The 72,089-nt window shown below is 41.4% G+C and overlaps 1 protein-coding gene across 1 annotated transcript; it reads left to right on the forward strand.

Annotated features, from left to right (window-relative positions):
* The first annotated feature begins 1,503 nt into the window (after positions 1-1,503).
* Positions 1,504-55,610, forward strand: stk17al (serine/threonine kinase 17a like). The gene is made up of 7 exons (XM_068013409.1): positions 1,504-2,023; positions 28,364-28,576; positions 45,126-45,270; positions 49,448-49,574; positions 49,870-49,918; positions 51,688-51,867; positions 54,003-55,610. The coding sequence occupies exons 1-7, from the start codon at positions 1,911-1,913 to the stop codon at positions 54,262-54,264; spliced, it is 1,089 nt and encodes a 362-aa protein (XP_067869510.1). The 5' UTR covers positions 1,504-1,910; the 3' UTR covers positions 54,265-55,610.
* The last annotated feature ends 16,479 nt before the right edge of the window (positions 55,611-72,089 follow it).

The raw sequence follows: 72,089 nt of genomic DNA on the forward strand, positions 1-72,089 counted from the left end.
GTAGAGAAATATCTTCACACACGGGACTGTTGAAATTTGGAACACACTAGCTGAAAGTGGTGAAATCAGATTCCATAGTAACTTTAAAAAGACAATTGGATGTATACTAATTTGCAGGGTTATGGGAAGAAAGCTGGGGTATGGGATTAATTTGGATAGCTCTTTCAAAGAGCTGGCACGGGCACGAAGGGCTGAAAGGCCTCCTTCTGTGCTGTAAAATTCTATGGGCAGAATTTTACCAGCTCCCTGGGTGGCGGTAACAGAGGTGGGGATGGCAGTAAAATAATGGGGAGCCCCATCAGGACAGCAGTTCTGCTGCTGAGAGGTTTTCCAGCAGTGGGATGTGAGGCGGATCGGCTGCCCACTCCAATTTGCATAATTAAAGGCCATTTTACAGGGTTGTCAGCATTTTGCCAACAGTGCAGCAGTACCCCCCCCCCCCCCCCCCCCCCCATTGAGGCCACCAGCTTCATGAAGGCAGCCTCCCTGCTGGCCCCACACAGGGGGCCGTGGGCAGGAACGGGCAGCCACTGTGGCCCTAACGATCCCTCTGGAGGATTTTGCCCTGCGATCGGTGGGGCCTTCCCCCTTGACCTTCCTGAATTTTAATTTGTACTTACCTCTATGAGGGTGCCTCCATCTTGAGGCGTCCCTGAGGTCTCCAACCTACCTCAGCAATGCCCACCTTTCCTGGTGCGGCTGCTGAGGTTTCAGAGCTGCCAGCCCTCTGATTGGGCTGGGAGCATCAGGAACCCCCCCATCCCCCTCCCCGCCATCCTTAATGGCCGGCAAGTGCGGGCTTGGGACCTGCATTTCATTCCCGAAGCCCACAGTAAAATCCAACCCAATGATTCTATAAAGGATGAAAGTGAGGAGTGAAATTTCAAGTCTGTACAAAAATCTGATTCTTAAAAGAATTTTTCTCCCCATTTACTTGTGTCTCATAATTTGTGCTTTTCACAAAAATGGACATAAATTACAACTGTAATCCCTGAAACACTGGGGGGAAGCACTAGAATCCCACATGATAAAAATTACCCAAGTATTCTGAGGTCTCTGGTAGTGAGGTACCTTATTCACCACTGGGCACACTGGAAAATCATGGACATGTGCTTTTCCAATTGGTGCTGGTGGGAGCTCAGGTACCTCACGGTCAGCACAACACCGTTTAATTTTAACTAACTCGTCTGGTGCACTGGCTTAATTCTGTTCCCCAAGGTTTTCAATGAAATTTTAACTGCGGAAAAGCAAACATCACGAAGTCACTCAAGCCTTGATCCCACTCTACATTGTTCTACTCTCTATCTGGTTTAGGTTTGACAAAAAAAAAGGTGGCAAACTCTATTTTATTGTTACAGCTACAGCTTTTGTATTCGAAATTTGTACATAACTGGTGCAGTTTGGAATCGAGCCTCAGCAACTCACGGTGTCGCTCCTTTTCACCAGTTCAGCTGCTTCCGTACAGACTCTGATTGGTTCTCTAAGGCATGATGTCGTTTGGACCTCGGCTCCTCTGAGCGTTTTGATGTCTGGCCACAACTTGTGTGTTGTTGGAGATCTTAGACATGCTCAGCTGAATGAGAACTCAGCTCCCAGTCTTGCAGTGCAGTGTTTGGACAGGGAAGGGAGGCTCTTCAATGTGCCGCAGTTTCCTCATCACTTTAACACAAGGCAACTCAGACAGCAAGAGAGAGAATTGTCAACTCCACTGCAGACTTTGCATAAGTTTAAATACTGCTGGAATCTGCTACTCGGCGGAAAGCTGAACTTCCCACCGTATTTCCGAGACATTTAAATGTATGCAAGCTCAACTAGTGTGAGGTTTGCTTTGTTTTGACTGACTGCAAAAAGTGGGAGTTTCTTTGTGTTCCTGTATTTTGAGTGCCCCGCGACTATTGAAAGTTTGGTGAATGCCCGAAGCTGCAATGATGAATCGTAAAGGGATGGTGGTCAAGATTTTGTCCCGAATACGGACCGACTCTTTCAACAGTAATTACACGCTCATGGGAAAGGAATTAGGAAGGTAAGTGTTAAAGGGACCCGTCCATGGGAAGCTCCGTTGTGTTGCCACTAGTCCACTTCTCAAATTCCCATTGTGTCTGAAATGCATCTTCATCGATCGCTGTAAATAAGTCGCTGGGACATGGGAAGAAACTGCCTCATCTGGGATAAAATGATTCATTAATATCATTTTGTAAGGGGGGGGGGGGGGGAATGCAGAATGACTTTGACAAAGACAATGTTATTTAATGTTGAGCAGGGGGTGGTATCTGCATGGGGGAGCGCCATAAAGTTTCTCTATTTAAAGATGTGACTAACGCAAATTAGAGTTTTCTATTTTTGGCGATCAAAGGGTTAAGTGAGTGCACTGTGCGGAGTCTGGAGAGGTTGCATGGGCTTGCTTTTGTTTTTTTAATTTATGCAGTACCAGCATATATAATTACCAGTTCAGCGTCTTAATTGCTGTTTAACATTTTGCACAGCCATAGTTAATGAACACTTTTTTTTAAAAAAAGTAAAGCGTCACATTTAATCATAGTTTGAACATTACTTGATTGGTCTTGTAGCTCACTGTTAGGAATATTCTGGTCACTTTAGGCCAGGATGAATTATTAATGTATGCATTAATTTCTGAATGACTTTTAGATAATCCCTGGTATCATCACGCTTCAGAGAATTTGTTTTTCTAGTTTGAGAACAATGAAGAATATAAATGTAACCTTCTGTCCATTAAAAGTATACAGTATTTCCTTTGCACTAGCAACTCATTTGTTTCAGTAATTAAGGGCACATATTCCATATTTATGCTCAAACCAGTGACAATATAAAATGTTGTAAGTACGTTATGCTTTTTTAAAGATTAGTGATTTATAATTTTATGGTGCCTTTGCAGGGGAATTGATGGTTACTTGACTCGAGTAGATTTTAAATGCGCTATATTTTCTGTATATTGACTTTTTTGGGGGGGGGGGGGTGGGGGAACCTTATGAATTCAGATATAATTCTTGTTTCCTGCATATATTTGCTCAGGTGCTGTTCTGTGCACTTCGAAATGGCACTAATTTTCCCCACGATTCAGCTGCTTTGCAGTAACCCCAAGGGTGCTGAACGCTAAAGTCATTTCTGAGTTCAAATTGATCGAAGTTCTCTGTGGGATATTTATGAATTCACTCAGCTTAGATTGATTTATCTGCAGACAGTGCCCACATCCAGTTGAGACTAAATTGCACCTTCAAGTGTCTTGATTGATTGCTAGTTTTTAGTAGGTCAGTCAACCTGAGGTATAAATCTGAAAGTCAAGGATGGTGTCCAAATCTGAAATATACATTTGTAGATCCCAAAAATGGATAACCATAATATGGTTTTATTTCATACTCTTATAAACAATTGGTAGCCCTTTCTGAAGAAGCAGTGTAACATCACAGAACCTCATTGTTTCCACTGGCTTCTCTTGAATGTGTTGCTAATGTTTAGAATTCCTCTGTCCCCAGGACATGTAAAGTAACAAAGCAACATTAACCAGTGTGTACTAACAATCAATCCATCCATTGCCTCCATGAAAGTTTTCTAACTTATAGTTTCCATCAATAAGGAGGAGGTTATATATAGATAAAGATATAGATAGAGAATGTGACTAGCTCAGTCAAGAAGCAGAGTGGCTGGGATGATAGTTTATTGGTTTCCCTTCCCCCACTTGCTAGACCTCACTAGTTAATAATGGATTAGAGAGCAATGATGGTGATTCTTTGGTTCAGTTATTATGTGTATAGGATGGGGTGGGTAGTTCTGTTTAATGCAACAGCTAAAGTTATGAAAATAGTATGGAAACTGTTTATCCAGTTCTATGTGGTAATTCACACCAGAATTTGATTGCAAATTGCATAAAGTGGATATGATGAATGGTAATAGATTATCAAGTAACCCTATTCTGAGGATTAGTTAGCTGTATGTTTTCCATTTATACATCTGTAACTTCGATGCAAATGTGTTTGAACCTATCTCAAAATCAGTTGTATTTGTAGTACCCTCAACTGAACACATTTACTCTCTAGGGGAACTTGTCTTCTCCTCCCTGCCACCACTGTAAACCCCTTCTCCTCCCCCCACCCCACAGTGTTTTCTTTCCACAATCCCTGAAGGTTCCAAGTCTTGCTGGCACGTGGTTCCATGTGTGATGTGCAAACAGCCTCCCAGTATCTCATTCGTGTAACTCTGCTTCACCTCTGAGCCTAAACAATGAGTGTTGGTGAGCTATTTGACAGTGAAAGGCATCACAACTGAGATCATTCCGGTCCTCACTGCACCAAATCGGCAAACCTGCATGTTTCCTTCTCACAATTTCCAGTCAGTGTGGCTGAGTAGCAGGAGCAGAAGTTCTTGTAAGTACCCAGGCCCCATCTCAGGTTTCTTGATGATTAATCCAGTGGAAATAATTCTTCAGGTTTAAAAGAACAATTCCAATAATTATGCAATGTAAGAATTGTCCTGTCTGCACATGTCTTAAAAGTGTTAATGCCTTATAAATTATTTCTAGTAGGATTGACCAAAAAAAATGTGGAATAACATTTGGAACTATTTTTTTAAAAAAGTGTACAACAATAGTCACTTCCTGAGCTACATTGTAATAGGAGAACAAAGGCAAAGCATGGATTTTGCCTTTTTAAAGGGGGTTGAATTATTCTACTTTTGCAAAATAAGAATTGTACAACGGGGGTTATCCAGGATGGTGGTTTTAGATGCTTCAGTAACTTCTACAGTAATAATGTTTTGGAAAGTTTCAAAAATGCTGACATTATTATTCATTTTTGCAGGATGACGCATCCTTTAAAATGATCGGTATTTGTATTAGGGGCTTGAAAGATCCCCTTTTTTGTGAAAACTTTAAAAAAAATCAGGTTCAGGTTATATTTCTGCAGTTTAAAGTTATTCACTGGTGATCTATTTACTTTGTGTCTGACTGAGTGCAGTAGAGATTGTCTATGATGAAAGTGCAAATCAGGACATTAATTTATTAATATTAATTAATTAATTTATTAGCTGAGATATAGAATATAAGAGTAGGGTGGCTATGATGGAGCTGTATAAAATGCTAGTTAGGCCACAGCTGGTGTACTGTGTACAGTTCTGGTCGCCACACTATAGGAAGGATGTGATTGCACTGGAGGGGGTGTAGAGGAGATTCACAAGGATGTTGCCTGGGCTGGAGCATTTCAGCTATGAAGAGAGACTGGACAGGCTAGGGTTATTTTCCTTAGAGCAGAGAAGGATGAGGGGGGACCTGAATGAGGTATACAAAATTATGAGGGGCATAGATAAAGGCAGAACCTTTTTCCCTTAGCGGAGGTGTCAAAAACCAGGGGGCATAGATTTAAGGTCAGGGGCAGGAGGCTTAGAGGGGATTTGAGGAAAAATCTTTTCACCCAGAGGGTGGTTGGAATCTGGAACACGTTGCCTGAAGAGTTGGGAGAGGCAGGAACACTGAGAAATATTTAGATGAGCACTTGAAATGCCGCAGTATACAAGGCTACGGGCCAAGTGCTGGAAATGGGATTAGAATAGATAGGTGATTGGTGGTCTGAACAGACACGATGGGCCGAAGGGCCTGTTTCTGTACTGTATAACTCTATAACTCTATGACTCTATTAATCATTATCTTCAAGTGAATTTCTGCAATCTATTTTTACTTGTTTTCATTAGCTCTCTGAATAGATCTGAGAAATAAAATCTTTCAGAACACCTTACTCTGACTTTCTTGCAGCTCAAACCTTTCAACAAAAGTATGGCCATCATGCTTCTGAACTAAATCGAGCTTTGATGCCTTTTAGCATGAGCTCACAAGCAGGCAGTTATTTACAAAATTCAGACAAAATGTCTGGTGAAGCTTATTAATCTGCAGAACAATTCTGCTGCTGAAGAAGGAAAGCAAGTTATATTGCTGGAGTGTAGCTTTCTCATGGTAGCAGGGCGTGAGCAGTCTTAGAGCTACAGGATTCCTTCCCATCCCCATGATCTGTGTTATCTTGTACTCAAGTTCTTTCTGTTGGAGCAATCCCCAGACCTGGAATCTGTGGCGACACTGCCAGCGGTCAGCTTAAGATCAGCCGCAGATTTCCTGGCCTAACCTGGGCATTATGCCAGAACAGCTCCTGTATCTTCCTGCTTCTGAGTGCAAAGGCAGGTCCCTGTAGATGAAGAAGTAAATCTAATTAATCTAATTAAAGTAGAATTGTAGCCTTTATTCCATCTTCATAGAGATTAAAACAAGTAGCTTATAAAGTTAAGTCCAAATCTGTAATATTATCGCTGCTACAGTAGTTGATGATTGCTTGCAGTAACATGTATTTTTATTAGTTCTCTATTGCAAGAAATTAGATTTCCTGCAGCTTTTAGTTGATTAATTTTCCAAAAATTTGACATTCATGTTTTTAACTCGGCCTCTGTCTAGGCAGTGAGTAATGGTTTTGTGCAGATATGAACTGGGTTGGATATGCATAGTCTCTTATTCATCAATACAGTTTAAATCTTACTCATTGTTAAACTCTAGCTAGTCCTGATCAGGGCCAAACGAGAAGGAGCTATTGCTCATGAAAGCTTTTGGAGGGTGGTGGGGGGGAAACTTGAATAAAGCCCAATTTATGCCATCCTTGCAAATTAGCATCTGTTCTGAAGTGAGCTGCTGTTGCACATCAAATAGTAAAGTATAGTGAATGTTTCTGAATGTCCTGCTCTTGCGAAGGACCCCCTATTGTGTCTCCAGATTGGGTCATGCTGTAAGGACTCATTTGCACTGAAGTCTAGTGCTGTGCTGAACAATTCGGGATTCAGCTGTACTGGGTTATTCAGCATTGCAAAAGGATGTGGGATTGGTTTCCTAGTTTGTTGAATCCCACATCCTTTTGGAATGCTGAATGACCCAGTACAGCTGAATGCTGAATTGTTCAATACCCAAAGCATCTCACTCCCAAGACAACTGCAAGGAGAAAAGGGGCAGGGCGGAAAGGTGTGTGGAGTGATTACTGAACAGGCATCAAAAAGAGCAGATGCTGTCTGCTCAGACTTTCCATTCTTTTTTACATCTGGTCATATCCATCCCTGACACAAATTTTCTTTTTACTCCTGACTTGCTGACTAAGATACTTAAGGTTTGTAAAACAAAAACATTGTGCACATGCAACTCACACGTGCATAATGATTTTATGAAAAAAAACACATTCAAAACAGCCCTTCCCCCCCCCCCCCCCACCCCCCCATAATGTTCATTTCTTCAGCTGATCCCTGTGCAATTGCCAGTGAGAGTTGGGAAAACATTGGACAGTAGCTGCAAACCTGCCATAGGGCCGAGGGAATGGACGGAGAAGATGGCTATTTTCAAATACGCCTGTGAGCTCCCAAAACCGCCCACATTAGAATTGGTTCTTGCTGCCAGCAGACATAAGGACATCAAATTCAACAGGAAATCTGCTGGCTGTTTTATGACACAATGAACAGTAACTTTAATTAAGATCATAAAAATGCGGGATTTATTACAAGATCATAATTGAGAAGAAACTGGGGAGGGTTTGGTACAAAGACGTGTATGTGTGTGTATATATATATATATATATCTATCTGCAGCACCTGTGGAAGAGTCTGTCACTCTAAAATTGGCCTTTATAGCCACTCCAAGCGCTGCTTCACAAACCACCGACCACCTCCAGGCGCTTACCCATTGTCTCTCGAGACAAGGAGGCCAATAGTACATCACATTATTTGTGTACCAAGAATACAAGTGGACAACTCCACCTGTGTATCATGTAGTCATGTTAAAGTATCTTCGTCATGTGTGGTCAGACTAGATTCTGTTAACCACAGTCTGGGGCTGCGACAGGAGCAATTGATATGCTGACACCAGACTGATGCACAGGGTGGATACAAATCATCAGCTGCGTTCTGTGGCAAGAGAAAACTCTGCTCAACACTACCAGGCAGATCATTCAACACTTCCTTGTTGCACAAACAGAATCCGGGGAGATCTATGTCCGTACCCTGGGAGATCTCATTCATTGTAGCATGTTCTGGTCTCAAATTGAGTGTGCTCTTCTCCAGGGCTGCAACTGATGTAGGCATTAGGTCAGGTTAGCTGAATATTTATATTAGGCAAGAAAATTGAAATCTTCTGTCAAATACATTCTTCAGAGCTGTGCGGTGTGAAGTTTCAGGGCTATTAACAAAACACCACAGAGAAGTGTTTGAGAAATGTAGGAACTTATACAAGCATTGTTGTTAGGCTGCGACTTTTGCAGATAGGCCTGATTCTTGGGACAACTAGTGCCATAGAACTAATGTGACTGTTGGTGGGAAGCAATCTGTCTGTCCTCTGATAACATCTGTCTGCTGCCATGTCAGTATTTTTCCAAGGTGCTTTCATTTAAACCTCTCCCTTTTCACTCCTGAGATGATAAGTCAAACTGGAGTGCAATTCCAAATAGCTATCAGCTCTCTACATCTCTTCTAAAGTAGTCATTCTTCACGTGTCACCTTAGGGAATGAATGATGGCAGCTTGTTCAAGCATGAGGCATATCACAAATCACTTGATATTCATTTTCTCACACAAACTCTCCCTCAGGAGTAATTGGAACAGGAACCCTGGCCACTTTTCACTTCCCCTGTTGGGTAACATTGGGACCAATTGTAGAGCTCCACTGCTGCCCTGGCTGAGATTAGTTAACCCATTAGAGACAAAGGGGTAAAATTAAACTAGAGTGGGAGCCCAAAGGTTTAAATCACACCAGTCAGTGCAGTAGCCCATTGAGCTGTTGGGAAGCTAGCAAATTGTATTTGCACATATATTTTTATTGCTGTATTTAATTCTAGTAGAATATGCATGTGAAGTAATAAAGACACTGTGCATTGAGTGACATCACCATGAAATTGATGTCATCAAACCAAGACTTTTCTCAAAGTTTTTATCCTTTTAATATTTAAAATTTAGGATAAATGGATTGTAAAAGGTTTCCTCCTTCCTACTCCCTCTTTTTGTGACAAATGCAGTGAGATGGTGTCATTCGATCATTCATTCTGATGGTAGAGTGAGGTAAGCCCATGGCACGTTTCAGGATGATAATGAAATACCAAGTGATTTCGCAATGCTGGGCTTCTGTTCTAGGATTCCTGGTAATAGGCTCATTGCAAAACTGCGATTGCTGTCGCTTGCACACATTATTGAGTCAGTCACTTAGCCAGCTTCCTGTTGAGGGAAATTAATCTGTTCTAGGCTAATCTGCATGTTTGAGTCTTTAAGGCATTACTATCCCTGTCCATCGTCCTTCGCCCAGCCACCTGCATTGAAAATGTCTTGAAGACATGCAATTGTTGCAGTGTTTGCTTTCCTGGTTTGCTGTGGAGGTTTAAAGAGCAGTTGAGGAAATGCTTATCCTGAATTAAGTCACATACACTCACATGATGTTTTGGCTTCCTTGGAGCAATAATGACCTAAAGAAAAAGTTTAGATTTTTAGATTTGCCATTCTTGGTGGCTTAATTTTTTTTTTCTGAGACGCTTGAAGAGTAATATAACACTGTGCTCCAAATAAATTCCTTGCAGCCTGTACCGTTAGTTATTATTGATAAGGCCAAGACTCCATGGTTGGGAATTCCCTCCATATCATGGGAATTCTTTTATTCCAACCATACTTTCTATGGATCAGTTGATGACTTTAACAATGTAAAATGGTGTAAAAATTACATCTGTGCTTGCAAGATGACACTAGTGGTCAACAAAGTTAATTCCCCTCTCTTTATACCATTTCTCCAAGGTTTCCAGCGATTTGCCGACAAAGTTACAGTAAGACATCAGGTGAATCCCTGTGCAAAATCTGTCCCAGAAAACATAAGGGTGAAAATAAGAATATGAATTTAAATGAGAAATGGAAGTTCTGTCAAAGGGTTTGATATTCCAGAATTATGGGAAGTTGACTATCTTATTTAGTATGTATGATTCAGTTCCCTTAATTGATTAGGTCAGGCCGTATTCAAGTGACTGTCAAACTTACTGCCTGCAGCTCTCAAAAGGACCTTTTTGTGCTATAAACCACATCAAAGGAAAAGTGTCCTAAGAGTAATGCCAATCTATCCTTCAAATGTATTGTTAGTGCCCGTATATGCCAGCAGGAGAGAAGTACGTCTGCAGAATGGCCATAACAAATTGATCACGGTGTCTGTTCAACGTAATTGTGTCATGACCTCGTCAACTAGTGACGTCACAGTGCACAAGATATATATGGAACAGGGGCACAAACATGATGGCATAACATCATTTGGCAGTGTGCCTGGATTATGCTGCAGTGGTTTTACAAGGCACAGTTAGGATGATAGCAGGCACTAAGACCCAAGGGTTAAGAAAAGGGAGTATTCTTGACCACCCGCTGTGGGAGGCCTAGGCTAAAGGAGCCAGCGGCCAAAGAACAATATAAAAGCAGCTAAAGTTACATTAAGTATCACTGACCAGTTTCCCTCATTAACCTTCTGAGCTTCCTTCAGCAAGTACAAAGTTAATTGGACCTTGTGTGTTCCCCATCCAGCTTTATATCTAACACTTAACTTGCATACATAGCTCCAAGAAACCGCCACAGGTCAATTGCATAAGAGAATTTGCAGTAATTTAAGAGCAATCGTCTTCTTGTACTATGCAACTTAGAATTGGACTTAATTTGGCAGAGCTCAATAAAATAGATTTTGCTAGCCTGAATTACATTGTCACCACACTGGGATATTTTCCAATGGATTAAGTTCCTGGAACAACCTAGAATAGCCAACTCTGTAACCTCAGGTCAAAGTCCATCATATGATCAGGCTGCAGTAGTTTCTTCTACATCAACACAAAGTTTTACAATGCACATCTGTAAAATTATTCCTTTTATAGGTTCCAAAAGCAAAATTAATTCTTTAATCTTTGCAGGGCTGCGGGGAAAATGCAGGAGAATGGGACTAATTGGATAGGCTTTTCAAAGAGCTGGCACAGGCACGATGGACTGAATGGCCTCCTTCTGTGCTGTCATTTCTATGATTCTCACCTTCGTTCTACATGGGCAGCTGTGGTTGGTGGCACTGATGCTGCCATAAGTCTTGGAATATTGCACAGGACATTAAAAGAGATTTAGAGCTCCACTCCCTAAATCAGTGGCTCCATCTCGCTGCATGTTACATCAACTCATGATAATTGCATTTTAAATTGTCTCATCAGTGCAATATTTTCCAAGTTTCACTCCAGTACAAGTTGTGCATGGACCATCTCCAGCCATTGGGGAAGTAGTGGCTTCCAGGAGATGGACAAAGGTAGCATCTTTAAACAACCGTTCACATGACGTTTTAATTTAGGAACTGCAATGTGATCAGAAAAGAAGCAATTCTGCACTGCAAATGCAGCATGATTCAACCTTTCTTGTTCTTATTAGAAAAGTAAGTTTCTTGATCAGTGTCTAAGAACCGCCTACAGAGAAAGCATTGCGAGAGGATCTACATGTCAATTAGTTGAGTAGTTTCAGTGTGCGCATTGTCAAAATACTACTGGGGGAGAGGTGGGTAGTTTTTACAGCAGTATTTTCATGTTTTCTTGGTGTGTGCGTATGAACATGGGATCAAGAATTGGTGTCTCTTAAAGTTCAAAAATGTCTTAACAATTCAGATTTGGTCCTAAAAGTAATTTTAGTGTTGAAAAATCTAAAGCCATGCTGTTTTTCTCAGTTTTCTCAATTCATGCTGACGTTCACAAAGCAATAATAATTGCTTAATTGTTGGGTAACTGAACCCCAGTTTTTACCAAACGCTTGTTCAAACAAATATTGAGCTATGAAATGTGAATACGTTGAATAACTTTATATATGTTTGTATGAGCTCCCTGTCGAGGCTTTGCTGAGTCTTTGTTACATTTGCTGTGCAATTTGATTTTACAAATGATGCATCCTTTTTTCCTCGATGTACCCTTTTTCCTCTTGAGATGAATAAGCTCACGACAACCACTTTTAAATGGGGGTGCTGTTAATAGCAGTCTGGTATTCCCACAACTTGATGGTAGCTATGTGCCACTCCGACTGTTGGCACTTCTTAATGTAGAGCACAAGACCTCTGCAGCCCCAGTGGTGTTGGAGATGCATGTTTTGATGGATCCCACAATTGGGCGTCCTCTTAAACACACAGAGTTGATTTTTATTTCCTTTTCCCAGTCAATCACATGTCTCCGGCCTCCAGTAAGCCTTGAGCTGGAAGAAAGGTAAATATGGGAAAGCAGGGCCCAGAGGTCACAGGCTTCCATTTGACCTCTGCCACATGGGATTGCTGTGTAAACATGAACATGTTTTATATTGGGGTCTGACCTCAATTTAATTAAGTGCCTCTTCCTTCGTCCCTTGTTCCTGATTCTCAAGTGCATCTCTCTCCACTTCCAATGGCTATTGTATTGTATCGTATATTTTAGTGGCAATTCTGCAACTTAACCTTGTTTGTAATATAAATGGTATGAGTCACCAAGAAAAGCAGACTTTGTTAATTTAATTGTGAAAGAAGGGTTAAGTAAAAGGACTTCAATCACAGAAGCCAGTTACAAATAGATAATATCTGGGTTGATTAGAAACAAATTACTGTACTGTAAATTCCATCATGACAACACATGTTGACAGAGCAAACATTGTACAAATAAAATGGAAATATACCTTAAATCATTTTTCTTATAGCTTTATTGCAGCTATTGAAAGCTAATGCAAATATGTTGTGCAAATTCTGACCAACACCTTTGAATAATCATGTCATCTCCAGTACTTGTTCATTCTGGATGTATGTTCAGGGCAATAGGATAACATTGTTCATGGCAAGTACAAGTTGTGCGAATTCCCTGCGTCAAATTGAGTGCTGTGCATCTTTCTCCCTTCTGCTTTTAGGATTACTAGATATGGTAAAAAGGAACCAGAACGCTTCGCATACAGATTGGAAACTTAGACTGAGCACCTGCAATCCCCACATTCTTGGTTGGAGAAGGGGGTTTATACACTGCCTTTTCTGATTAGAAAATGTGACTAAGACACCCCAGACCCTGCTTGTGAGTGTAGGATCGGGGGCTTATCCCCATTTGAGCACATTGTGTATCTGGGTGCCTGCAAAGGTTATTTTCTCTTAAACTACTCTGGACTATGAATGAATATCAATTCCGAGGCTGTGTATGTTATTCTAATTTTTACTTCCTAATTTTCAGCATTGGAAATGCCTTGTTAAGCTTTCCTGTGGGTCTGCTATATGAGGAGATGTGTATATTAAAAAGCTACATTTAATCGTTCTTCCACCTTTGCACAAACATGTGAAGAACTGCTATTTCCCAAACAAGGTACCAACACATTAATGCTTTATCACCAGGAAGACAATCATTTCTGCATGTTGATGGTCCAGAGACTGGTGTTGGCATCAAGTGGCACAAACACAAAAGTAATAAAAAAAGATCTGATCAAAACTCTTATCTGTCAATGGGATGTTCATGTTACAATAAATTGTGCACACAATGTAAGTCTTACCATTGCCCAATACAACCTGTTATAAAGATTGAACAATGGCCCTTGTCACGCTACAAAAACGAAGACTCAATTTTTAACTCTAAAATACCTCGGGCTTTATTTCTAGAATCACCTTTTTATTTTCAAAATTATTCTCCTAAATGTCCTGAATCTTGCCATTGTTCCACGGTGCCTACAACCCATCAGTATCTCACCCGAGTGCCCAGTCTTCATGTACAAGCTGAGACAGAGAGTACCATGGTCAAGGGCATTACACATTAACCCTTTCCTATTCTCATCTGACGTTCGCACATGCACTTTTCAGTAGTGATGACAGACAGGATCATGAAATCTACTTTTTCTCCCTTTGCCATCCTTTCATCACCCAGAGACAGTAAGGCAAGGTTGATATTCTCATTGCCACCCAGTAAAATCAGCTAACTCAGCATAGCGTGCTCAAAAAAATTGCTCTTTTTTTTTTTTCCCGACCTCCTTAGTATTTCCATGAAGATGATTTTACCAGACTGCCAGCGTTGACAGTTATGTTTATAGAAACAGCGCTTGACAGCTTTTCTGTATTTCTATCGAGGCCTCTTTCCATTCCTTGTCATCTTTGTGGCATTCATTTCAGTACCTCAAAAATGCTTTAATGACATAAGGCACTGCTACTGCAATGAAAACTGATGATGTTATGCTTAATTTATTAAGCAGATGTAGTGTGTAGTTGGAGACTCAGGTGGCTCTTCAATAAAGGACTGCACGAGATGTCCAATTATAATTTCAGACTTGAAGCAGTATAATGATCTAAAATACTTTGCTTGGGGAAAGAAAATAATTTCACAAGCTTGTAAAGTCAAACATGGACGTGTGAGCAATATTGGCCACCCTGAGTGTTGTATTGTGAGAGCTGCTGTCCTGTAACTGAATAATTAGGCTCCCCTGTGGGCAGGCATTTCTCTCTGGCTGACTTTCCTCTTTGTTCTGCATTCAGGCTTTTGAATATGCACAGCGCACCGGTACGATCCAATTCACTGGGCTGGATTTTGTGGTGGAGGCAGGGCTCCCAGTGGCTGACCACTGCCTTTGTGTGCACCCATCCCCCGCACCCGCTCTCGAGCTATTCTCTGGCCTTTTTGATTCAGAGTTTTAGGAGGCAGGATCCCCGTCCCTTTAAAGACTTTAAAGGGACGGAGATCCTGCCTCCAGCAGTATCGACACCGTCACCGGGAGCGGTGGCCACTGCCAGTACTGCAGAGGCCTCGGACCCAGGCCCAGTGCTGAAATCCTGGAACAGAGCTGGGTGAAGCGGGGTTGCCGGGGCCAGTACGGAAGACCCCGGCGAGGGAGTTGGGGAGTGGTCCATCAGTTCAGGGGAAGGGGGGGTCTCGGGGTAAAGTTGTTACTGGTGGGGGGCCTCCTTGGGCCACAAATTGCCCACGGAGGAGGAACCCTTCCCACAAGCCCGCAGGGAAGGTGCCTCATTTTACAAGGCATCCTCCCCGCGTGGTGGAGGCCCCTCCAACCTCTGCCACTGGTAAGATCCCAGCTTCCCAGCTTCCCAGCTGCAGTGGGAAGAGGCCTTTAATTGGCTGTTAATAGGCCACTTAAGGGCCTAGTTGGCCTCTGGGCAGGAAGGCTGTCGTTGTGCTATTCCCAATCCTCCCCCCGGAAGATCGCTGGGTGACGGGGAGGTGACGGGCCCTCCAAGCCCCACCCCTACCTCCCGCTACATTACTCTGTGCCTCTCCTCCTGCCTCCGATCCCACCTTGGGAGGGCCCGTAAAATCCCGGCAACTCAGTGGGCTCCGGCATAGGAAAACCTTGCTCTTAGTCTATAGTGTAATCAAAAAAAAAAGCAAACTCTTTTATTTGTATTTTAAGAGGGTGAAATCGGTCTGTGCCAACAGCGCAAAACAGGCTTGGAGAAAATTGACAGCGATTTTTTTATTTTCATTGCACCCGATCCTTTTTCCACTTAAATTTACAGATTAATAGTTCAGACCCTTTTTTGGAGACTCATTTCCTCATCTTATTGTCACTTTTACTTGATTTGAAATTAATAATCTTGGAAATATTTTCTAAATCACTGGAAAATAAAAACTGGTGCAGTGAAAAATCGGCCATCGATTCTCCACGAGCCCATTTCGCGTCTGCTAAATTTCACTCCTTAAATCTTTTCTCAATTTGGAGACGAGATGCAAATGAAAGAGTTCAGGTATAGGAGACGATGTCACATGACATCATTTCTGAGTACATTAAAGCAGTATACTGCAGATCACCATCTATTAAATTTGGTTTGTTAACTGTAAAGCTGTCTGTTAACCTAGGACCATAGCTCATTGCACTTCTGCTTTAATTCTACTTTAGCTATTTCTATAGTGATCCACTGTATGTGTGATTTTATTTCCAAGTATATGGAGTTGAGGTACAGGTCAGTCATGATCCAGTAGCATCGTAGAACTGGCTTGATGGACTGAATGGCCTACTCCTGTTCCGACATTCATAATATGTTAATTCATCAGAGAGTTCAGGTGCTGTAATACATGGTGAGGCCAAAGATCAATCAGCTTTCTAAGTGCCATTTGAACCTTGGCTTAATTTTCCATTGCTTGTTATCAATTTACACGTCGATAACACACAATTAACCTTTGAACGTCACAACAATTTAACGAGAATGTTTTATCATGAGCCAGCCAGCAATGTATTTAAATAAAATTCCCTTTCTCGGACCCTATAATGATGTGACCTGTACCTCGGGTTTAAAGGAAAATGAATTGTGTGTGGAATTTTCCACTTAACCTTCTGAATGCGGTTCAATGAGATCCCAGGATTCTTCACTAATTAGTAGGAGGGTCCCAGTGTTTCCTTGAAGGATGTAATCTTATGATGGGTTCTACAGAATTCAGGATTACTAGTTTTCATTCTGGTCACACTTGTATCGCACTCAATAGCCTGGTTTAACACTAACTTGTAACTCTGACAATTGTAGCTACTTATCTCATAAACTTAGGTTTTATCGACTAGCCAATTTACCAATTAAAGCCTGGCTACCCAACCCGAACCCGACTATGTGTGCCGGGTTCGGGTCGGGTCTATATTCGGTGACCAGCATTCGGGCTCGGGTTCGGGTTCGGGTTGGCTGCGGTTGGGTTTTGTTTCGTATTGTTTTCTTTTTAATCCACGTTTTGACGCAAATTTTTTTTTATACTAATAACATGTTTGATATTTTCAGGTCCGGTCGGGCATGATAAAAATGAAGGACTCGGGGCCCGGGTTGTGTTCGGGTTGGATGTGGTCGGGTCAGGTTTTAATTTTATACCTGAGCCGGGCTTTATTACCAATCACTACATGTATTAATATGAAGGATGGTGTGGGTCTTTGTGATGTCATTACCAGGAAGTATTTTGCATCAGACTAAAGTGATATCCCACTGTGCATGTAGAATATATCAATGCAAATGCTTGGGCGCGGAAACAGATAAACCAGTAATCTGATGGATGAAACTTTTCTTAAGTGGCTCCAAAGGCCACTTTAGAAAGTAGAGTACGTGACACCAACAGGAATTTGTGACCCAGTAAAATAAAGTGTTGTTATTCAGTAACCTGATCTTTTTCTGTCAACTGATAAACCACGTATTGTGTTCTTGTTTCCACCTGGATCTTGTAAATATATCTTATCAGTTGTTGTTGCTCACTCAGTTGTTCACACTCTTGCCTCTGAGTCAGAAGGTTGTGGGTTCAAGTCCCACTCCAGGACTTCAGCACAAATATCAAGGTTGACAGTTCAGTGCAGTGCTGAGGGAGTGCTGCACTGTCGGAGGTGCCGTCTTTCAGGTGAGACATTAAACTGAGGCCCCGTCTGCCCCCTCAAGTGGCCGTAAAAGCTCCCATGGCACTATTGTGAAAAGAGCAGTGAAGTTATTCCCAGTGTCCTGGCAAATATTTACCACTCTTTCACCATCACAAAAACAGATTATCTGGTCATTTTCATTGCTGTTTGTGGGAGCTTGCTGTGTGTAAATTAGCTGCTGTGTTTCCTACATTACAACAGTGACTACACTTCCAAAGTACTTCGTTGTCTGTAAAATGTTTTGGGACGACCTGTGGTTGTGAAAGGCGCTATATAAATGCAATTTTTTTTCTTCTTGTTATGTGACAGTTACAGTACAAGATCTGGCGATTGCACTAGTGCTACTACTGAAAAGTACCAGTGACATATGGGCTAAGTGATGCAGTAGAATGCAAGAAAGGTTACATGTTTTGGCATTTTGGACGTGAAGCACAGTTTGCTGTGTACCACAGTTGTGATTTTAAAAACTCCCAAAGGCAGTGTAAATGCTGGTATCTAATCAATTGGAATAAAATATACAGACTATAACAGGAAAGCTTGGGAAGAGCATGAAACCAGATTCAATGTGCCACAGTTCCTCAAATTTAAACTATATAAAGGACTAAAATTTTCAACATTTAGAACATCATCTGACAAACCTCTTGGGTATTTTACAGTCTGGTGATCACTTTCCCAGCAATCTGTTCCTTGTTTCATTATATGAAGGCATGTTGGACCAGTTGGTCTTTTCCTGTTCGATTTCTTCTGTCCATAAGCTCTGATGTTGCTAGCATGCATTGAGCAATGTTATACTGCCACTCGAGACCCTGCTCACCTGGTACTGCCACTCGAGACCCTGCTCACCCAATACTGCCACCCAAGACCCTGCTCACCCTTGCAGACCACCCAAGACCCTCTTCACCTGGTACTGCCACCTGAGACCAAGTCCACCGATGCAGAGTGCACAACACTGCAGGTCGACAATGGCCACTGCTCCCCACTTTCCCCTATGCAGCACTGGTCATGGCTGCCTACCCATCGTGGCACTGAGGCCTCACCTCGGTGCTGCCCGCTTTCAACGGCCGGAGTTCCAAAGGCATTTGAGGGCCGCCCGTCATCCACTTAATTCCAATCTCCTCATTGAATCGCTTACGATTACATGCAAATGCATTAAAACTAACTGTTCTACAATATAAATTGCACTCCCGTCACGTTGGGACGGCAAAGCTGCCTTGGTGCTTTCCCGCCACTGACTAGATCAGGAACCGACGTCACGACATTGGATTTCCTGGCGGATGCGTCTGAAGCTATTCTCTGGCCTCCCCATGCCTTCATTCCCGCTCCAGACGGCTGCACTAAATTCAGCCCATACAGTCACTTCACAGTGACTAGAAGCACCACAGCTCATAACAGTGGTTATATATCTCGGTTATACGATTCAGGATGATAGACATCCTAAAGAACCTTATTTCTGTCTTTTCCTTCAGACCTTCAGTGCATATTTTCACTTTGTACTGTAGGCAGCCTTTTGCTGCATTTTAAACAAGTGAACACCATGAGAACAGATGTCATTCATCTAGCGCACACTCTAAGCTGACTGAGCTCTGTAAATGTTCAATAAGCATCAAACGTTAACCACATCAGTAAGCCTGAGGTTCTGTTAAAGGGGTTAACAGAATGAATCTAAATTGGGAATAATTTTTACCAAGGCATTTACGCAAACTGTTTTAAATAATCCCAGCATGTGTTAGCCACAAATTAATTTGCCCTGTCTCCTTCATATGCTATTTGGGGGGTCTATAAAGCAGAGACATAAATTAGTCTCTTATATTGTGAAGCCAGAGCTTGCTGTGGTTCTTCCTGTGTTTGTTGTATCTCACTGGAGTTGCCAATAAGGATACAACTTTTTTGGGAGGGAGCGCCCAAAATCTTTTCTGTGTCAAAATATCAAATCATTCTGGTCAGCAATGAAATACCTCTTGTTTCTCTACAATACAAATCACTGTCGTCTCTTCCTTCTCTGAAGCGGGGAGGAAAGCACTTGACATGCCAGGCTGCACAGCCCTGAGAAGTTCTTCTCTGTCTGAGGATACAGGTGGCATTCTATTCTAGCAAAATGGTTCAGATATTGTGCATAGTTTACACTATTGCAGGCATATGGAGTTGAATGGTTTGTTTTTGAGTAAAATATATATAAAATAAGGAAGCATCACATTCCAGCTGTAGCAAGTGCAGCAATTACTATGAAATAACTATTCCTAGCAGTCCCCAGAGTGCTCTTTGAATTGAAACTTTCCTTAATTGCTTAAGATTATCCTTTCAAAACCTTCCTCAGCAGCACATTCTTCCTTTACGATTACTGACTTTAAAGAAATTTAAAAGACTTGTACAATTCCTCTTTGTATTCCAATCATGCAAAGGTTTCCCCTTCATGTGGCTTGTGCTTTTATATTTTGTATTTCTCATAAAACAGTGCATTGTGTGTGTAACAAACAATGACAGCTAATGACCTTTGTAGAAAGGGAATGCAGGTTATAGGTGGCAAATTGCAATAAACAACTGTGATGTGTCATCATTTGTCACCAGTGGAATTTTACTGCCAAAAGGTGAAGAAATAAGTATTTTGGCTTGGAGCCAGGAATTCCATATAATTCTGCTGTGTGCAAACCTTTATTAATTTGTCAGCGCTTCAGAACAAGTAACACTGCCACATTAACCAGATGGGATATGGATGTAGGTTTGAGCCATCACACATGGAGTGTAACTAGAAATGTCATTGAGGTGCAGAAGAAATGGATGTCAGACAGGAGCTGACGCTGTCAAGGCCCCTTATTATGAACTTGGGATAGAGGTGAAGGTTTTGTGGGAGAAATTCCACCTCGTGTCTTGTGTATTTTGGACAAAAAAAAAAGAGGTTGGAGGAAGGTGTTTTGGGTCATAATCTCCCTGGGCCCGATTCTCCCCCAGAAGTGTGTCAGCTGCCAAATTGGACGTTTAGGTGCCCAGCATATGCAAATTAGAGTTTGAATGTCAGTTGAGGGCTCCAATTGAAATTGGTCGGCAACTGAGTTGCGCATCTGATCCATATGCTCCACCCAAGTGTTCCAGGTCGTTGGTGGCCTTACCAGTGGTCTTTAAAGGAAGCTGGAGGCTGCCAACAAGAGGGTAAGAATAGCTTAAGAACCATTTCATTTCTGTGTAGCCAAGTGGAACAGGGAGGGTCTAGCCTGAGCTTGACCACTTTGATTTGCCTACTCCCACCCACCCCACCAACCCCCCTCCCCCCACCCCTCAGGATGTACTTGTGGACTGGCTCAGCATCTCAACCAGTCAAAATTCCTATGGCCCCGCCCAGCAAGCTACACTGGGACACCCATTTGGCATCTGCAGCTTGCCACTTTCGCGCAGATGAGGACTGAAGTTCAGTTTCAATCAGGACTGGGCTGACATCTTTGAGCGAGCATTGCCAGGTTGCCTATAACTTACCTGCTCAGGCAGGTAACTTGGCATCTGTTTCACTACTAGATTTGAAATCTAATTGTTTTAGAAATATTTTTCTTTACCAGATTTCATAATTTGAAGCAAGTAAGATGATGGTATTGTCACATCATTGCCCTACTAATATGCATCATTATGTCTTCCTCTGTTTTACAAATCTTGTGTTGTGCCAATTTACAGATCTGATTACAGCATCAGATTAAAGGGAGTGCCCATTTGGGGTTAATTGCTCATCCCTAGTTTCCAGGATGTTAACAGGAAGTTTCTGTAGTGACCTATCACTAATTTCTGTTTGCCCATTCTTAGTTCCGCCATCCGTCACTAGATTTGGCTGGACCAAATCAAAGTGTTAAGAGCTCATCATCAATTTCTTTGTTACTAAATTTAAGACCATTTATTCAGCTGCCTCTGTTGCTTTTCCTTTCCACCACGCTAGACCTCCTTCCAGGCTCCCGTTGCAGTTTCCTTGAACCTGTGTCTCTGGTTTTTCTCTCATCTCCACACGTCATCTCAGAGCTCATCTTGTCCATAAGATCCACCTCCTTCTTCCATAATACCATTCCCATTCCTTGCCCTCCTCTTCATTCCTCTGATACTAGCCTTTTGTGCATCTCACTCCCTTGTTTCCACCGTTTGGCCAATGACTGTCTTCAGCTACCAAGTCCCCACATTCTGGAATTCCCTCCCTAACCTTCTCTGCTGTTCAACCTCCCTCTCTTCCTATGAAGCCCTCCTATAAACTGACCTCTTTAACCAAACATTTGGTCACCGCTCCTAATATTGTTCGCTTTGGTTCATCTTTTCCCTGAACCTCTGAAGTGCCTGGGGATGTTTTCTCTGTTAAACGTCCTATGTAAATGGAAGTTGTTGGTGGATTCACCAAATGCTTATAAGGAATCTGACACCCATGTGCCAATGAAAACTGACAGCTCTGGTGTAGAAGAAACAACAGGCAGATGTGACACTGGTCTAACTCCTCTACTACACTATTGTGCCCAACTTACTCATGACTCCAAAAATTATCACAACCAAAAGGAAAAATGTTTCTGTTTTTGCTCTTTGTCAGACACTGAAATGGCAGTTGCTTCTCCAGGTACAAAGGATAATGGCAATAGCTGTTTATCCAGTTTCCATTCATTTATGTACAATTCTTGCATTCCTTCAACTATTAGTGATTAGCCACTGACTTGTCAATAAGTGTATTTCCAGGTTTTGAGCAACTAGCTTAAAAATAAAACGCAAGTTGGCCACAGACCCTTCCCTTGGGCAATTGTTGCTCAAGCAGTGAGGTTTGTTATCATCTAGATATCAACTCAATGATTCAGGTGCCAGGTTTCTTCTTTGTTCAGAAAGCTTCTTATCAGAAGTGCAAAGACATTGAAGGCAGCTTGCATGCAACAGTTCTCTCACTTTATCAGCCTTGCATTACAAAGTGATTGTAGAATAAACTGCTCATGTACACATAACAACCTCAAGGTCGGTTAATAATTTGCTGGTCGCTCCTGAAGGTTCAGAAATGGGATTTTACATCATTTTCAAGAATGATTAAGCAGCATTTGTTGATTTTAACCTAGTTCAAATGAACCAAAGAGTAGGTTTGAATGAAATACTCAAATTTGCATTGTCTAGTGTGAAGAATTAGTCAATTGCTTAGCTTACAGTACAATGACAACTCCGTCTCAGTGGAGACAAAGATATGGAATACCTGTAATTGAATGAATAAAAAAAAAGTAAAATATGTACAATTTAACTTCAGTTTAGTGTACAGTTGACACCTAATGACTGGAGCACTGTATACCATGTATTATAAATCCAATGATAACTGGTTTCTGTGAATACTGTATGAAAATCCTTCCATGGTCTTTCAACTTACTAACTTGTGTTCCCTTCAGCTTCTTGCCAAGAAACCCAAGAAGATCAGGAAGATTATTAATTGTAATAAATCTGGAATTAAAAGCTAGTCTAATGATGGCCATGAACCCATCTGCTTCACTAATGTCCTTTAGGGAAGGAAATCTGCTGTCCTTACCTGGTCTGGCCTACATGTGACTCCAGACCCACAGCAATGTGGTTGACTCTTGCATGCCCTCTGAAATGGCCGAGCAAGCCACTCAGTTGTACCACCACCTTCTCAAGGGCAATTAGGGATGGGCAATAAATGCTGGTCTGGCCAGTGACGCCCACATCCCATGAACGAATTAAAAAAAATACATACAGTGTTTCCCAGTCTGAAGCACAGAAACTTCCCTAAGGAATTTTCTTACAAACTGGTGCGAGGAATAAGATGAATGCCAATTCTTGTATAATTTTGACATCAGTTGATGTAAACTAGAGATCAAAACAGATTACTCCAGAAAAGGCACCATGTAACTTGATCCCCAATTTTTATTATAGCTCAGCATTTTGATGTATGCCTCATTATATTACATTTCACTTTCGAAGAAATGTGCGCGCACACTTCTGTTTTGGAGAAACCTTATTTCCCTACGTACATTCATACACTGAGTGAGCAAAAGGATAAAGACTGTAGCTTAGAACTGATATCTCATGGGTCCAGTGTTTGGACCAGATCATCCTGGGCCTGAACCCCAGGGTTTAGCTAGAGCTCAGTGTAGGGATTTTAATCTTTGAAAGATAGTTGAATGCATCAATTATCTAATCCAATCAGGATCGAATGCAATCAATATGGTGGGTATATTGAGTTTAAGATGGGATGTAACACACTAGTGATACAGCAAAAACATACAGCCATGACAAGTAACGAGTACCAGTCCAGATCGGCCAGGACAGATGGCATGCGCGAACAGCTCTTCTTTTTCTTCTCAGTGCCTCACGTCTTCGTGTCTTCTCAAACTGCCCACAAGTATTAGCATGGATCTACCCTTAGGAGTTCCTCTCCCCCTGCCTATTGCACTCAGGTCTCCCAAAGTCTCTTTATACTTTATACCCTTTATCAGTGGTGGATCTGGATGGATTATCGACCAGGCCTTTATATCCTATAAAGATTTACTTTATTACAAAATACCGTATAAGAAGTCGCGTTCTTTGTCTAAACTTTGGGTTGAAAAGCTAGTCTTTAATGTCATTCACTTGCCATTAACTTTTTGAGCCTTCACTCGTACCTTCTGTCCTCGATCAGTCAAGTCTAGGCCTTGCATCATCCTTTCCTTATCTCATCACAGGCTATTTCCCATGGCCCGTTTCATCCTCCCAAGAAACATTCCATTTCTGGCTTTCAAAGCCAAATTGCACAAGTTTCATTATTTGTATCTGTTTCACTATCAGTTATGTGTAAAGCTGTTCATAAGGCCTGTTAACGAGCTGTTCATCATAGCCATTCCATTCAGCTATTCTTATCAGACTATTGAACCATAGTGTTGTTCACTAAAGTAACTCTTATTTTACTTACACACACTAATGAACTTAAATATTTCAGCAAGCATCTTTAGAAAAGTTAAAAGAAAATCTCAACATAGTTTTGTAGTATGGTTATTTAAGTATCTACTCAGTTGTTCTCCCAGTAGGCCTCGTCTGACCATGCCCCCTTTCTGGGCTATATACAACTGTCATCACCTAATTCCACTGATTTGTTTTTCGAGAAACAAAACCTTAAGCAATTTCCAGGAAATGAAACTTACAGTACTATCCTATTCCTTTACTTGTTTGAAGCTGATTTATATACTCAACATAATGCAATTTCTAACATCAGTACCCAGATTGTGCTCTTTGGTGGATTCAGTTATAAGTATTTAGCCTATCAACCAGCTCTCAGTAACGCATTTTTAATGAGTCTTTCTGGTAGAGTAAGGAATTGTAATGAGTTGACACTATCCATTTGTGATGCCATCAGCTGTTTGAACATTCAAAATATAATAGAGCACAGTTTTTAAAGACTAATGTTTAGGAAAGTTATTCAGCTGGCAAAGCTGTAAAATTGGATGCATTGTGAGTGCTTTCTTAATCACATCTGGAAACGTAGCCATATTTGTACCTAGTGGGTATTACACAGAGGCAGGAACAGATTTTGGCAGCTAAACCTGGTTCACATATGTAATATGTTGTTCTGTCTATTGTAATATATTCTTGCAAGTATCCAAACAAACATTTCTCAAAAACCCAGTACTTAGATGTATTCAAAGATTGAATAGTTACCATTGCGTCCAGTTTAGGAAGCGGATAAATTGTTTGGTGGAGTAAATGCTCTATATTCTTTAACCATTTTATATCATTTCTGCATTCACGAATTTTAGCATTTTGAACTGAGTGCAATCAAATGGCCCAAATGAGCAATGTAATTGAGGCGATAATAACCTAGGCGGTGTACTACTGATCTCGCCATGCGCAATGAGTGCTGCATTAATGAGCTGTGCTCCTTATTAGCTGATTAAATCGCTGCTCAGCTTCTCCTGGCCAAATCCTGATCAGAACGTATATGCTATAAAAAGAATGATAATGCTTTCATTTCATTTGTGGCTGTCGACTAAAAACTGTGCAGCTCTGCTGAGCTATTTAAAGTGCTCGTTGACCAGTTAATTCTCTCTAAGAACAGGTTAGCTGTCACTGTCTATTAGTACCGTTACTAATTCACGTGCAGATTAGTAATGTCACAACTGGGGCAATTAACCTTCAATAATGAGAAACTGCCATTCATTAACTATGAACGATTGCAGTAGCAGATGGGTTCTGGTTTTGGAAAGCAGATTTTGATCGTCTTAATCTTTGATCATTGCAGGCAGTGATCGATATAGAATGTGCGACTATATCCAACCCCTTTGAACAACTTTAAGCAGGATTGCAAGCAGAAAGACACGTGAATAGTCTCATGATTGCACTGCACTTTGGATAGTTCTGATTTTATCCATTTCTCTCTTCTCTCTACTCTGGAGCATTTTTGTAATCCCGTCTTTCATTTTGTTGTTACCTCTGCCCATCTTCTTGACTTTCTTCACTCTCCCTTCATTGCTTTCAAGCATATTCCTTTCAATTCCATTCAGTACACCACTGCAGTTGTTTCTGTTAGTCCTGTTAACAGCAGCCATGTTGCTGGTAAATTGCCTGTGATGGACACCACTGGTGTCAAAACCACACATTCAAAGTGCATGGAAACTGAAATGTATGAAATTCCTATGAGCTCTGCACTTGGTAGCAGCAACCCTCTCTATAAGCGTATCCCCACATCCTGTTGATGGTTTCGTCAGATCTTTTATGTTGCTCACATTCACTTAAACAAAGAAACTTATGAACCAAAACATACTCTGTTTCAAACTAAGCTCTTTAGCCTTGATAAATTGTATTGTGAAGCCCATATATCTCTCCATAGGTTTTAATACTGTTTAAAACTGGAAGATCTAAAATGTTAAACTAAGCTATGTAATTAAACACGGTTGTAAGGATTAAGCAGTTTGATGCATATTGAGCAGCAAATAATAATTATAAAATTTTGACTGAGTCAACATATTTCATTACCAAGGGTGTCAGCCTGGCAATCATTATCTTCAGTAAAAATATTGAGGTAATTTAGACACACTTGTCGTCATGGCCAGGACTGCCGCTTCTCATTTTTAAGTTGCTGTTGACTGCTGGATACTTTCTTTGGTTGGCCTTTGTATGAAGCAATAAGTAGAGGAAGTGACTACTATCTGGTACTAGCCTTGCGTGCTTTGTCGTGACTGATCAGCTAGCCACATTTGGCTGACTCATTTTGTACCGTTAGATCGAAGACCAGCTACATGAAACTCCTGGCCATACTTTAGACCTGCGGTTGATGTTGCCACATCTGCACCTGTTGGAGAATGTAGCAGCGCTACCGGTTCGAACGGAAAATATCATGCCACATCTCAGTTGAGAAAAGCGCACTTCAATACTTGGTTTAGTAAAACCCAGTGACCTTCAGCTAGCCAGTTGTGATCATTTGGCTACCAAAATGTTTCCCAAGTTGTAAACCTAGGAAAAAGATCTCCTCCTGTTGCCTCCCTCTCATCCCCCACCAAATTAAAACATGATGGATGGTTGGAGGGGATAATGAAGAGAGAAAATTTGGGAGGAGGGGGAGGGCAAATCAATAAACAGTAAATGTAATGTCTGAACTGTATGCAACATAATCTCCTTTTTCAAACTCTCTTCAGAAGAGCATAAAGTACAGGAGTGTTTGGTGACTCACTCTCCTTCCACGCTGCAAGGTCCAAGATGCTTGGAAGGGCGCCAAGTCATCACATTCTACTGACTTAAGAAAAAACTTTATAATGAATCAAGGGAAAAGATGTGGGAACCCCAGGGAATTGACCGCATTCCACTGAAGCTCACATGCAATATTTTGAGATATGAGAAACAGCATAAAGGCAAAGTATTCGAGATGAAAATATTTTAATTTCAAGCAACTGCCATAATAATTGCAACATTATCACTGAGGTGGATTGCACAATTATATTCTGTGTACATCCCTAAAGTGTTGTTTGTATTTTTTTAATTTAAAGCAGCATATAAAATTGAAAATTAATGGTATCAAAAACCAAGCACCTCAAACTCCTTGGTTATGTCCATAATTGAGGTCTCCTATGCACAGCTGTTGGGAGTTTCCGGCTTGTTTAAAATAGCCATGAAAGTAAATGGGAAAATTTTTTGTCTGTAACTGTTCAGTGATTTCTGGGCTGTGAACAAAATAAAAACAAATCTGCTTCTCTGCTGTCCATTCCTGAGGTTTTGGTCCAAAGGCACAACCACATTTAAAGACTTAGGTTGATGCACCAAAGAAAAATTCAGGACTTGGAGCAAGAAGTCATGATCTGTATCAAAAATGAGGAGAGGATCACGTCTTTATCCTCCCCAGTGATTGTGCATATGTTTTTCCCCCCTTTCTATTTCTTATCCATCTCAAGTCCAATTTTATCCAATCTGCTGTTGCAGTCAGAACGAGTCTCCTTTACCCTACCTTCAAAACGGGGTGTATGCTGTCCCGATTATACCGTGCACAGGTACAATAGTTTTGCAATCATGATTAAATTTTTGGCATTGTAGTGTGTTAAAGACTATGTCATGCAAGCACTTTCACATTACATGTCCATAGTTTGCTGCATTTCCACTGTGATCTTGAAGACTGGTACTTTGTTGGGATGGTGTTGAGCTATTTATACTGAAAGTGCCAAGTTAGAACAAGTAGGTGAGATTTTGTACCGGTTTGATAATCATTGTAAAACTTGCAGCAATCCTGCATTGACTATTTTCCACAATACACATTGTACAAGTATGATCTATAAGTCTGCAACCTTAATGTGCAGTTGCATATTATTAACATAGGTTGTAGCAGCTGAATAGCTCATCATTGCTGATCAATGTAAAAGTAATGGCCGAGTAATACTTCTAAACATGAGTGTCGTCTTCCACCTCTTGGGTAGAGGCCATGTTGAACATGATTGTTTATCTAAAGACAGCATGCTGGCATGGACTTGATGGGCCAAGTGGCCTCCTTCTGTGCCATAAATGACTCTCTGAGCAGCTAATGATCTGGACATTTTTTTTGCTCACAGGGGAAAGTTTGCTGTTGTCAAGAAATGCATGGAAAATGCCTCCGGAAAGGAATATGCTGCCAAGTTCTTACGGAAGAGAAGAAAGGGACAGGATTGCCGCATGGATATTATTAACGAGATTGCAATCCTTGAGATAGCGAAAAGCAACTCTCACGTGGTAGACTTGCGTGAAGTGTACGAGACAACTTCAGAAATCATCCTGGTTCTGGAATAGTAAGTAGTATGTTGGATATTCTCCTTGTCTGCCAGTGCGAAAAAATTGAGTATTTTCTTTTTGAATGATATACACAACCTCGACTCTTCAGATGTGAGATCTCGACATTTGCTGTTCTGTATGGAAGTCCTGTTTGCAGGATAATGTAAGTACTAATGGTTTTGTTTTTGTCCATAAGAAGCATGGCCTCTACAAGCATGCAAATGTGACAGATATTTCATTTAATAAAATACTTTCATCCAGGGTAGTGAGCAGCTGACCCCTATCTTACTGTGTTATCGTAACTTACAAACATTTTATTAGTCAGTGAATACATGACACACATTTCTGTAAAAGGTGATGCAGTTGATTAATATGAAAGGGAAATATATGTGCTTTACTTCGAAGAACCTATTGTCTTGGCATTTCCACAAGGCTGTTAAAATGCTTATGATCGCACAATCTGATGGAGAGCTCGAAGTAGAAAAGCAGCCAGAACCACAGTAGTCGTTCATCAATACACTTGGGAAAACCTATACCTACTTGAAAACCAATCTGGATAGTGAAATTTGTGCAAATGTGTCTTGTTCAAGATTAAAAATAGGTTGGTTAAAGCAGGTGAAGAATAATGATGTATCTAAAGTCTGGCCATTATAGCACTTTCAGGTACCAAGTGCAACTGTATTTAAGGGATGCTACTTATAGAGCCTTATTTGCCAGTGCATGTTACCAGCCTTATAAACCAAGGACTATACAACATGCTTGAAGATGCAATACATTGCCAATCATGTTCACCACAAAATGATTTTAATTTAATTCCAAAATAAATGATTAGTAAGTTTGCGGACGACACAAAGGTTGGTGGAGTTGCGGATAATGATGAGGATTGTCAGAGGATACAACAGGATATAGATCGGTTGGAGACTTGGGCGGAGAAATGGCAGATGGAGTTTAATCCGGACAAATGTGAGGTAATGCATTTTGGAAGGTCTGATGCAGGTGGGAGGTATACAGTAAATGGCAGAACCCTTAGGAGTATTGATAGGCAGAGAGATGTGGGCGTACAGGTCCACAGGTCACTGAATGTGGCAACGCAGGTGGATAAGGTAGTCAAGAAGGCATTCGTCATGCTTGCCTTCATCGGTCGGGGCATAGAGTATAAAAATTGGCAAGTCATGTTGCAGCTGTACAGAACCTTAGTTCGGCCACAGTTAGAATATTGCGTGCAATTCTGGTCGCAACACTACCAGAAGGACGTGGAGGCTTTGGAGAGGGTACAGAGGAGGTATACCAGGATGTTGCCTGGTCTGGAGGGCATTAGCTATGAGGAGAGGTTGGAAAAACTCAGATTGTTTTCACTGGAACGACGGAGGTGGAGGGGCGACATGATAGAGGTTTACAAAGTTATGAGCGGCATGGACAGAGTGGATAGTCAGAAGCTTTTTCCCAGGGTGGAAGAGTCAGTTACTAGGGGACATAGGTTTAAGGTGCGAGGGGCAAAGTTTAGAGGGGATGTGCGAGGCAAGTTCCTTTACACAGAGGGTGGTGAGTGCCTGGAACTTGCTGCCAGGGGAGGTGGTGGAAGCAGATACGATAGCGACGTTTAAGAGACATCTTGACAAATATGAATAGGAAGGGAATAGAGGGATATGGGCCCCAGAAGTGCAGAAGGTGTTAGTTTCGGCAGGCATCAAGATCGGCACAGCCTTGGAGGGCCGAGTGGCCTGTTCCTGTGCTGTACTGTTCTTTGCTCTTTGTTCTATGTCCTGAGTGTTGTTGGTGTCGAAGTTAACAAAAACCTGAAATTTGTTTGGAAATGATTCAGGAAGACTGAGCTAGCAAGAAATGCTTTTTCCATTTTAGTGAGATATCGCTGAAACTTTTATTTATTAAAATGCTAAAATATAGAAGTAAGAGATGCTTATGAGAACTTGAATATTAATTAATTAAAACAGCTGTAACTTGCACGCACTTCCTGTTACAAAAGCAGACAGACTTGTAAAGCCACATCCTCCAGGACTTGGTCTGCTTTTGGTTGTGCTGATCATCTACCGTAACTGTCAACAGATGACTCCAAGTGATAGAGATGTCAAATGATATAGACTGCTGCCCGTATATGGTTATGTAAAGTGATCATAACTTTGTGTTGGTCCGTATGCCAGGGTTTTATGCTACAGCTTCCTCCAGTATGGCCCTGAGACCAATTGTGCAACATTTGTGGGTTATGACTGAGCTGGCAATATTGAAAGCAGCAGCCAGATTATAAATTGCATTACCTGATATTCTTGGATACCACTTCACCATTTCAGGGCAATGTACGTGGATTAAAATATTAAAGCAAAATGTATAGAATTCAAGCACTGCTGTTCAACAGCAGTTTCACAGTATAGATAGGACATGTGCTGTTCTGCATATTGAGGGTGGGGTGGAGATGGTGGGGGTGGGGGGGGGGGGGGGGGTTCTCAATGATCCCACTGTAATAGTGTCAGCGTTGAGGATAGGTACCCCTGACACTTGAATCCATGAATGTCTGTTTGGGACTTACTGCCAGGACTGCTTTCACAAGACCTAGCGAACACTTGTGGTACAACTTGAGAAAAACTTTCACACAAAATATTTCCTGTTACAAAGGAAATGCAGGGACACTAAGGCAGAACTAAAGCAATGCATGGTGGGAGAGGCCAAAAGCCTGGTTTGGAAAGGTTGTGTTGAAGAGATTGCTTTTTTTTTTCTAGTCTTTTCATGGAGAAAGCTGGCAAAGTGAAAGAATTTTCAAGAAGACATTCAGGACAGAATGATAGAAGCATTGTTACCTGATGGAAAAATGGAGGTGGGGTGGGAGATGAGCAGTAATTTGGAGACGAACAGAAGGTGTGGTCTGTGATCTGTGGCTGGAGTAGGATGGGATGAGACCAGGGAGGGGATTTGAATTTGGTTCTCTAGGACACAGGGAGCCGGTGGAAGACAGGCAGAGGTAGGAAAGTGAGATTCTGTATGAAGGTGACTCAGACCTCACAGTAATCAAGTACTGAAAGTATTTTATTCTGAAAAGTGAGAAGTAGATCTACTGATGCAACACCTTCCCTGTTTTAGCCACTTTTTGTTTTAAATATCTGCATCCCCATCAATGTTCAGATTTCAGGATCATTTAAACATAGGAATGAAAATAGGTACTTTGTTAACATGCCACAGCTGTTAATGTAAAAAATATGTTGTGGTTTTGTTCTGTCCAGTTGCTGTATTGAAGTTTTTTTTAAATTTCTGCTCTTAATTGTCATCCTTTCTGTTCTGAAGGCTCATTCTGGGATACAGTTCCACAGGTACCTGACTTACTTGCACTTCCTCAGTCAAGTGGTCATTCTTAATGTATGAGCTTAGAGAGTGAGTGTTGGCAGACAATTTGACTGGGCTTGAGAAGTTACAGCTAAGTCTAATCCTACACTCGCCCAATCTCTGCACAGCTTCCAACAGCAATCACTCGATAGCCATCAGATGTTGGGTCTTGGCCCACTATAGTACCCTTACTGCCTGAAGTCACTCAATGCAATACAGACCAAGAATTGAACCCAGAACCTTCCTGGCATTTATTGCTAAGTCCACATTAGGCAGCACATTTTATAAACTGGGTGACCGCTTTGCGGAACATCTCCGCTCAGTCCGCAAGCAGGACCCTGAGCTTCCGGTTGCTTGCCATTTCAACACTCCCCCCTGCTCTCATGCTCACATCTCTGTCCTGGGATTGCTGCAGTGTTCCAGTGAACATCAACGCAAGCTCGAGGAACAGCATCTCCTCTACCGATTAGGCACACTACAGCCTGCTGGACTGAACATTGAGTTCAATAATTTCAGAGCATGACAGCCCCCCATTTTGCTTTCATTTTTAGTTATTTTTTCTTCCTTTTTTTTTACATTCCTTTTTACATTTTTTACAATCTTTTTTTGCATTTATAAAAAAGAGTTCCGAAGAAGGGTCACTGACCCGAAACGTTAACTCTGCTTCTCTTTCCACAGATGCTGCCAGACCTGCTGAGTGACTCCAGCATTTCTTGTTTTTGTTTCAGATTTCCAGCATCCGCAGTATTTTGCTTTTACATTTTATAAACTGATGAGTTGAAGGTTCTTTTTAGGATTATTAGTTAAAATAGCATCTAGCCTATTAAGTTCGACATTCTACAATTTACTGAGGCCTTTCTGTTGTGTAGCATTTATTCTACAGTTTATAGCTGCGTCTTCCAGATTGCACATGTCACAGATAAAGTATGGGGTCTCAACTTTGTGTGCCTCACATGCAATGTTGTTAAATGCTTATGGTCTATTTGTGATGTCCCAGAACAAAGCTATATAAAACTAATGAGAAAAGGTTGATGTGATCAAAAAGAGGCTGACATGCTTCAACTGGAAAACCTGCAGTATTTCACTTGATTAGGATTGCTTTGAGAAGGCATTTTTCTCTTATTCACTTAGTTAATTTGAAACTTTACATTTCCCGGTCCAATTCAAAATGTTTATAGTATCATAGAAATCGGTCACTATCTTTTGCAGTGGGTGCGTAGAAAATTAAAATTGAATGTTTCAACCTCATTCTGAACATTTGAAAATGCATCAAGTCAACATTTCTCAAATGACTTACATTTAAGAGACACAACAAGAGCACGAAGAGATATGTGGTTGTGTGGTCTGCTTAGACATTCATTCTAAAACACACCCTGCAGCACGAATTCCAGTTTCACATGTAATTTATCATCCCATGGTTTCATGTGGTACCTCAGCAAGCATCGTTCTAGAAAAATGTGCTCACATAATGAGAATTTGCACACATCCTTCACACCACTTCCTCAAGAATGTCAAGATTTCAGCTGAAGGGATCTCAATTTATAAAGTTTAAGTTATATCCCATAGAGCAAAGTCTCTTCGACTCGCCACACTTTAGCCCCGCCTTTATGGCTGCCCGCCAGCTCTGGCGATCGCTGGCAACTGACTCCCACAACTTGTGATTAATGTCACAGGACTTCATGTCGCGTTTGCAGACGTCTTTAAAGCGGAGGCATGGACGGCCAGTGGGTCTGATACCAGTGGCACATTGTACAGTGAGCTCGCCACTGGTATCAGACCCACCGGCCGTCCATGTCCCCGCTTTAAAGACGTCTGCAAACGCGACATGAAGTCCTGTGACATTGATCACAAGTTGTGGGAGTCAGTTGCCAGCGATCGCCAGAGCTGGCGGGCAGCCATAAAGGCGGGGCTAAAGTGTGGCGAGTCGAAGAGACTTAGCAGTTGGCAGGAAAAAAGACAGAAGCGCAAGGGGAGAGGCAACTGCGAAACAGCCCCAACAACCAATTTTATCTGCAGCACCTGTGGAAGAGTCTGTCACTCTAGTATTGGCTTTTATAGCCACTCCAGGCACTGCTCCACAAACCTCTGACCACCTCCAGGCGCTTACCCATTGTCTCCCGAGACAAGGAGGCCAAAGAAAGATAGAGCAAAGTGATTTGAATTTAAAAAGAAAAGCAATTAAATAATTATTAACAGCAAGAACAGAGTCAATTTTGCAAACATAACTCCAGTACGACTGAGTTGTCACAGGGAACTATCATGGACTGATTTTATTGTGTTCTAGGAGGAGTTGTGCTAAATGGATTGATGTCAGGTTAATTACAGATAAATGTGCACCTGATCCAAACCTAGTATTCCTAGCTCTCTAACTTTCAAAAGCCGTACAACCCCTCCCCTGCCCAATAAACATTCCTTTTTCACCATTGTCAGCTGTGACTTCTACTATTTAGGTCCCCTGCTCTATCACACAAGGGGGGGTGGGGAGGAATTTTATGCTCTCCCTTGCAGTGGGTTTGGAGGAGGGGAGAGCATAAAATTGGGTGGGATGGTGGTCGGGGGACCTTACTGCCCCGCTGGCGATTGAGGTCCTTAACTGAATAATTAACCCCCAATTAAGGGCCTCTTCCCGCCACAGCCACAATTACCCTTGTGGCGGACAGCCCTGTTGCCGTACGGGAAACACGGCACGAAAAACCACGCAGGCTGTTTCCCTGCTCTGGGTGGGGTGGTTCCCTTGTTCAAAGGCACTTAGTGCCTGAACGAGGGACCAGGCATCGGCGGGGGGGGGAAGGGGGGTGCCCACTGGGGGCCACCCACCTGTCCTTTCTGCTAGCAGTTCTGCAAGGGCAGGACTTCCGGCAACTGGGTCCTAAATCCTAAGGAAGGCCCAACACTGTCAAGTTGAGTGCTTGATTGGCATTGAATTTGGCAGGCCTTCCATACAAGAGGCGCCGCAGGGATCTCGGCATCGGTGTCCGCTGATGTCGAGACCCCTGCCACCAGCATAAAATTCCACCCAAGGTGTGCCTTAACAGAGGAGAGAGAGGTAGTGTGGCAGAGATGTTAAGGCGGGGGAATTCCCGATCTTAATACCTAGGCAGCTGAATGCTAGGCAACCAATGGTGGAGTGATGAAAATAAAGAATGCAGAAGAGGCCAGAAGTGGAGGAGCACAGATATCTCAGAGGGTCGTAGGGCTGGAGGTGTTACAGATAGGGAGGGGCAAAGCCATGGAGGAATTTGAAAATGAGGATGTGAATTTGAAAATGGAGGCATTGCCAGACCCAGAGCCAATGAAGATCAGTGAGCACAGGGGTGAGGGTTGAATGGTGTTGGTACAGATTAGGATACCAGTTTCAGAATTTTGGATGAGCACAAGTTTACGGAGGGTGAAAGGTCGGAGGCCGGCCAGCAGAGCATTGGAATAGTAAAGTCTAGAGGTAACAAAGGCATGAATGAGGGTTTCAGCAACAGCTGAACTGAGGCAGGGGTGGAGACATGCATTGTTAAAGAGATGGAAGTCGGCAGCCTTGGTGATGGAGAGGTTGAAAGCTCAGCTCAGGGTCAGAAAAGGAGACTAAGGTTGCTAATTCTTCTCGCTTATGTAAAAAAAATTCATGCATATATTTTATTGTTTGAGACTTCTTTGATCCTTTGTGAAAGAAATCCTGCATAATTACTGTCCTGCCATATTGGAACATGTACTGGTGATTGTAGATGTATATTATATGAGGCATGTTATTCACTTTAACATGCACTGAAATATAGACAGATATAACTGTGATAAAAGCAAAATGCTGGGGATGCTGGAAATCTGAAAGAAAAACAAAATGCTGAAAATACTCAGCCGGTCTGGCAGCATCGGTGGAGATAGAAATAGAATTAATGTTTCAGGTCAATGACTTTCAGAAACATAACAAAGCTTAGGGTTCAAAAGACATCAGTAAATTGTTCAGTTCACTTGAAGTCTGAGAGGTGATTTGAACCTGTGCATGTTTGGCACATCCCAGTCTACATATTATCTTCTGCTGATTAGAGAAAACATTTTGGCACCAAATAGCTGCCATTTTTTTTAGTGGTTTTTCAGCACAGTAATTACCTGTTAGCAAAGTGTCAGAGCACAAGCTGCTACATTCATAGTGATACCTGATACACTCTGTTGGCTGATAACCATGAAGGAAATGATTGCCTGATGCTGACTGAAAATAGCCTTTTTGTTTGAACGGTGGAAGCTAACACCTGCATGATTCAGGAAGCACGTTTCACTTGGGCGATTGACAACCATCTCTACGGCTTCATATGTTCAGATAAAATGTCTAAATTTTTTGCCAGTTGTCTCACTGAGGAAGAAATATAGTGTTGTTAGTCTGACAGTTTAATAAATAGTGCAACATTCTTCTAAAGCTCCATTTAAGCATATTTATGCCAACTGCAACTATCTGTCCTGACTTTGACTGTGTGTCAGAATTGGGAAAAGTTACACTCTAATTTTTTCTAGTTCTGACGGCAAGTAAGCAACCTGAAATGTTAACTCTGTTTCTCTCTCCATCGATGCTGCCTGACTTGCTGAGTATTTCTAGCACTTTCTGTTTTTCCTTCAAAAGCTCTAAATTGCTATGGATGACCTGAATATCAGTGGGCTATCCAACAGTGGCTGCTGATGTTACTGGTTTTACCTAGCAAAGTTCAGGGAATTGAAGCTATGACCTTTTGGTTTGTATGATTTAGTTTTAGACTGCCTTTACCTGCCAGATCATTGGGTCAGCCTAAATATTAAGTTTGTTGCTTATCAAGAGTCAATTTTTGTAATTCACACTCGTCTAAATGTACTTGCAACAGTACTAAGCCAGTACTACAAACTCCAGGACATGCTCACTACACAAGTATAGCTCCACAACTGAAGGATCTTTACAATGGTTGGTGATATTGATATGAGATTCATACTTCTGAAAGAGAGATATCAAATATACCAGCATAGGTTTTACAATATTTGATAAAATGCAATAACAGTAATTTGAAACAAGACAACAAAAACTCCAAAAACAGGATTGTTGAGTCTGCTGCTAAACATGTCAGGTGTCCTGAAAGAACAGGTATAATTACAAAGCACTTGAAAGATAATGTTGCCCATTTTTAACAACACAATAGAAAGACATTGTGGTTTCTCAGAGTATAAAAGTCACTTTGTTCATTATTAACATGAGATTGATCAAAAGGGGCCCTTTGTTAGACACTAAACTACAGTAACCTGTGATAACTAGGTTTTATGTATGCTGACTGACTACATCTTGCCAACCTAGGACCTACTTACTTCACAACTTCAATAGTGACACAAACTATGTAGTGCCAACTGCCATGGGACAGTAGGTCCACTTTGTTGAACATTTAGTGGACTGTAAAGTTTACAGTGTGTTGAGAATCAGCATTGATTTCCTTTTATTCAAATCTTATGGGGGCACAGATAGCCATCCTCTGGTTGTTTAGTATTTTATATGTACTGCAATGCTTTCCTTTGGAAGCTATGTACCTTCCCCCCGCCCCCTGCTCTAGAATGTCTGATGCTCCCTCAAGTGGCCAGCAGTGTGCTGGTGTTCATCCGAAAATGGTTAGGTTCGATAGTGTTCCTATCAAAGAAGAAAGAAAGTATTTGTATCTATATCACGCCCTTCATGTCCTCAAGATGTTGCAAAGCACTTCACAGCCAATGAAGACCTTTGAAAGTGTTAGCATTCATAATGTCGGAAACATGGCAACCAATTTACACAAAGCTGGGTCTCACAAGCAGCAATGAGTTAAATGACAAAATTAAGCCCATCTTTGGTATTTGGTTGAGGGATAAATGTTGGCCAGGGCATTAGGGGCAACTCCCTTGCTCTTCTTTAGTCACGCAAGCTTTTACATCCACCTGAGCAGGTAGGTGGGACCTTTTGTTTAATGTTGCATTCGAAAAACAGACCCTCTGATAATGCAGCATACCCATAATATTGCACTGAAGTATCAGCCTAGTTTATGTACTATGTCCTGGAGTAGAGCCTTGCCTTTCTGACTGAATGATGAGACTGTTACCGCTGAACCAAGGTTGACGATTGTCCCCAATTTTATTTGCTTGGCGTATAAAGTTCACAATTGCCTACTCTACCTGATGGGAGGGTTTTAACAAAATAAAAATTCTTAGTAGATAGCTTGCATTTGGAAGGACCATTAGTGAGGAGGTTTAGTTCCCTTTTGGTTGGAAAGGAAGAAGTGACTGTGATTCGAGATATATTAATTTTTATATGAGGAAGTGAAGTAGACTAATTTTGGCCAGTCTTTGTCACATGACTATTTGATCTCTGTTTGCTGCTTCCCTTCACCAGTCTTAGCTTGGTAGTTATTAGTTGAAGTGATCTCCCTGTGATAAGATTGCATTATTTGTTTTGAAAGCTCACGCAACCTTCACTAATAGTTTAGATAACAAGGTGAGCATGTCCTTGTTTAGAAACCAGCACTCTAGCATGGTGATGGTCTAATCATTTACCATTGTCCCAACAAACTGTGATGTGAGATTCTGATAACTGGAGAGAGAACACTGTCTAATTAATGATTTTTAGATGAGCAGATAGCATTCTCCAGACCAGCACTACATTTCTCATTGTCCTACAACATGGCTAAAAATGACCAGAGTTTGACCCTGGAGGCATCAGTTTTGGCTTCCAACATTTGCTTGAGTTTCATTTTTAAATTTTTGCTCTGATGCAGCTTTGTGCTTGGATAGTTATTCCCGGGTAGAATTACAACGCTGTCTGGAGTCCAATGTATTCTTTGGGAAAGGGAGCCTCATCAGAAAACTCGCTTGGTAGGGGTAAAGTTCAAATAATTAGTGGGCTCTTTGAAAAGTTCCCAAATAAGTTTGATATTTCAGGACGGAGGTTAAAAATTTATCAAATTGGATCCTGAAGCAGAACTTGGATGAAAAATTAGCTGCAAGGGCCAAGTAATTTTTGTTTTCTACATTCTTGTGTTTATATTCATAAGTCCCTGCCTACAGAAGCCACAGTGCATTGCTGTAATTATTAGACCCCTCATGTGAGTAATTCAGACCAGCACATTATAGTGCTACTTCTATCCAATGCAGAGCCATTGTTTTCACAGTATATTGTCACTGAAAGCACAGGACTTCTAGTGGGTAAATTTCTCCTGCAATTTTCATTTGTTATTGCTAACATTAGTACTTCCTTGTAAACTAGTGTTCAGTTACATCCTAAGGCAGATGACAAGGGGACACTTTTTGTTATGCCAAGAGTGATCAAGATTCAGAACGGTCTTCCAGCTTGGGTAGCAAAGGCAAAAATCATCTTTCAAAATTTGTTGAGGATGGGAGGGAGGAGATCAGTAAATGTATTTTTCTGAATGGATAAGCTAAGGTGGGCCAAATGGCCACACTCGCCTGTTTTTATCTTGGAAATACTCTAGTCTTGAAACTGCCCTGTCTGTTGTTTCTGACTTTATTGCCAGTTGATAGCTGGATAGTAGTGGGGATTGATTTAAAAAAAACAAGCATTATAGTCAGAAATGGTCTTTTTAGCTCCTTCCTAAGCGACTAACACCCTCAAAGGGTTGCTATCTGCCCAAACTTTCCACTCAGTAATTAGTGCAATTTTGTGAAGCAGAAACTGGTCTTACTGATTCTTTTTATAAGATCACTGACATGCAGGACTCCAGTGAATGAGCTAGCAAAGAGCAAGCAAAACTCACCCAATGAGAAAGATTCTCATGTTTACTGGCCTTGAAATTACACCATGTACAAACACATGACGTGTTCGGCGGAAGATTCATTCTCTCTCTGCTATTTGGTGAAGGTGTTAATGTATTTTAAATAAATGGTGAGTGCCTCCACTAAAGAGCAGAAAGAAGAATTTTGAATTAATGCATAGTTGTTTACTACTAGTAACCTCACAGTAAAATTTCAATGCCATTGGCACTAAGCTTAGTTTCCTGCTGAGTAGGTAAAAGAGAAACCTACATTCTGTTTCATTTAACTTGAACACAATTCTAACTATTATGAGGTTTCTTGTAGCCTTTTGAAAGTTGCACCAGTCTCTCAGAAGGGTTTCTGGAATATCAAGATGGCTGTAGAGTCACAGGTCCTGTGACACGTTTGGTCAGAGACTGTCAAAGTACAAGATATCAAGAGGCCTTCTATCACAAACTGGTTTTAACTGAAGTTAACTGGCGAAAATAGATGCCTATATTGCCGCAGAAGGCACATTCCGGGGTCAAAAACTGGTAACATATCAACCAGTGAAATGTTCAGGGAATTTTGACTTGGGTAAACATCCTATTTAAATCAGCTTGGTGGCAAAGTATTAATAATTAATACCCTGCACAGATGAGAGCCTGTATTTCAGGATAAGTCATATCTGTGCAGTAACCACAGCCAAGAACAATAGGGACTAAAGATGTGCGGTACTTTTGATTTTTCGATGGCAAGCAATCGGGTTTTATATTGCCTGTGACTTTATCCTGCTGAAATATTTTATGAAAGCTGTTTTCTTGAACTGTAATTAACACTACTTTTTTCCCCTTAAGTTTGTTATTCTTCCTCAGTGCAACCACTTTGTGGTATTTTCATTCAATTTAGCCTATTTCCTAGGGGAGTTACTCCCTTTTATGTAAAGAATCAAGAACTGGAAAGTAGATGGAGCTGGTCTGATAGAATTCCGTGTCGGGTTATTAGTGCATTCCACCGTGCAATGTGAAGACCCATATCTTAACTAACCAATCAGGAACCATCATCAGGCAAAGGTGATACACCTCCTGCCTTCAAGCGAAGGGATGGATAGATGAAAAACCTATATTTTTATAAATTGAGAAGCCAAGTTCAAATTACCAAGGCCCATAAAACAAGGACATCATCAAGCTTGAAATAAAATAAAAGACAAGGCTAGTCAGACAATCATGATCAGTGACTGCCAGGTTTAGGTTTTAAAGGGCTGAAGATTGTTGGAGAAAGAGAAGTCTGGGGAATGTATGGAGTTATGCAATTTTGACTTGGAGATTGTGGAATGAACCCTGATTTCAGTACAGTGAGGATGTAGAGAGGATGTAGGACCATTTAAGTTGGGATGTTTTGGCAAGAGAGGAGCATTGAACACTGTTGTGTCAGTTGTGACTCAGTTGGTAGCACTCTCGCCTTTAAGTGAAAAGGCTGTGATTTCAAATCCCACTCCAGGTCTTGAGCACAAATATCAAGGCTGACACTCCAGTGCAGTACTGTAGGAGTGTTGCGCTGTTGGAGGTGCTGTCTTTCAGATGAAATGTTAAACTAAGGTCCAGTCTGTCCTCTTAGGTGGATGTAAAAGATCCCATGGCACTATTTCGAAGAAGAGAGGAGAGTTATCCCTAGTGTCCTGGTCAATATTTATCCCTCAATCAACATCAAGAACAGATTATCTGATTATTATCACATTGCTGTGCACAAATTGACTGCCATTTTTCCTACAACAATGACTACACCTCAGAAGTACTTCATTAGCTGTAACAGGATGTCCTGTGTTCGTGAAAGATGCTATGTAAATGCAAGTCTGCCTTTTTCAAGGAAGGAAATGTAATAGAGAGATGCAAGAGGCTCAAGGTGAAGGAGGGATTATCATCCTGCAGACAACAGGCTTTTCCTATATCCATAAATAAGTACTTTTGGTAGTTCTTTAGGTTATTATTCTTAGACAGAAGTGGGTTAAGTAAATCAGTACTGTACAGAAGTGCTGGGTCAAATCGGCACAAGAGCAGGGAGAAATTCTAAAAACAGAAGATCAACTGACACCAAATGCTTTTTTTTTTTGCTGCAAAGATTTCTAATCACTTTTTCAAACAATTGACATTCCTTCAATTTTCAGTAGCATTTGTTGCTCCAGTATTTTCCCCCCGTTACTGCTCCTTTCCTAAATTAGAGTCTCGTGCTAGTGCACCAACCCATGGGCAGCAACATCAAAGTTGCTATTTTTCAGTGATTGTCAACAAAATAATCAACCACAGGGGTCATAACAGCTGAGTCACACTAGTTGGCAACATTACTTCATTCCCACTAGATAAGACATGAGTGGCCAGTTTAGGATTGGGCGGCGAGTTTTTCAGCCGGCACAGACACAATGGGCTGAATGGCCTCCTTCTGTGCTGTAATTTTTCTGTGGTTCTAGGAATGCCAAATGGTCAGCCTGAGCCACTTGAAGTCTGTTGGCATTGTTTAAATCTTATGAGTTGAAAGAAAGACTTGCATTTAAATAGTGTCTTTTATGAAGACAGTATGTCCCAAAACACTTAACAGCCAATGAAGTCTTTTTAAAGTGTAGTCAATGATGTAATAGAGGAATTGTGACAGCCAGTTTGCACATAGCAAGCTCCCACAATATCATAATGACCACATAATCTGTTTTTTGTGATGTTGCTTGAGGGATAGATTATTGGCGAGGACACCGGGGTTAATACCCCTGCGCTTCTTTGAAAATAATGCCATGGGATCTTTTATGCCCACCTGAGGGGGCAAACGGGGCCTCAGTTTAATGTCTCTTCCATATAACAAAACCTCCGACAGTGCAGCACTCCCTCAGTACTGCACCGGAGTGTTGGCCTTGATTTTTGTGCTCAAGTCCTGGAGTGGGACTGGAACCCACAACATTCTGACTCTGAGGTGAGAGCGCTATCAGCCAAGCCATAGTCAACACACTTGATGTGGTTTAAATCCTACATGGGTGTGGGCACCTATTTGCAAGGTGAAGAAACAAACCACATTCTATGGAAAGTATCAGTATCTTGTTCGAGTTTATCTTAAAATCAGAACCTACCAGGTTCACTTCCTATTGATGTCTAGAGGAGCTTTTGCATGCATTCAGATTGATTTTGTTGACTCTGCGCTATCTCAAGGAAAGCAATGAAACTCCCCTGGATGAAAAAAAATTATAAACACCAGTTAGCTTTATTTTCACAGGATTGTACTGATCCTGTTTTGATGTACAATATAAAAGGTATCAAGGTTCTCATTATTTTAAAAAAAAAATGCGCTTTCACCTGTCACATAATGTGATATTCGGCATTTGTTTAGCTTGCAAACTATTGAATATCCACTTATCAATGCCACGTTGGCACAAGGAACTGACTGAACCTCAGGAGCAGTGACAGTCAGAAATTTGAAATTTGCCGCAACGCCAAAAAAGCATGTATTATTCAGGTATCTATCATTGCCACTAAACTTCAGCATGTCTAAACTGCTGTTAGGACTCCTGGGTCCAGCCACTGGATGCAGTCCTGAGAGGAAGTTATAAAGATGGGCACTTTCTTTCCTCCACTAGAAAAAAAAAAGTATTACAGTTTACTAATGAAGTAGGACGTTGCCTTTTTTGACCATTGCTATGCATAAGCAAAATGAACCCTTCATTTCTTCAATAAGACATGCGTATAATTACCTGTTATTACACTAATCTTGATCCTTTTTAATTCCTCTGGTAACTGCCAAGCAATTCCATTTAGGTCATAATCGGCTCTGCAATCAAAACAAAAACAGCTTTTTTTAAAACCCTATTTTGATGTCTCCATGAACATTTTTTAAAAACTTTTTCCAGAAATATTTTTGAAAGCTTAGTTTAAGTCTCCAATTTAATGTGGCTTCAGCTACATAGTTCTCATCTCAACCTGCTAGACAGAGAATAATCAAAATTCCCAAAGATCTCCTTCATTCATCATGTAGGGGCATTTTCTGTCCGTGCAAGTGAAATAGAAGAGAGCTCAATAGAAGGGAGACGAGGGGTATCGGGGTAGGCAGGAAAGTGGGGTTGAGTCCACAAGCAGATCAGCCATGATCTTATGGAATGCTGGAACAGGCTCAAGGGGCCAAATGGCCTACTCCAGCTCCTAGTTTGTATGTACATATGTTTGAAAAAAAAAAGCAACAAATCTACAAATTTTTTTTTACAATAATTAGTTGGAAGTCAAGTAAAACAGAATATTGGACAGAATCTTAAGGCAGCATTAAGCTGAAGTTACTAATATTAATTACTGGAAAATAAAACAGTCCACTCATTCTCTTACTATCCAGCCAGCAACGTATGCACATTCATTCCAGTGAATCATTCAGACTCTTTTTTTCAGGAAGCATTTGATGTTACAGATGTTAAATCAAAAAAGCAAGTGCTGGATGGTACTTTTCACGTTCAGTTATGTTTTAAAAGTTGGTCGATTGTCCTTTTGTATCAATGAGGCAGGGAACCAGCTAATCAAGATGGTGGGTTGGAAAGGTACATTAAACCATTCCAGATTAATGCAGCTGTTTCGTGCTTCGATGGAAAATAATTCTACAACAACTTGCTTTTATGCAGTGCCCCCAGTGGAGAAAAACTTTTCAATATTTTATAAAGATATATCTTGCCTGTTCCAGTAATCACAAGCTGGTTGATGACTACTTATGATGACACATCTTTTCCTTAAATGGAAGAGCTAACATCATGGAGAATGTAAGGTGTGCCTGTTATTTTTCCACATCAACAATTGTTTAAAATGCAGGGTGTGGCTTGGTTTCCATTGCTGATTTGAAGCACACCTTTGTCATTCAACTAAATGTGTTTTGCACTAAAACATCTAAGCCTGGCATTTACTGCTTGAGACACTACCTTACAGACATTTAGTGTGTTCATATGGCACTGCTGCATCAGTGACTTTAACAGGTTTATATAGTGGACGGAGGAATATCATGAAAACACGCTAAGCAATTGTGTGCTAATGTCACAAACATTAGACTCTTGTTGTTTAAGCTACAACAGTCATACGAATCTACACAGAATTCAAGTTCCTGCTCAAGCCTAGGAGAAATAAGAACTCAAACAAAAACAAGAAATGCTGGAATCACTCAGCAGGTCTGGCAGCATCTGTGGAAAGAGAAGCAGAGTTAACGTTTCGGGTCAGTAACCCTTCTTCGGAACTGGATAATAAGAACTCCTTTGCCAAGTTTATTGTGATATTCTGCTCATTAAAAGAGTAGCTTGACAAATGGTAAACATTCAGCGCTTGATATTAAGTTGGCATCAACCATCAAAGCATTTCAATATCGGTATTTTACATCAGGAATTTTAAATCCCTTGGGTTGGGGGGGTGGGGTGGGACAAGGAAACAATTATAAAAGATGTTCCTGAAGTTTTCAGAAATGCAGATCTTGCTTTGTTCATCCGTTAAGTTTGATATTAATGATTACTTCACTCTTCCTCACTTACAGTGCTGCAGGGGGCGAGATCTTCAACCAGTGTGTTGCTGATAAAGATGAGGCCTTCAAAGAGAAAGATGTCATCCGCCTTGTGCGTCAGATCCTAGATGGAGTTTCCTATTTGCATGGGAAGAATATAGTGCATCTGGACCTAAAGGTAGGGTTCTTATTCACATTAAACTTGGAATAATTTGATGTCTAGGATTCATTGCTGCCAGTCCTGAATAACCGAAAAGCACAAGCACTGATTCTGTGGTTTGAATAAAATTGTTGTCTCTACATTATAGGTTGCAATTGTGCAATATGTTTGTGTGCTATTCTTGCATCTGGGGTTTTAATGAAGGCACTAACCCATTTAAAATAATTCCAAGACAGCTGAGATTGAGGCAATGTTGAGGGAGTCTCTTGTTGGCTTGATTTCTGGTATACATCTAAGGCTCGTTACCAAGATTTTGAGGGCTTTCTAGACCTTGTGGTGCATATTAATGAATGAATCAGGCAGTAAGACCACTTGCTCCCATCCAGTTAGTCATAGGTTTTAAACTCCATTTCTACCCTTGTCACTGTGCGACTAGATGAAACAAAATACTCCAACAGGGTACTTCATCTCCACAGATGATAAAGAGCAGAGGGATTGATAAGCATCAAGCCATGGTGTGTTCCAAATAGCTTTGCTGCTTTAATTGAAGTTGTGCGTGCATAAACCTTCCCACTGGATATTCCCATATGTACTCCACTAACAAAGTGATGCTTTATGCTCAAGCGTGAAAGGGGAAGATCTGTCGTGGTGTTACTTTGGTGGGATTTCCTAATATCACCATTTGGATGTCAGTTTAGAACTTCAGCTGCTCCCACCATGGGACAGATTGCGTATGTGTCTCAATTGAGAATTCATATTGTGCACCTGTTCTTAACGGATAGATTTAAACTCCCCAGTGATACTGTATAAAAGATTTGTAGAACAGACGCCACTTTGGCTCTCTGACATGACAGGATTGCTGTCTACTCGTATCATTATGTCTGTGGCCAAGTGGATTGTGGATTTCTCCAAGTTTCCACAGGATACTTGGCAGATTGTAATTACCTGCTGATTCCTTGGGATTTTTTTTTAAGTGGTAACTTATTTAGCAACTGATAGCAGCAGTCTTGACTGATAAACAGTAAGAATGTAATACTTGGGGAAGGCCGTAGTAGACTAACGTCTTTTCTTTCCTCTTGGATCGTTACAGAAATTCCATGGTATTTATAAAGGGTATGGTTAAGAATTACTTTTTAGTAACTTTGTAAAAAAATTATATGACAATATACCTGGAGTTTAATTTAAATTAGGAACTTCACTATACTGAGAATCATTTTATTGTGCTTGAACCAACTGACAATCTGATGAAAATGGAAGGAAGTAAATTCATCTATGAGCCTGGATTTCTCAGCTTCACATATACCTGATGAACTAGAGGGTCAGATTCAGGGAGCAAAGTAATCATTAATATCAAACTTAATGGATGAACAAAGCAAGATCTGCATTTCTGAAAACTTCAGGAACGTCTTTTATAATTGTTTCCTTTCCCCACCCCGCCCCAACCCAAGGGATTTAAAATTCCTGATGTAAAATACCGATATTGAAATGCTTTGATGGTTGATGCCAACTTAATATCAAGTGCTGAATGTTTATCATTTGTCAAGCTACTCTTTTAATGAGCAGAATATCACAATAAACTTGGCAAAGGAGTTCTTATTATCCAGAAATTGACTGTTTCCTGAAATTGAACTGGAATGAGAACATTTCTTTTTTTTTAAAAACTAACTTTCTGCTGACAGTGAACACTGATATATATGGACAGGCAGATTGTAATGGTATTGAAATGATGGAAAATTTATCTGGCCCAGAGGAACCGAGATCAATCACTTCCCAGCCGCAAACACCTTACTCAGCACAGATTGGAAATCAAACCTGAATCTGTCCTGGTCCATACAGCTTAGTTACTCATTGGATAAATGCTGTTAGGCCATTGGGGAATTGTAGGGGATGTTACAGTCTCGCCCCAATGCAGGGGGAAATCACAACAGACAGAAATTCGATCCCAGTGCTCTAATACATGTGAAATCCTAATTTAATAATATTATGTTGGCCCATCAAACTGAAGATTTCCACAGTTTCTGTGTTCTTTCCAAGTTCCTTTTCACTGGGCTTGATGCATGTTGAATTGTGCAAGCGATGTATTACTTTAGAAATAGCATTGCACTACACATGGGAACTGTACACAAGAGGACTACATACGGATGATGTAATGCAAAAATCTTTGAATATAAAAGTGGGTTTGGGAGTGCAGAAATAGAAAAAGACAGCAATTCAGTAAGCAAGCTTCTGAATTAATCTGTCAAGGGCAGTCCTATATAATGTTTTACCATCTAGACTGTCCGTCTGCGTCACTGCAGTGAACTTCTGTCAGCTCTGTGAAAATAAAAGTGCAGTTAATTTGTTAAATATTTACAGAATTAATAGGACAGCATCAGAAACGGTCAGCTATGACTCATTTTGGTCAATTGACAGTGAGCATTAGTACCACATATTGCATCTGTAGCGCCAGTGCCCCAGGTGAGAAGGGAGAACCTGGTCAGCACAGATTACACAAACATTCACTTAAAAGCAGACGACATTGTGGTACAGTTCAGAATTTGTGGAACAACATGTGTGCAAAGTAGAAAGACCCAAGAAATTGTCAGTGGCTTTGGGAGCCAATCTCACAATTTACATACATTTCCCCATTTTGTAGACAGGAATATACTATCTTGGGTACCTGAGATTTATTTCCATCGAAGCCCATTCCATTAGATGGGCATCAATTTTCCCAAAATGTAGAGTTTCGTTGTTACAGGAGGGGAAAAAAATCCAGAAGCACTGTTGGTTCTTATGGTCAATCTTAAGCTTGCATCATCACATTGAGTCATAGAGAGATACAGCACTGAAACAGGCCCTTCGGCCCACCGAGTCTGTGCCAACCATCAACCACCCATTTATACTAATGCTACATTAATCCCATATTCCCTACTGCATCCCCACCTTCCCTCAATTCTCCTTCCAACACTAGGGGCAATTTACAATGGCCAATTTACCTATCAACCTGCAAGTCTTTGGCTGTGGGAGGAAACCGGAGCACCCGGTGGAAACCCACACGGTCAGAGAGAGAGCTTGCAAACTCCGCACAGGCAGTACCCAGAACCGAACCCGGGTCGCTGGAGCTGTGAAGCTGCAGTGCTAACCATTGCACCACTGTGCCGCCCATAAAGAGTTTGTAAACAAAATAGAATTTCCAAACATTTTGTTCATGAGGAATGTCATCATTGCTTTCACAGTATTCAGCTCAATCAGTGTCCAGCACTCTTTACCCGTTCTTTCACTGTCCAATTTGTAATTGTAAAACTGCTTTGTACAGAAGCTCTTTTGTTAAATGCCTATGATGCTGTGCAGGTTGCAGTAGTAGACTAGCAACACCGACTTCTCAAATCTTATAAGGGCAAGTTGTGAAATTTGATTTTGTAAATCTGATAATTGGCAAAAGAAGCAGAGGGGGCTGATGAGATTTTTTCAATACAGTGAGTTATGATGATCTGAAAAGTTCTGCCTGAAAGGGTACTGGGACCAGATTCAGTAACTTTCAAAAGGAAATTGGATAAAAACGTTATATGCAGAAAGAGCAGGGGAGTGGAAAGCTTTTTCAACAAGTCAACACAGGTATGATGGGCTGAATGGCCTCCTCCTGTGCTGTATGATGCTCGTTTGTGGGCTAGTACACCATAAGTAAAATTACTACTTAGAGCTGAATCGTTATAAAAACTCAATTGGTTCACTAATGTTCCACTGAGAAGGGAACCAGACACCCCTACCTGTCTGGCCTACATGAAACTCTAGTCCATGTTTTGTGATTGACTCTTAATGCCCTTTGAAATGGTCTAGCGAGCTATACAGTTGTAAAAAAAACTCCAGGGTAACTAGGGATGGACAATAAATGCAACTTTACTGGTGTTATCTACATCCCACGAGCAAATAAAGAAAGAAATGGACTTCTCCTATGTATGTATTCCTAATAAATGCTATAAAATCTACTGTATAAATTGTGCAGGTTTGTATTACTTGCAACTCAGAAAATGTCAAGTTGTGGCAATGATATTCATATTATTATACATTGCGTTGGCACTGCATACAATATTGTGGCAAAGCAGTCATGCATTTAAGAAGCCATCGTTCTATGTTCTTGACAGTATTTGGGTTCTGAGCTGGCATACCAGTGAACAATGTACTAAAACTCTATTTCTGTTCTATTCCTTTCTGTCAGCCACAGAACATTTTGCTGACCAGCTGCAATCCATTGGGCAATATCCGGATCGTTGACTTTGGGCTGTCCAGAAGAGTGGACAGCATTGAAGAGATCCGGGAAATCGTGGGTACTCCAGAGTATGTAGGTAAGTGCCAGCTTGCAACACCTTTTTCACAGGACTGTTCCCAGACTACAAAAGTGTAATTTAAGAACTAATATTACAATGATGCATGTTTGCCTAAAAGACATCAAGCATGTGTGATACACCAGATTTCACAGTAGTTGGAATGTTAAACTCTAAGAATAAAATTGCTTCTAAAGTAGAATCATGTGCGAGGGTGAAACCACTTAGAGTGTTGTTAAATGCTTAGAAGTCTGTGCATAGACAACAGATACTCAAACTTTCAAGGTATCTAATTTCTTCCTTTTAATTCCGCTAGCTCCTGAAATATTAAATTATGAAGCAATCACGACAGCGACAGATATGTGGTAAGTGCACGTTTCTGCAGTGACAGTGACTGTACATTTTAGTGGTAATTTTCTGACCGTCATACATGTTGGAAAATCATATACAAGATGGCACCCAGTCTTCTGATTATGACTTAGATGAGGCTTCCAGCCAAAGTCGGAACGAAGTGAGGGACCTTGGAGTGAATGTCCACAGATCCCTGAAGGTAGCAGGACAGGTCGATAAGGTGGTTAAGGAGGCATATGGAATCCTTTCCTTTATTAGCCTAGGTATAGAATATAAGAGCAGGGAGGTTATGCTGGAACTGTATAACTCATTGGTTAAGCCACAACTTGAGTACTGTGTGCAGATCTGGTCACCTCATTACAGAAAGGATGTAATTGCACTAGAGAGGGTACAGAGTAGATTTATGAGGATGTTACCCGGACTGGAAAAATGCAGCTATGTGGAAGGATTGGATAGGCTGGGGTTGTTGGAACAGAGAAAGCTGAGGGGAGATGTGATTGAGATGTACAAAATTTTGAGTGGCTTGGATAGAGTGGAGGTGAAGGGTCCATTCACCTTTCACCGTATTAACCTTAGCAGAGGGGGCATAGATTTAAAGTGATTGGTAGAAAAATTAGAGGGGAGGTGAGGAAAAACTTTTTCACCCAGAGGGTGGTGGGAGTCTGGACCTCACTGCCTGAAAGGGTAGTTGAGGCAGAAACTCTCAACTCATTCAAAAGAGTCTGAATATGCACCTCAAGTGCTGCTGGAAGGTGGGATTAGAATAGGTGGATTGTTTTTCGGCCGGCATGGACATGATGGGCCAAGTGGCCTCTTTCTGTGCCTTAAACTTTCTATGATTCGTCTTTGAATAAGTGAATTACGGAATGAATCAGTAGAACCACTCAACAAACAAAGGCCATGCTACAAACTTGCTTCAAAATACTTCAAAGCATTTGATGGAAAATCAGAAACTACAGGCCTATGCTTTCCTGCCCTGTGCTGTCTACAAGCACAGCTCCTCACCATGAACAGCCAATCAGGGAACTGGCATCATTGAAAAGGTTCCAATACAGTTTTGCCTGGAATTTCCATACTGTTCCTCCAATTTCCTGCCATAGCCTTGGCCAAGGAAGATGGGTGAAACTACTGGAGATGTAGGGGAGGTGGTGGCGTAGTGTCAGTGTCACTGGTCCAGTAATCCCAGAGCCCCAGGCTAATGCTCTGGGGACATGGGTTTGAATCTCACCACAGAATTGGTGAAATTTGAATTCAGTTAGTAAATCTGGAATTTATAAAAAGCTAGTCTAATGGTGACCATGAAACCATTGTCTATTATTGTAAAAACCCATCGGGTTCACTAATGTCCTTTAGGGTAGGAAATTTACCTGGTCTGGCCTACATGTGACTCCAGACCCACATGCCCTTATTCATTTTTGAATAGGATGAGCAATAAATGTTGGCCTAACCAACGATGCTCACATCTCCTGAACAAATAAAAAAAAAACTCAGCTAAAAACAGCTGCTCCTGCCATTTCTTCAGAGTTTCCACTTAACTATGGATTTACACTCTGATTTAGCATTGGAACCAAGTGGAAATCACTTCACACCAAAGTTAAACTTGCTGTGTAAATGCATCCTTGATGAATGTTAACAGCGATGCTGAATTATGTCTTCCTCCCTACCCCTGGATTGAAGACCAGAGTATTCTTGTGGTTTACGGCAGTGTCATTGAAGTTTGGCTCATATTCAAGTGTAGAATAACAATTCCATAATCCTGTTTACTTTGGCTTTTATTTTCCAGGAATATCGGGGTGTTGGTCTACGTAATGCTGACGGGCATTTCACCTTTCCTTGGAGATGACAAGCAATCCACGTATCTCAATATTTCCAAAGTGGACATTGACTATTCGGAAGACATCTTTGAAGGCATCTCCAATTTAGCTTTAGATTTCATTCAGACTCTACTTATTAAGGACCCCAGGTATGATTTTAATAACTCCTGTGAATAACCAACTTAGTTATTAACCAGTGATAGGGTTAAAAAGACACAGAAAAGCAAAGAAATGCAACCAGCAAAGTATCAGATTCTCTATGGGTTCTATCATCATCAGCGCTTGAGATTATACATACATTATACTTGTTTCAATACCTAGGCCAAAGAAGGGAGGAAGAAAGTAGGAACTGTAGTGAAACAGAAAGGAAATTCAATGCGAAAAAGATTTTGTCTTTCACCATCTATCACTAGGAATTCACTTTACTGTTGTTGGGCAGTATGTCGGAATAGAAACTTTGCACCCAGTATTATTGGAAACAACTCGCTAAGGGTTCTTAGATGGGTGCCAAACCCCTGCCCTCTACCAGCTCAAAAGCCAAGAGCAGCCAGTGTATGGGAATACCACCACCTGCAGGTTCCCCTTCAAGACACATGCCACTGTGACTTGGAAGTATATTCCTGTGCCTTCATCGTTGTTGGGTCAAAATCCTGCAAGTCCCTCCCTAACAGCACTGTAGGAGTACCTTCACCACACGCAATGGTTTACCAGCACCTGCTTGAGGGCAATTATGAATAGGCAATAAATGCTGGCTTTACCAGTAATGCCCAAATCCTGTGAATGAATAAAAAAAAACACAATATTCCTCAACTAAATTATGTCATAATGTAGGTTCCTAACTGAATCAGATGCATCAACCATGTGCTCAGTTAGTCCGATGCAAACATGGAAACCAGACAGAGAAGTCCACTGGTCTGCACCCAATGTATATCACAGAAGAAGCAGTCCAAGTTATTCAATGGATTAGGACCATATTTCTACTCTAAGCTGCATTTAGAGGTTCAGTGACTGACAAAGCCTGAGTAATGGAAAATGTTTTCCAATATCCCATCAATCCCCAACTGATCATTGCTCGACATGTAATTTAAAGAAGTGAAAAATTTGTTCATCTGGAACTCTCTCTCATATTTTGGCTCTTAAGCTTCCACATGCACCTCTTTATTCTCATGTTGTAAAGGATCTGCAAGGGAGAGAGGTTGTGGGGGTCAGTGATTCCAAAATCAATGAGTTTCTGTACTATAGGGTAGTATGTTTAAACCTTCTCGTGCTGCTATCCCAGATATATAGCATGCATTACCCTCAGCATCGAGTATGATAACTTTTTCACTGAATGAGTCTGACCGGATAACTGGCCGCTGATAAGGTCACAATTACGTGATGGTCAGGCTCACATTGCTGGCTGGGAGACAACATTTGTAGTGGATGTACTATCTGAGTGGGTATAACTCCGTTTCAGAACATTTGACCACATATCACCAGGTCAGTGGTTCAAATCCATCACCCACTTTGCTCATCTTGTATTTCACCACCCTGGAATTAAGTGCCCTGTGTCTCTGTTGTGGGCAGTGCTTGGTGCCTTTGATTGGGGTCTAGCTGCTGTATTAAGAGGTCACTTATTCAAATTCAGATGTCCCTTTAATGGCTTTGAGTGGGCACATGGGAGTAGCAGAACTGCTCAAGTGGAGGATTGACACAAGCATGGACTAGTCAGGACAAACGGCATGTTGCCATATGTAATTCTACGTTGCAATTGAAATAAACTAATGAGTATATTTGTAGTTTCTGAATGAAGAAAATCAGTTTGCTATGTTTTTTATCTTTCTGATGTCATTGGAAGAAATTCCTTCCGCTGATATTTCTCGAAGCAAAGTTTAAATCAATGCAATAAGAATCTGCTCCACATTTTAACAGGAGCCCATTTAACTTTAGTTAAACAAACAATAGCCTTGAAATTATGCTGTGAGTGTTTAACACTTTTATGAAATTCCTTCATCCACTGCCTATTCAGAGGAACACCTCCATTAAAATAGCAAACAAAGGAACGTCACAGTCACATTAAGTATTCACACTGTAATCTTCATGTTGCATAATCTTAGCCATTGCATCTTAACTGTTTGGGATTGACATTTAATAAGGAGCTGCAATGTAATGGGTTCAAATTAATTTTGGAAACCACAGACAAGCGTTATTATATTATGGTTGTAGATTAAGGAACAAAGTTGTAAATAATTAAATATTTGGATTGTAACAGTAGCTGTAATAATTCTCTGCTTTGTTATTAAAGGAAAAGGGCAAAAGCAGAACAGTGTCTAGACCACCCGTGGCTTTCTTCCAAACTAGAGGTGCCAAAACCCATAACTGAGTCAGAGGAGGAGCAGTCCAAGTCCGAACAGAACAGCCCCGATTCCGAGGAACTAGTGCTAATGGCCTCCTACACGCTGTGTAGGCAGTTGGACAAGAACATTGAAATTGAGCGAGCAGCAGTGCACAAACAATTCAAATTTGAGGAGCCTTTCACAACATTGCGAGATTTTCTGAGTGCTTAAAGTATACTGGACTTGCAAGTAAGCTGGCTTCAACTAGCGAAAGAGAGCACTGCATTTGTTTGCTGCTCAGAACGCCACATGGCTGAATGCTCTGCAGGCTTTCATTACTTAGGGCAATTAACTTTTTATTGGGCATCAGCCTGGTGTAATTCGAGCAGATGACCTGAATTGAAGGGGAAAAGTGTAGTCTTTTTCTGGGGAAATAGTGCCCTCTTAAGCTTGGTGATAGAGCTGAGAGATTGGTACTTTGAAACCTGGTTAAAACCACAGCAGCTTTGCTAATCAAACATGTGAATTCTGCATCTCATTATTTACCAATCCAAGGTAAATTTTGTGCTGGTTGAAACAGGGAACATGGAAAGATTTCTTTCAGAGCAAAATGTAAACCGTTTTTGAAGTGACAATCTTACATTCATCAAATACTGTTGGGTTGCCCTTTCCTGACAATACCTAGCTGCCAACAAACAATCAGCAGTTTTAAAAACTTTTCTTTGGCACTGCTCTTTAAGCAAAAAGAAGCTTGCATTATTTGAGTTTAACTCAGCTATTTAGTGGAAGAGGCCTCTGACCGCAGTGTAACTGGAGAAAATTCTTTGCTCCAGTATGCTGATGAGCATGTCCCCAACTATCCAACTCCATCCTGCCCCTCCAGATGCCAATTTTATACCTGGCTTATTTCTAATTGGAAATGGAAATTAAGTGCTGTTTTTAACAGCCTTTAAAAAAAAAAAAATTGGAAGTCCAGCAAAAGTTTGGATTTGATGTACAAAATTGTCAGTAAAGTTGCCAAAATTTATAATAGGTGTACTTTTTCATTTGCTTCAAAGGCTTACAATAATAGTTTTGTATGCTTTGGATAGCAAATAGTTCCAATGGTTCTCATTCATTTCAGTTCTATTATAGTGTCTGACTTTTTTCACCCTGCAATTATTAAAAAGTACTGAGCTGATAGCTCTTTATTGAATTGGAAGAGAATCCCAGGACTGTGGGGGAGGGGCGGGTGCGGGCGGTGAGGTACGGGGACAGTGAAGTCTAAAATTCAAGTAATGAAGTTAAATAATAATTGTAGTTCTGTGGGCTACAGGACATAGGCAAATTTCCTTGTCGATCTGTACATTGGAATGAGTCGTGCTACAATGAAATAATAGCACATAGAGCATTAGTGCACAATTTGTTGTCTTTCTTTGGTTTAGGGAATAGGTGGTCTTTTTTGTCCTTATTTATTGTATCCTGATGGTTAAAATAACCATTATTGAACGATTTTTGTCAGGGACTAGAATGTAGTCATTTTCTAAAGAATATTTTGGATACATAGCAGCACTGTTATTAAAGCAATTTGACATTCATCTTGATTACCCACTAGTGGCTCATTTCCTCCAATCATGTTCACACACACAAATGGTAGAATTCTTGTGACTGTGAGGGACATACATGTATATATTTTGAAGAGTGGCAGTGCCTTGAAACATATCTAAATAACGTGGGACCAGGTACATTCAGGTATTTGAAATCGGAATGACCTCAACATCCACTTATCCACTCAGCATCATCTGGCACTAGGAGTAAAGGAATCCTTAGCGGGGCTGGGGAGAGGGCGAGACATTGCTGGTGGGAGGTAAAGAGCACCTTTGTGGCACATGTAGCAGACACACAAACTGCAACTTTATTTTTGTCACTGATGTGTTGAGGAAATTCACAAGCAAGTCGGTGAAGTAATCCAGTCTGTACTGTAAATTGTGTGAACATGCATTCCAACAATTGAACAAGTCAGAACTATAACATTGTGTGAGCTATGCGCAGTATTTCACTTTCAAGGACTGTTGTACAAGGTCTAATTAGCAACGGCTAAGGGATGTGTCAACTGCACTGCTTCCTGGGTATGGCCCAATTCTGACCTTCGTGTTTGCACATTCAACATGAACATAGCAAGTGGAAGAGTGAAAAGAGGAGCATAATCTTGCCTTTTTAAAAAAAAAAAAATGGAAAATTCTCTTTTGAAAAATTACAGACAGTGTTATCTGCATAATTCTGCCTTCCTTTTGTTCCTTCCCTTCGATTTCTGACTAATTTAAACCAAAAAAAAACTGTGGACTGCAAGAAGTATCAAGACATCGATTGCAAAACTGAATCTTTTGCACAGCAGTCTTTGCCGTGTGGCCTTCAGGAAGTCTATCGCTCAACATAATTGGAAAACCTTTTCAGTCAGCATTCCTGTTGTATATTATAGAGTTCAAAGACTTTTGAAATATGGAATTTTGTTTTGTATTGTATTTTGAATAGTTGAACAATGAAAGAATGGTTCAGACATGTTCTTCATCCAGAGACTTTGGCCAATTGTAAAGACTGTGCTGAACTGATAAGGGTGGGGCAGGGCGGGGTGGGGTGGGGGGGGGGGGGGGGGGGTGCGGGTTTCATTGGGCAGCACTGCTTTAAAGTAACTTTGGGGTTATTCAGTACAAGTTATTCAGTACAAATACTTGTCAGTACTGGCATTAGGCATTTTCCAGCAGATCACAATCCTGTCAATGAGGAAATGAATATTCCAGAGCATAGAATCAGCAAGCAGACATTCTCTGGAGCTGCTCGAATGTATCGATGCGGCACTGAGGGAGAGGAACAAAGACCACCACACTTGTACAGTAATGCAACTTCTCAATGCCAGAGTGGCACTGATAGAAATGTAGGGCAGAATCATTTTTTTTTTAAAGTCAAAAGCATAGCAGTTTAATCATAAGTACACTTCATTCAAGACAACCCAATAATCGGCGGTCATGTGAAAATGGAATAATTTTTGTTATACATTTTAAAAACAAAGAGGCTGCAGGAAATCCGCCTTGTGTCCAGAAATGTTCCTTCTTCGATACTGGCAGGACAAGCGGAGAGAGAGGCCCATGTTGCTTAAATTTAAAAAAAAAAACATTGACAAAAGGTTATTTAAGGTAAAGTGTTAGTTATTTCGTGATGCTACTTATTTCACGTATGTCAGGGACATCACCTCCACTCATGATTCTAATAATCATTAATGTATTTAAAATAAACAGGTTAATGATAAAATAGCAGCCAGAGATTGGCTGAGTGCTAAAGCAGCTTCTATCCCGGTCTCCTTTTTCTGTGGGTTTCAGAACAAATTTTGTTCTAATATGGACATTTAACAATCGTAAATTCCTCTCTGCTCCACTTTGGTGCCAGTATTAATCCATCTGAGTATTCAGACTTGTTTAAAAGTCATAAAAGAACAGAAAAAAGAATCTGAGCTTCAACTCTTCAGGTTCCAAAAGGAGAAGAAAGTAGATCCTGTTATCAGTAGTCTCTTAAAAAGGACAACACCTGAAAATTGGGAGAACAATGCAAATTATAGCTGGCACATGGTGCAGAGAGGTGAAAAAAGGGGAAAAATATCTTCAAATGAACATGACTTGCGTATGCATACCTTCTCACAACACAAATGCAGGAACAGTTTGGAGCCTAAAGACCAGCAATGGGGTTGCTCTGATGGTAGGTGCAGAGGGGGAAAAAAAGTAGATTTTTGATCCTTTGAGTGGTTTGGAATTGGGAGAAAATTTTCCTTACTTTCACCTTACTATTGAAGCATGTTTCTTTTGTATTGTAAAAGTGTCGCATTTTGGTGTACAAAGCAATGGGTATATGCTTTATAAAGAACATAACCATATATTAAGCAAGCAGATGAATGAATATTCATGTTTGTTGGGGCAGATTTTTGGAATATAGTAATTGTAATTATTCTTTTAAAATGCTGCAGACTTTATCAGCACCTCCACAAGGAATACAATGTACAATTTCTTTTATGCAATATTCTTGACAACCAAACTGATGACAAAGGTACTGTTTGACATTATCCATGTAATGTGCTTTTTTTTTTACAATAAAACATTGTGTAATTTTATCAGCTCCCTTTCATTTATTGAAAACCAACTTCTTAAACCATTTGGAAACTAGACTTGTATTCCCTTCAAGTTAGAAGATTAAGGGCGATCTATATGAGGTGTTTAAAATGTTTAAATGATTTGATAGGGTAGATGGAGACATTCTGGACCTCCTTCTCACCAGAGGGGGATAGTTTAAGGGTTTAAAATTAGAGCTAGGCTGTTCAAGGTGACATCAGAAAGCACTTTCTCACACAAAGTCATAGAGAGATGCAGCACTGAAACAGGCCATTCGGCCCACCAAGTCTGTGCCAACCATCAACCACCCATTTATACTAATCCTACATTAATCCCATATTCCCTACCACATCCCCACCTTCCCTCAATTCTCCTACCACCTACCTACGCTAGGAGCAATTTACAAGGGCCAATTTACCTATCAACCTGCAAGTATTTGGCTGTGGGAGGAAACCGGAGCACCCGGCGGAAACCCACGCGGTCACAGGGAGAACTTGCAAACTCCGCACAGGCAGTACCCAGAACTGAACCCGGGTCACTCGAGCTGTGAGGCTGTGGTGCTAACCACTGCGGCAGAAGAAATCTGGAACATCCTTCTCCAAAAAGCTGTTGAGGCCAGTTCATTTGAAAATCTCAAAACCAAGATTGATAAGTTTTTGTTAGGGTTATGAAACCAAGGTGGGTAGATGGAGGTATGCTACAGATCAGCCATGATCTAACTGAATGGCAGTATAGGCTTGAGGGCCTACTATGTTCCTACGTTCCAACTATTGCACGACCAATGCAAGATCTTGCAAATAGTTTGAAGCCAAAAGCCAAGCCAAAAACTTTTTAATACTGTTAACTGGGCTATGGATACCTGTTAAAACCAGCTGCTGATTCTCACAAAGCTGAATCATTAGACTAATTAAACACATTCTGAGCAACCTTAATACAGAACAAATTATGTAAATTATATATTTTAAATAGTGAGCATGACTTCGTCCTGTTAATTATGAAAAATTGGAAATCGGTTCTGATCATCTCCCAGCCCCAATTTTACTTGAACCACTCATGAGAATGTTAATGCCAGGGGTCAGGTGGGGCAGTAATTGACTATGAGGGGGCCACCCACTGCCCATCTGAAATTTGGTCCTGAACCCCTTCACTTCAAGATTCATTGCGGCTACTTGATTTACTTTTAATTGGTTTGAATTGGGATTACTTCGACCATTGATTCAATTGGATCTCTATTATTGAGCTCCACTGTATAACAACTTTGAATTACCTGCAGTAAGTTACACCATAAAGAACAATAGATGCTCAGGATTATATTTAAAGGTAGTCACAACTAAGTTATTTGAAACCCTCAATTTTTTACCTCAATATAAAACCCATTTACTGGTTGGCATCCTTCCATCTATAAAAGATGATGTACACACTGCAAACAATCCATTTAGGTGGGCGTCTTCTCTTGGTGCACCTTCACTGATGGCTGTGAAGGCTAATCCTTTAGAGGCAGGTTCTGCCACAAGTGCTGCACATGAAGCTACCAGGTGACACTGTGAGTTGTTGTTTTTGATGTTGGCGCCTGTTGCCAAGCTGCTGTAGCAACTGGTCATCGTCATAGGGCACATCAGTCCACAGGATGTGTTGCCATTTCCCTCTTTCGCCAGCTAGTGAATCCCAGGTGTGATAGTCATCATTTAAGGCCTTCAAGTCATGCTTGCAAGTATCCGTGAAGTCAAGCTTTGGGCGCCCCACTGGTCATCTGGCCTTCGCTACCTCACCATACAGAAAGTCCTTGGGCATGCGACAGTCTTCCATCCTGCGGATGTCTGCTGATATACGGATATTAACTATACTGTACATAAAGCGTATACAATAAATCAATTAATAGATACAATGGCATCCTTTTTCAGTCCTTTCTTACTAAAAGTGCTGTGTCATTTCACTTTCCTGTCCCACTTGCAAATTTCAATGATTTTTTGTACCAAGATAAACCCAGTCACCAGCAAGACAGAAGACAGACTTGCCTTTCACTTCAGGGCATACCAAAGCACTTTACAATCAATGAGGTACTTTTGAAATGCAGAGCTGTTGTAATGTAGGAAACTTGACAGCCAATTTGTGCAAAGCAAGCTCCCACTGGCAGGACAGGCCCAGCAGAGGTGGTGGCTCAGTGGTATACAGTCGAGAGGGAGTTGCCCTGTGAGTCCTCAATATCGACTCTGGACCCCATGAAGTCTCATAGCATCAGGTCAAACATGGGCAAGGAAACCTCCTGCTGATTACCACCTACCGCAACCGCCCCCCCCACCCCAACCTCCAGTTGTGAATGGTGGTGGACAATTAAACAATTAACTGGAGGAGATGGCTCCACAAATATCCCCATCCTCCATGATGGGAGAGCCCAGAACATCAGTGCGAAAGATAAAGCTGAAGCATTTGCAACAATCTTCAGCCAGAAGTGTTGAGTGGATGATCCACCTCAGCCTCCTCCTTAAGTCCCCAGCATCACAGATGCCAGTCTTCAACCAATTCAATTCACTCCATGTGATATCAAGAAGCGACTGAAGGCACTGGATACTGCAAAAACTACAGGCCCTGACAACATTCTGGCAATATTGCTGAAGACCTGTGCTCCAGAACTTGCCACGCCCCTAGCCAAGCTGTTCCAGTACAGTGACAACACTGGCATCTAGCCGGCAATATGGGAAATTGCCCAGGTATGTGCTGTACACAAAAAGCAGGACAAATCCAACCCAACCAATTACCACCCTATCAGTCTACTCTCGATCATCAGTAAAGTGATGTAAGGTGTCATAATCAGTGCTATCAATCGGCACTTGTTTAGCTATGACTTGCTCACTGGTGCTCAGTTTGGATTCCGCCAGGGTCATTCAGCTCCTGACCTCATTACATGGTTCTAACATGGACAAAAGAGCTGAACTCAAGAGGTGAGGTGAGGTGAGAGTGACTGCCCTTGACATCAAGGCAGCATTTGACCGAGTATGCCATTAAGGAGCCCTAGCAAAACTGAAGTCAATGGGAATCGGGGGGAAAACTCTTCACTGGTTGGAATTGTACCTAGCGCAAAGGAAGGTGGTTGTGGCTGTTGGACGTCAATCATGTCAGCTCCAGGAGTTCCTCAGGGTAGTGTCCGAGGTCCAACCATTTTCAGCTGCTTCATCAATGACCTTCCTTCAATCATAAGGTCAGCAGTGGGGACATTCGCTGATGATTGCACAATGTTCAGCACCATTCGCGACTCCTCAGATACTGAAGTAGTCTATGTAGAAATGCAGCAAGACCTGGACAATATGCAGGCTTGGGCTGATAAGTGGCAAGTAACATTCGCAACACACAAGTGCCAGGCAATGACCATCTCCAACTGGAGAGAATCTAACCATCTCCCCTCGACATTTAATGGCATTCCGATCGCTGAATCCCCCACTAACATCCTTGGGGTGACAATTGACCAGAAATGGAACTAGAGTAGCCACATAAATACCGTGGCTACATGAGCAGGTCTGAAGCTAGGAATCCTGCGGCGAGTAACTTACCTCCTGACTCCCCAAAGCCTGTCCACCATCTACAAGGCACAAGTCAGGAGTGTGATGGAATACTCTCCACATGCTTGGATGAGTGCAGCTCCAACACTCAAGAAGTTCAACACCATCCAGGACAAAGCAATCTGATTGATTGGCACCTCATCCAACACCTTCAACATTCACTGCCCGCAACACTGACGCACAGTGGCAGCAGTCTCTACCATCTACAAAACGCACTGCAGCAACGCACCAAGGCAACTCAGGCTGCACCTTCCAAACCGGCAACCTCTACCACCAGAAGGACAAGGGCAGCAAATGCGTGGGAACACCACCACTTGTAAATTCCCCTCCAAGCCCCACAGCATCCTGACTTGGAAGTATATCACAGTTCCTTCACTGTCGCTGGGTCAAAATCCTGGAACTCCCTAACAACACTGTGGGTATACCTACCCCACATGGACTGCAGCGGTTCAAGAAGGCAGCTCACCACCACCTTCTCAAGGGCAATTAGAGATGGGCAATAAATGCTGGCCTAGCCAGCGACGCCCACTTTCCACAAAATGAATTTAAAAAATGACCAGATAATCTGTTTGGTACAGCACAGTAAGAGGCCATTTGGCTTGTTGTGTCTATGCCAGGGCTCTGCAAAAACAAATCAGCTAGTCCCACTCTCCCACCCTTTCACCAGAGCCCTGCAAATTTTCTCTTCAGGTGCTTATTCAATTGCCTTCTTAAAGCCATGATTGAATCTGCCTCCACCACATTCTCAGGCAGTGCTTTCCAGAACCTAACCACTCGCTGCATAGAAAAGTTTTACCTCATGTTGCTGTTGGTTCTTTTGCCAATCACATTTATATCAGTGTTCTCTGGTTCTCAACACTTCTGCCAAAAGGGTAACAGTTTCTATCTACTCTGTCCAGACCCTTCATCATCTTGAGCACCTCTTTCAAATCTCCTCTTAAACTTCTCCAATCTATCCACATAATTTCATCCCTGAAACAAATTCTTGTAAACCTTTCTGCACCTGCTCTAAAACCTTCACATCTTTCCTAAAGTGCAGTGTCCGGAACTGGACATAATACACCAGTTGAGGCCGAACTAGTGTTATATAAAAAGGTTCATCATAACTTCCTGGTTTTTGACTCAGTACCTCTATTTATAAAGCCCAGGATCCCATATGCCTTTTTAACCAGTTTCTCAACCTGCCCAGTCATCCTTAAAGATTTGTGCACATACACCCCACCTGGTGTGTCTATTTCTTCACCCCCTTTAGAATTGCACCCTCTATTTTATATTGCCTCTCCTCGTTCTTCCTGCCAAAATGCATCACTTCACACTTCTCTGCTGTAAATTTCAGCTGCCACATGTCGTCCATTCTGCCAGTCTATATATGTCCTCTTGAAGTCTATCACTATCCTCCTCACAGTTTGCAATACTTAAAAATTTTGTGTCATCTGCAGATTTTGAAAGCAATGGTCTTAGTACTGCCCCATGGGGAATCTCACTGTACACATTCCTCCAGTCCAAAAAAAGCAATCACTGCTTTGGGGCTAAATATTGGGCAGGACTGCATGTAGAAAAGGGCATAAGATGACAAATGAAATTCTCAGATTTTGGATATTAAAAGCAAGAAAGTAAATTTGAATCAGTACAAGGCACAGGTTGAACCATACTTGGATTATTATGTGCAATTCTGAGCATCCCATTAGAGGAAAGATATTTGAGACATGGAAAGGGTACAGTGAAGAATTATTAGAATTTAGTGTATGCAGAATTGCAATGTAATTCCAGCTATTTTAGAGTAAAGCATGTAATAGTTTAGTCAGCGGGCAAGCTTCAACATGGGGCATAGTTTGTATTTATCTGTAAGGACATGTATCATCATCACAAAGACACTAAGTAAAGATTTGAGGCACAGTTTCTGTCCAATTCAAAAGATGATTGAGAAACGCCTAACTAACAAGGGGCCGATGAATCCTGGTTGATGGACTGTGTAGTCAGAAGTGACATGGTGATTTATAGGAACATTGCTGTATAGACTTCATGCCAGTGTGTTGACTAGCGGAAGTCAAAGAAATCAGTAATAGTTGACCATGTTGCGTGTCTCAAAGAAAGCTGCAAACGGAACAAGACAGGAATAAAAGGGTTTTTTATTGTTCCAGAAGAAAATAAGGAGATCAGATAACAGTTTTCAAAATTATGAATGATTTAAGAAGTCTAATAGGGAACAATTGTTTCCACGGGTTGGCAGGTTGATAACAAAGGGGTATAGAATAAGTATTATCACATGAAGAACAAAAGGGGAAATGTAAAGCAATTATTTCAGAGGATTATTGGAATGGAATATTTTACCACAGAATATAACAGTTAAAAAGGGATTTGAGCAAGTATTTGGAAAGGAAAACTATAAAAGGGTACAAGGAGAGGGAAATGGGAGCAGACAGCTCTAATTTAAGCTCCAGCACAGGTACTATGGGCTGAATTGTACTACGATACCATTCCCAAAACACTCACTGGTGACTCAAACCAAGAAAGACCTTCCAATATCACCTTTCACACCATCAGGATGTCCCAAAGGACTTCACAGCCAATTAATTATTTTTGATGTGTAGTTGCTGTTGGAATGTTGAAAAATGCAACACCCAATATGTGCACAGTACCGTCTCACAAACAGCGATGAGATAAATGGCCCATTAAAATAGTTTTGGTGGTACTGGCTAGCCAGGACACTGGGAGAGCTCCTCTGCTCTTCAATAGTGCCATGAGATGTTTATATCCACCTTAGAGGAAAGATGAAATCTCGGTTTAACATCTTATCTGAAAGACAGCACATCCAACTATGCAGTACTGAGAGGGTGCTGCACTGAAGAGTCAACTAAGATAATGTGCTCAAGTCTCTGGAGCAAACCCAAAACTTTCTCACTCAAAAGGTGAGCGCAACCACTGAACCTATGTTATTCTGTCATTTAACATTATTATTTTTTTCTTTCGTTGTATGAACAGCAGTTACATTTCTCTGGAAGCTATTATCTTATGGTTTCTGGATTATTTTACCAAATAAATTCCAGCTATAAATTCAAAAGGCAAAGGCTCTCAGTATGATGTGTCAAAGCAACTAGTCAGTGTACACAGGTCAGTAAGAAATGATGTATTTATAAAAATACATGGAAACTGGTGGCAGCGGATCAGCCACCCATGATGCATCCCGTCAGACTTTCATTTGAATCAGTATTATACAGTTTAAGTTTAAATTGATAAATAGATTATAAATATAATGCTACTACGTTCCATATTTAATATTGTGGAATAATTTGGCAGTCAGAGGCGATGCAACAGCACTCACCACTGACCTTGAAGAAAAGTGCCCACAAAGACCTAGCAATCTCGGTGGGGCAAATTTCCCCTTTCCAGATGGCAGTTTAAAATCTGGCACCAAGTCAAGGTAATCTCCAGGCATGCAGCAACAGTGATGTCATTGAGCAGGGTAAGCAGCCAATCACATTGAAGTATACTCACAGACAACAAACCAGGAAGTTAAAAGCACAGAAACCCTTCACTTTTAACTTAAATTTTCAGGTAGCAAAATAAATAATTATGATTGGATTGACAGAAGCTAAAACAAGGATAAACAAACAAAAAATTAAAAATGTGAAATCATAATGGAGAAATTTGATATTCCACAAATATGAAGTTAGTTTTTCAGGGCCAGTGAGGATATTTAGCAGTAATTATGAAATTAGTATGCTGTTATCATACAGTCATAGAGTTATATAGTACAGAAACAGGCCCTTCAGCCCATCATGCTGGCCATCAAGCACCTAACTATTCTAATCCCATTTTCCAGCACTTGGCCCGTAGCCTTGTATGCTATGGCGTTTCAAGTGCTCATCTAAATACTTCTTAAATATTATGAGGGATCCTGCCTCTACCACCTCTTCAGGCAGTGTGTTCCAGATTCCAAGCACCCTCTGGGTGAAAATTTTTTTCCTCAAATTCCCTCTAAACCTCCTGCCCCTTACCTTAAATCTATGCCTCCAGGTTATTGACCCCTCTGCTAAGGGAAAAAAGTTTCTTCCTATCTAACCTATCAATGCCCCTCATAATTTTGTATACCGCAATCATATCTCCCTCAGCCTTCTCTGCTGTAAGGAAAACAGCCATAGCCTTTTCAGTCTCTCTTATTTTTTATTCTTTCATTGGATGTGGGCGTCGCTGGCCAGGCCAGCATTTATTGCCCATCCCTAATTGCCCTTGAGAAGGTGGTGGTGAGCTGCCTTCTTGAACCGCTGCAGTCCATGTAGGGTATGTGCACCCATAGTGCTGTTAGGAAGGGAGTTCCAGGATTTTGACCCAGCGACAGTGAAGGAACGCCGATATAGTTCCAAGTCAGGATGGTGTGTGACTTGGAGGGGAACTTGCAGGTGGTGGTGTTCCCATGTATGTGCTGCCCTTGTCCTTCTAGTTGGTAGAGGTCGCGGGTTCGGAAGGTGCTGTCTAAGGAGCCTTGGTGCATTGCTGCAGTGCATCTTGTAGATGGTACACACTGCTGCCACTGTGCGTCGGTGGTGGAGGGAGTGAATGTTTGTAGATGGGGTGCCAATCAAGCGGGCTGCTTTGTCCTGGATGGTATCGAGCCTCTTGAGTGTTGTTGGAGCTGCACCCATCCAGGCAAGTGGAGAGTATTCCATCACACTCCTGACCTGTGCCTTGTAGATGGTGGACAGGCTTTGGGGAGTCAGGAGGTGAGTTACTCGTCTCAGGATTTCTAGTCTCTGACCTGCTCTTGTAGCCACGGTATTTATATGGCTACTCCAGTTTAGTTTCTGGTCAATGGTAGCCCCTAGGATGTTGATAGTGGGGGATTCAGCGATGGTAATGCCGTTGAATGTCAAGGGGAGATGGTTAGATTCTCTCTTGTTGGAGATGGTCATTGCCTGGCACTTGTGTGGCGCGAATGTTACTTGCCACTTATCAGCCCAAGCCTGGATATTGTCCAGGCCTTGCTGCATTTCTACACGGACTGCTTCAGTATCTGAGGAGTCACGAATGGTGCTGAACATTGTGCAATCATCAGCGAACATCCCCACTTCTGACCTTATGATTGAAGGAAGGTCATTGATGAAGCAGCTGAAGATGGTTGGGACTAGGACACTACCGTGAGGAACTCCTGCAGTGATGTCCTGGAGCTCAGATGATTGACCTCCAACAACCACAACCATCTTCCTTTGTGCTAGGCATGACTCCAGCTAGTGGAGGGTTTCCCCCTGATACCCATTGACCTCAGTTTTGCTAGGGCTCCTTGATGCCATACTCGGTCAAATGCTGCCTTGATGTCAAGCGCAGTCATTCTCACCTCACCTCTTCATAGCTGTAATTCTCCTGCCCAGGCAACATCCTGGTGAATCTCCTCTGCACCCTCTCCAGTGCAATCACATCCTTCCTATAGTGTGGTGCCCAGAACTGTACATAGTACTCCAGCTGTGGCCTAACTAGCATTTTATACAGCTCCATCATAACCTCTCTGCTCTTATACTGTATGCCTCAGCTAATAAAGGCAAGTATCCAATATGCTTTCCTAATCACCTTATCTACCTGTGCTGCTGCCTTCAGTGATCTATGGACAAGTACACCAAGGTCCCTCTGACCCTCTGTACTTCCTAGGGTCCTACCATCCATTGTATATTCCCTTGCCTTGTTAGTCCTCCCAAAATGCATCACCTCACACTTCTCAGGATTAAGTTATTTTCGTGTCATCTGCGAACTTACTGATCATACCTCCTATATTCACGTCCACATCATTAATTTACACTACGAACAGCAAGGGTCCCAGCACCGATCACTGTGGTACACCAGTGGTCACAGGCTTCCATTTGTAAAAACAACCCCCAACCATTACACTCTGCCTCCTGCCACTAAGCCAATATTGGATCCAATTCGCCAAATTGCCCTGGATCCCATGGGGACCTTCTTAACCAATCTCCCAAGCAGGACCTTATCAAAAGCCTTACTGAAGTCCATATAGACTACATCAACTGCTTTACCCTCATCTACACCTTTCGCCTCAAAAAATTCAATCGAGTTAGTCAGACACTATCTCCCCCTCACAAAGCCATGCTGACTATTCTTGATTATTTCCTGCCTCTCCAAGTGGAGATTAATCCTGTCCCTCAGAATATTTTCCAATATTTTCCCTACCACTGATGTTAGACTCACTGGCCTGTAATTACATGGTTTATCCCTGCTACCCTTCTTAAATAATGGTACCACATTCGCTATCCTCCAATCCTCTGGTACCTCTCCTGTGGCCAGAGAGAATTTGAAAATTTGTGTCAGAGGCCCTGCTATCTCCTCCCTTGCTTCACATAACAGCCTGGGATACATCTCATCTGGGCCTTGGGATTTATCCACTTTTAAGCCTGCTAAAACAGCTAATACTTCCTCCCTTTCAATGCTAATATGTTCAAGTATATCACAATCCCCCTCCCTGATCTTTACACCTACATTGCCCTTCTCCATAGTGAACACAGATGAAAAGTAATCATTTAAAACCTCACCTATGTCCTCCGTCTCCACACACAGACTGCCACTCTGGTCCCTAATGGGCCCTACTCTTTCCCTGGTTATCCTCTTGCCGTTAATATACTTATAAAATGCCTTAGGACTTTCCTTTATCTTGCCCGCCAGTGTTTTTCATGTCCCCTCTTCGCTCTCCTAATTACTTTTTTTAAGTACCCTCCCCTGCACTTTCTATACTCCTGTAGCGCCTCCACTGTTTTCAGCACTCTGAATCAGCCATAAGCCTCCTTTTTTCAAAAAAATGATCCAATCCTCTATATCCCGTGACATCCAGGGTTCCTTGGAGTTTTTGGTCCTACCCTTCACCTTAATGGGTACATGTTGGCTCTGAACTCTCACTATTTCCTCTTTGAATGACTCCCACTGATCTGATATCGACTTTCCTACAAGTAGCTGATCCCAGTCCACTTTGGCCAAATCCTGTTTTATCATCTTAAAATCGGCCTTCCCCCAATTCAGTACCTTTATTTTCGGTCCATCTTTGTCCTTTTCCATAACTATCTTAAATCTTAGTTATGGTCACTATCCCCGAAATGTTCCCCCACTGACACTTCACCCACTTGTCCGGCTTCATTCCCTAGTATTAGGTCCAGTGCTGCTCCTTCTCTTGTAGGACTATCTACGTACCGGCTCAAAAAGCTCTCCTGTATGTATTTTAAGAATTCCACCCCCTTTAAGCCTTTTGCACTAAGACTATCCCAGTTGATACTGGGGAAGTTGAAATCTCCTACTATTATTACCCTATTATTTTTACACCTCTCAAGAGATTTGCCTATATATCTGCTCCTCTATCTCTCCTTGACTGTTTGGCGGCCTGTAGTACACTCCCAGCCAAGTGATTGCCCCCTTTTTGTTTTTCTGTTCTACCCATATGGCCTCATTTGAGGAACCTTCTAAGATATCATCCCTCCTTACTGCAGTAATTGACTCCTTGATCAACAGTACAATGCCACCTCCTCTTATACCCCCTCCCCTGTCATGCCTGAAAATTCCATACCCTGGAATATTGAGCTGCCAGTCCTGCCCCTCCCTCAACCATGTCTCTGTGATAGCAATATCATCATAATGCCATGTGCTAACCAATGCCCTCAATTCATCTGCCTTACTAGTAAGACTCCTTGCATTAAAACAGATGCAATCTAACATTGCATTTTTCACTTGTTAAAACCCAGTTTCACTTTATTCAACAAGGTGCAACTTTTACAAGGAGTTTGTACAGTGGGGATATCAGTGTAAAAAGTGAATGTTTAGGGATTGCAGTCGGGGGTGACCTTAGCAGCACATCCTCTGGCACAGCTTAGAATCACCGACAACAACTTCTGGATTTCCATGTTATTCTGCACGTGTGTGGACTCTCCAAGTTGCTGTCCGTTTCAGTGGAGTAATGACAGCGAGCCCTAACAGTTCCGTTGTCATTGCCACCGCAAAATCTGGGCTGGATGTGAATGTTTTGGAGGTAGTACAGAGAAGGTTTGCTAGACTATTACCTGGAATGGATGGGCTGTCATATGAGGAAAGATTGGATGTATCTGCTGGAATTTAGAAGAGTAAGAGGCAACTTGATTGAAACATGTAAGATCCTAAGGGGTCTTGACAGGGTGGATGTGGAAAGGATGATTCCCCTAGTGGGAGAATCTCGAACTAGGTGTCACTGTTTAAAAATAAGGGGTCGCCCATTTAAGACAGATGAGGAGAAATATTTTCTCTGAGGGCCGTGAGTCTTTGGAATTCTGTTCCTCAAAAGGTGGTGGAAGCAGAGTCTGTGGTAGATAGATTCTTGATAAGCAAGGGGGTGGAAGGTTATCAGGAGTAGGTGGAAATGTGGAGTACTCAGTTCAGCCATGAAGTTATTGAAGGGCAGAGCAAGCTCGAGGGATCGAGTAGCCTACTCCTGCTCCTAATTTGTACGTTCGTATGTTGAGTTTTCATGTTTTGATACCACCTGTCTGACGGTGCTGGAGGCAGGAGGGAGTGTAAACTGCCACTGAACTTGATAGTAAACATCAATGGGTTAAAGTGTTCCTTTTTAAAGTTTAAAAGACATCACTGTGAAGAGTTCAGTGAAAAGGTCATACAGGAAAAAATAAAAGCATAGCCAGTGTAAACTTAACTTACAAACAACAACATTGTAACCAAACAATGAATTAACATTCCCAGGAGAGCTGTAATCCTCAGCTGTACCACAATTTAATAATGTGTGTGGGCCAGAGAAGTAGGAAGTCATAATAAGCTGGGAAACCAGTTAGAAGGTTACCTATCAACTGAGAATGGGCATCAAGAAGAATCTGAAGATTTCCCCCTCATCAGTGAAGCAATAGGATGTGGTGTTAGCTTGTGATTCTCTTCATTCCCAATCTTAAGTGTGCTAACATAACAAACAAAGACCTGGCCATTCCCTACAGAGAAAAAAATACAGCAAGGGTCACCCTGGGTTCCTTATGCACACCTGGCTAGTCCCCAGGCCTCCTCTCGGCGATCTACTGAGAGAAAAGGGCCAGAAACAAAACTGTCTAAAATTTACTGCAAATAAACTAGATATAGCTGGAATGTCATATACGTGCAACTGGACAGCAATTCCTGTGCCCTGGGATTGTAGCCAGTTTGAAGATATGTGTTCTATACACAGAAGTAGCCTGACATGTTGAGCAAATAGCTGGAAAATTGGCAGGAACAGACAGCACACATACATGCGCAGAGACACATGCTGAAAGACACATGCAGAGACTAATATTGCAAGTCTGGTTTATGCACTGTATTCCTATTTTTGTGCATTATCGCTATCACTTACAATTGTAATGAATGCTGCCCCTTTATAGTGTTTCCATTGCAGTGTTGCAAATATATTTATTTTATGGGATAAATGCTGTACTTGGAAAATTTAATTAAAAGGAGGAAATATTTCTACAGTGTCCATCACAGTAAGTCCTTACAAATGGATTCCAGGGACTACTTTCTCATAGAAATCCTTTCAAGTCATAACTCACTAATTTTCATAAATTCTCTCCAATTACAATAGAGTCTGAATCGCTTTTTTAAGCACAAGACTTAGAAATAAAGTAGCTTAACATGATGTGAAAATTTGGAGGTACAGTAACATACTGTTTATGTTTCTGGTCTATTAATCCAGAGACCTGGATTAATGAACTGGAGACATGAGTTCAAATCCCACTACTGTAGCTGGGAATTTAAATAAATTTGAATAAAAAGCTACTATCAGTGATGGTGACAATAAAGCTACTGGATTGTTCTAAAAACCCATTTGATTCATTAATATTGTCATGAAGACCCCTCCTGCCAAGAATGAGGCATATTAATTTCGGCATATGAACATTAATTTTAAACAGTGGCTGGAAATATTTTCATACTAAGACAGCTGCCTGGAGACACAATAGAACTGCTCCCTGATCCAATTAACCCAAATGGATTTTGATTATCTGACATTGAATGTGTAACAATCCAGCATTCCATCCCCCACTGAGGGTGTCTGATAAGATGAAGAATCCACAAAAACGCAGGAGTGTTTGTCGAAAAAAAGTCACATGACTAACCTGCTGGCCAACTTGGAGGTTTGAATTGTGCTCACAGGACAGTTTTGAAGACAAGAGAAGGAAGGTCTCTCTCTCTGGCGCTCTTGAATTTCCAGATCCACTGAAGCCACTTAAACCTCAAGACAGAAGACTCCCACATCAAAACAAGTTTGAAAGCATGCACTGGACCCCAACAAAATGGCAAAATTTAACAGCAATCAAAGACTCTACATCGAACTCAAAAGGACAGTAAATGAACCCCAGCTATTGCTTCATACTTTTCCCCT

Source organism: Heterodontus francisci, chromosome 33, assembly GCF_036365525.1.
Source record: "Heterodontus francisci isolate sHetFra1 chromosome 33, sHetFra1.hap1, whole genome shotgun sequence".
Taxonomy (NCBI): Eukaryota; Metazoa; Chordata; class Chondrichthyes; order Heterodontiformes; family Heterodontidae; genus Heterodontus; species Heterodontus francisci.

What these genes read in the sequence shown, in the direction of transcription:
- stk17al (XM_068013409.1), top strand. Translation starts at nt 1,911, where the DNA reads ATGCCCGAAGCTGCAATGATGAATCGTAAAGGGATGGTGGTCAAGATT. An exon ending in TAGTGCATCTGGACCTAAAG is followed by an intron (nt 45,271 to 49,447) that starts GTAGGGTTCTTA and finishes CCTTTCTGTCAG; the next exon opens with CCACAGAACATTTTGCTGAC. An exon ending in GGGTACTCCAGAGTATGTAG is followed by an intron (nt 49,575 to 49,869) that starts GTAAGTGCCAGC and finishes TAATTCCGCTAG; the next exon opens with CTCCTGAAATATTAAATTAT.